The 72,089-nt window shown below is 39.3% G+C and overlaps 3 protein-coding genes and 1 pseudogene across 5 annotated transcripts in view; 3 read left to right on the top strand and 1 right to left on the bottom strand.

Moving 5' to 3' along the window:
* Positions 1-17,146: 17,146 nt before the first annotated feature.
* On the bottom strand, positions 17,147-25,045 carry LOC100436494 (uncharacterized). 2 transcript variants are annotated; one of them, XR_010139263.1, is made up of 3 exons: positions 24,508-25,045; positions 18,560-18,736; positions 17,147-17,361 (listed from the first exon to the last, which is right to left on the bottom strand). XR_010139263.1 is itself a non-coding variant. In XM_002814167.6 (2 exons), exons 1-2 carry the CDS (start codon positions 24,669-24,671, stop codon positions 17,175-17,177), a joined length of 351 nt encoding a protein of 116 aa, XP_002814213.4. In that variant the 5' UTR covers positions 24,672-25,045; the 3' UTR covers positions 17,147-17,174. The 2 variants fall into 2 exon arrangements, 1 of the variants encoding a protein (XP_002814213.4); XM_002814167.6 differs by lacking the exon at positions 18,560-18,736.
* Positions 25,046-25,137: 92 nt separating this feature from the next.
* Positions 25,138-33,764, top strand: TM4SF1 (transmembrane 4 L six family member 1). Of its 2 annotated transcripts, none has more exons than XM_009239408.4 (5): positions 25,138-25,452; positions 27,049-27,138; positions 27,230-27,375; positions 30,917-31,117; positions 32,923-33,764. In XM_009239408.4, exons 1-5 carry the CDS (start codon positions 25,276-25,278, stop codon positions 33,026-33,028), a joined length of 720 nt encoding a protein of 239 aa, XP_009237683.1. In that variant the 5' UTR covers positions 25,138-25,275; the 3' UTR covers positions 33,029-33,764.
* An 11,390-nt stretch (positions 33,765-45,154) lies between these two features.
* On the top strand, positions 45,155-50,149 carry LOC112132664 (small ribosomal subunit protein eS25-like; annotated as a pseudogene).
* A 19,727-nt stretch (positions 50,150-69,876) lies between these two features.
* Positions 69,877-72,089, top strand: part of TM4SF18 (transmembrane 4 L six family member 18) — a 15,186-nt gene continuing 12,973 nt past the window's right edge. The window contains exons 1-2 of the mRNA XM_002814162.5: positions 69,877-70,075; positions 70,188-70,381. Coding sequence (XP_002814208.1) covers positions 70,205-70,381 — 177 coding nt within the window. The 5' untranslated portion in view covers positions 69,877-70,075; positions 70,188-70,204. The remainder of the gene's footprint in view (positions 70,076-70,187; positions 70,382-72,089) is intronic.

Raw genomic sequence — 72,089 nt, 5'->3', positions numbered from 1 at the left:
AATTATTATTATATTGAAAAAAAATCAAAGGGAGAACAGCCATCAGGTAAGCCATTCAGTCTCCAGAGGACTTGCACTTGTCAGTGGAGCCTCAGCATGAGCCCACTTAGGAACAAAGTATTTCTCAACAGTTTGTTTGCATCTTCAAAATATCCAGTAGTTATGTTCATTTTACCCAGGAGAAAGACTCTGATGGAAGTGGCTTATGCTGACTAAATTCACAAGAGCCTTATTGAAAAATCAAACCGCCAATTAACTAATTTGCAATGGAAAAAAAAAAAAGAGTGCTATTAAGGAGTCTAAAATATCCATATTGTCAGGTCAGAATTTTCTCTCACTTGTGGAAAAGTCTGCCTAGGAAGTCAATCTACTTTTGAAAAGTTCCTTGTTAAAAACCGAGTGAGCCTAAAGGGAGCTGGATCAGAATAATGGGAGAAATGGCATTGTAAAGAGTTAACTGAAGTTGAAATGATTTAGATAACATGTCTATGTCTTTTTCAGAGGCTCAGACTGTATATTTTCGGTGGAATTTTAAAATTTTGTTTTTAAATTCATTCTGATAATAATGCTCAAGTCCCCATAGAAAAACTCACCTCTAACCAAACACTGCATGTTCTCACTCATAAGTGGGAGTTGAACAATGAGAACACATGGACACAGAGAAAGGAACATCACACACCAGGGCCTGTTGGGCGGTGGGGGGTGGGTGGTGGGGGGTTAAGGGAGGGAACTTACAGGACGGGTCAATAGGTGCAGCAAACCACCATGGCACATGTATACCTACGTAACAAACCTGCACGTTCTGCACACGTATCCCATTTTGTTGTTGTTGTTGTTGTTGTTGTTTTAGAAAAAAAAAGAAAAACTCACCTCTAAATTGTATTCTAAAGGCATTTGTAACTCATGCATTTGCTAGAGTCAGCTGTTTTGGTTTGAATTTTGGTGTGGCTTAATTCTAATTTCTTTTATAGCAAAGTCCTATCAGCACAATTAAGAAAGGTTTCCCTGATAATATTTTTCTATAGGCTTTCACTTTTCTCTTATCTACTTCCCCTGCTAGTGACCTTTGCCTTTATGTCATCTTGATCATTATGCCACAGACTGAAAACTTTGGAAAGTGCTGAGATATTGCACTCTAATGTAATTGTAATGCGTTAGTTCCATTTTGCCAACACATAGTACTTTAACACTTCACTGGCAAACAAGCTGGTGATGAAAAGGCAGGCTTTCTGCCTTGTGAATCCTTCACCAATTTTCTTGATTAGAAGAATTTAAAGAGGGTTACTAAACAAACTGAACTTCCCACATTTTCTATGGACAGAACTTGAGAGTTTAATGTCATAGTTGAATTTATTAGCACTATTATATTTATCAAGAATTAGGTAGAGTGTTCTATCTTTCTATCTTCGTATGTTTAGCATCCATTACATTGTCTGGTAGAGAGTAAGTGTCTGGAGACAATTCTCCTTGGATTTCTCACGTTTCTACATGTCTCATGAGTAAAGGGATTGACTGACTTTGTTCTGGACTATTTTTCAAGGGTGTTTGTTAGCAAACCACCTTGGAAGAGTGAAAAAGTGTCTCAAGAGTAATGAGTAAGCATGCTTCCTGTTCGGTGTAAAAGGCCTGATTTCCCTAAGCTTAGAGTTCCTCTCAAATGCTGACACCGGCTACTGCTACTGCTGTTAAGTAACAAAGTCACTTGTCTTTGACCCAAGAATCTCATGACTTCTACCAGCTCCTCTGAAACTGGCAAGCTAACAAATAGCTTCACAATAGGATAAAATAGGATAAAATCTCAGATCCTTCAAATTCTTACGAGTAAGTGCTCAAAAAAGGAGGGAGGTTGTTGAATTAATTAATTAAAAAATATAAGTGGCTTAACATTCTTTTGAATAGTCCACAGTTATCCAAAGAAAGAGCCCAAGAACTTCTATTGGCAAGGAGCTATTTCACAATATATTTTCATTAAAGTACCAGTGTGTGTTAGTCAGCCTATGTTTATTTTAGATATCTTTGTTGACTTTAAAATGTTGGCAGCAGTATGTTTGGACTCAGCTAAACATTGAGTTGCATGATGGGAACCGATTATTTATTTAAGCATTACCTAGTCAGGGAGGAACTGAAGACTTTGGATAGTTTCTACTTGCTTCTACATCAGTGTCCCTAATGGATAAGGCTATAGTTTTGGTATACAGAGCTGAAATTTTATTCTTTCTTTCTAAAAATAACAGCTGATTCTCTTTAGAGTGACATTTTCATTTGGAACACAAAAACATTGACTTTGGTGTTTATTTTTCCATGTGCTTTAGAGGTGCATTTGTTTTTCTCTCTATTTTAGAATGCCTGAAAAACCTGAACCAGGAAACGCTTTAACAACAGGAAGTGACCCAGTCTTTCTGCATGGCAGGTGGCCACGCTGCCACCTGCTCCCCTCCTGTTAGTCATGACTCCAAGAGTCTTGACAGAGGGTTGGTGACAGGCAACTGCAGATCTGGAAAGAAAATCTCTCTTCAAAGGTAAACAAGTGATTTCAAGTCAATCACCTTTCATAATTATCTTAGAAACTGTATGATATATTAGGAGAGAAAAGGTACTAGGATTGGAGACATAGGTTTACTTCTAGTCTTGCTCCTTTTTCTGGATTCTGGGCAAGACATCTGAACTCTCTTAGTTTTTCCAGTCATAAAATAATAATAATAACGATGAAGTAATAAAACACCTTCTCTACCTATATCAAACATTGTTTTGAGCATCAAAAAAATAGCTCAATTCTGGTCAGTAAATGTAACAGTCATATAGCCTTTTCTCAACATTTTGGTTGTACATTTAGAAGGGCTTTGAAGACCATAGAAGTTTATATAAATAGAAGTATTGTTAGTATTATTAGTAAGGAGTATACCCAGCACATTGCTTTTAACTTCTTGCATCACTCTTTTGCACTGAACAAAATGTCACTCTAAGGATTAAGCAAATGTGCCCTTGAGTGCTATGTGTACATGATTGAATTTTTATTTTTTACTTTTCTTTTTCTTTTTAGTTGACATGTAATAATTGTATATATTATGGGATACAGTCATATTTCGATCCCATGTACACAATGGATAATGATCAAATGAGAGTAATTAGCACATCCATCATCTCAAATATGTATCATTTCTTTGTATTGTGAACATTCAAAATCCTCTCTTTTAGCTTTTTAAAAATATGCAATAAATTATCATTAACCATATTCCCCTTGCAGTGCTGTAGAACACCAGAATTCCTTCCTTCTATCTAGCTGTAATATTTATATCTGTTAACCAACCTCTCCCCAACTTCCCCAGTCCCCTGCCGTTCCCAGCCTGTAATAGTCAAAATTCTACTCTCTACTTCTATTAGCACAGAATTTTTTTAGCCCCCACACATGAGTAAGAACATGCAGTACTTATCTTTCTGTGCCTGGGTTATTTTGCTTAACATAATATCTTACTGGCTCATCCATATTGCCATGAATGACAGAATTTTATTCTTGTTTATGGCCAAGTAGTGTTCCATTGTGTATATCACATTTTCTTTCTATTCTTCTGTTGACGGACATTTTGGTTGATTCCATACATTGGCTATTGGGAATAGTACTGCTATAAACATGGGAATGCAGATATCCCTTTGATATACTGACTTCTTTCCTTTGGATAACTACCTAATAGTAGAATTGCTGGATCATATGGTAGTTCTATTTTTAGTTTTTTGAGAAACCACCACACTATTTTCCACATGGGTTTACTAATTCACACTCCCACCAACAGTGTATAAGGGTTCCCCCTTTTCTGCATCCTTGCCAGCATCTGTTATTTTTTGTTGTTTTCACAATAGCCGTTCTAACAGGAGTGAGGTGATATTTCATTGTGGTTTTGATTTGCATTTCTCTGATGATTAATGATGTTGAGAATTTTTTCATATATACATTTGTGGTCATTTGTCTGACTTTTGAGATATTAGTATGTCTATTTGGATCATTTGCCTATGTAATTCCAATTAGTTGGCACCTGCAAAGCCATTTCTAACATCCTCTCATGACTGCAGGTGGATGGAAGGATGAACACTTGGGTGGTTAAAGTAAACATGGACTTTTGTTGTTCTTGTGAGGGCTGGTGGGACAGAATGCTTTTATGTAGCCATGAAGTAGCAGGGAAAAAAGTTCTGAGATCCTCCAGTGTGTAGGGAATATTCTCTGCTTTTCTCATGCTCTGTACCAATCTAAGCCGGGCTCTTCTTCCTTAATGTACTGTCATTAGCTTTGCCTTTCTCTTATCCCATAATCCTGTACTATGGTGAGAAAAAGACATAGAAAAGACTGCACAGCTCTTCATAGCTTACAAATCATTTTCATAATTGTCATCATGTTTAAACATCACTATGACACTGCTACGTAGGCATAATTGCACCTGTTTTATGGTGAATAAACTGACAATCAAAGTTAAGGGACATACCAAGGTCACGCAGGAGATGAGGCTGGGGCTTAAGAGGCCTCTGTCAAGCTCATGGTTGTTTCATTCTTCTGGGCTGCCTCTGGGTTAAAACTTTTTTAAAAGTAAATTCTGAAATAGTTAGAATGGATTATGGTAGGAGAGAGTGCAGAATGAGTTTGCAGTGAAGCATCTTAGAGGGACAACACAATAGTAAACCTCCTCTTCCTTCTCATATCTTGTAATCAGGGATTAAGAAGCTCCTTGCCTTCTTGTGAAGAAATTGATCGCATTAGGGTCATCTCTATATTAATGGCAGAAATTGAGTCAATATGTTGATCTCGGGCCCCTGAAAACAAGGGTTCTTTGGGTCCAGGGATAGAATTCAGGCAGTCCATGGGCCTGGATGAAGAAAAAAATTCCTGTTTTTGATTTCCTGAACCTCTAGCATTTCTCTCAGTTATGAATTTAGACTCCAAACCACGGCAGTTATTAGCTCTTCCTATAAGTATGTCACCAAGATAAATACAATATACTTTCCTATCACATAATTTTAAATATAGTAATGCGATGCATAAAAATTCCAGTTAACTACAGACTGCATATGCAGCAGCGGTCCCATAAGATTATATATGTTTACTGTACATTTTCTATGTTTGGATACACAAATACCTTCTGTTGTGTGACAATTTCTTACAGTATTCAGTACAGTAACTTGCTGCAGCCTAGGAATAATATTCTATACTATACATCCAGTTGTGTAGCAGGCTATATCATGATAGGTTTGTGTAAGTACACTTTGTGGATATTTGCACAGTGACAAAATCACCTAATGACACATTTCTCAGGATGTACCCTCATCCTTCACCATCAAGCAATGAACGACTGTATCTTAAAACTATCCTTTGCACTCATCACAACTTCAAAATATGGTAGCTACTAGACTTGCAAGCTGGATCTTATTATTTAATATGTTAAGAAACACACATATGTTATTTTATAATGAAGCTTTAAGAGTCATTTTGATAATTGTATTTCCATATAATTATTTTTCTATTTCAATTGTCATCTTCTGTATTCTATTTTATGCCTTTAAAAACATTACTCTGAGAGGGGTACAGGTATCACTCTGCTACCACATGGGTCCACAGTGCAAATAAAGGTTTTAAAAACTTGCTCTAAAAAGACATTCACTGAAAATCTTAAATTATTCTAGGAACAAAATTTTCAAACCTTTTTTTTTTTTTTAAGGAAGAGAGATGTTAGTGCAACAATTCCTTAGTTTCATCATCTCTTCCATTTATTTACTTGATTGAATGAATTCTTGACAAATAGCACATGTGCAATAAACATTCATAGAAATGATGCCCCTTTTTATTCTTGGCAAAATTAGCGTTGTGCTGAAAACAAAATGAGTTTGGTTCATGGGACATTTCCTGAAAGGAATGACAGTTTAAGACAGAATAAAGTGGAAAGGGAAGGAATATCTATATGGAGGAATTAGCCAACGATAAGATCTTACCTTGAAGAAGACCTTCTGCATTGAGTCTGAAAACAACATTTGTCTTTATGTGAAAATCCATGCCCTGACCTAACTCTCTGTGCCCTGTCAGCCTAGGTAATCAAATTATGCATGAAATAATTTCGTAATTTTATTTTCAACTGACAAGCACTACATTATACATTCAATCTGTTCACATAAGATAATATATTTCTTGCAGTAACATCTGTTAATATATGCTTGTTCTCAGAAAACGATTATATTACAAATCTTAATCTAGGTACAGAAATGAAAGGGTCCAGGCATTTGACTAATATATATTGATTAATCCTATATAGCAGGAGAAGCTCAGGAATTGTCTGATAAAACTCTCCCAACAGTCTAGTTTAGTCTTTCATTTTGCTGCTAGAAATCATTTTGCTTGGTTTGCTGCTGTTTCTTACATGGATCCACACTGGGCAGACTCTTGAGAGGTGGAAAAATGAGTTAGATGACTATTAAGGGCAGTTTGTAGAGCATGTTTAGAAACTGCACAAGAATGGGGAGAAAGAGTGTTTGGTTGCTCCCCCTGGAGCTTATATTTTTACAATGCTAAACTCTGAGGTTCAGGGAGCACACCATGTTTTTCATGTCCCCAAGCATTTTCCTGACCAATCTATCTCCCTAGAATGCTCTTCTTGTCCCTATTTACTCTCTGCAACTTAAGATCTGCTAATACTAAGCCATCAGTTTCTTGTAAAATTTTCACCTGACGCCTCCTCTTGTTACAGATTGGGTTATCTACCCCTCTGTACTGCTAAAATCCCCTGTCCTCCTTCCATGGGCAGGCACTGCTCTCATGTCCTCTCACCATACCCTTCTACCCTCTACTCAACATCAAATTCTAGACCGTGACCATTTTGAGACCGAAATTATGCCCTTGAGTTACAGGCAAATATTAGGTTCTTTAGATTTTCTGCAGAATTAATTGAATGAAAAGTGAACGAGGCCAACAAGTAAAAGGAGACAAATGAGACAGGCAACATGAAGACTGAGGGGTATGTAAAGAAGGGTAGGGACGTTAGCCAGCCGCAGCCGATCTTACTTCTAAGATGTTGATAGAAGTGTGTGCGTACATGTGTGTTTGCATGGGAGCAGTAGTAGCCCGGGGAAGGTGAACTTTAAACTTGACTGCATAGAAATACTTCCAATCTAGCAGGTACAAATGTCACTGTGCCACTTTCTGGTGTGTAAATGTGACAGAAAAATTAGTTCTGTACTGTCACTCATGTGATGGTAGAAAATTCAATCTCAGTAATATTTGGGGGCTTTGGTGTTCATCCAAAAATCTCCTAGTGTTTGGAGTGACAGAAGCTTGCAGGTTCCTTGTCAGAGTCTTCTGTGGCTCACCAGTGTTTGAAAGTATTGGACAGGCCATATGTTCCAGCCAGACCAGAGATGCACCTCATGGTGGTCCACTCCTTGACCACGCAGGTTCACAGAGACCTTCAGAATCTCAATGTCTCCTGTGAGCTTGGCGTTAAGTGTTGAGCCTCTAAAGCACATCCCGAAATAATTCCTGGCCAGCACATGAGTATGAGGGAGCCAAGGCCCTTCCAGAAACCTGCCTGATTCCTGTGCACACTCCCCACTCTTAGCCTGAGGAAAATCAAATGTTTCCTTAAATTAGGTAGCTTCTGTGTCTTCAACTCCGAAGACTTAACCTCCATGCCCCTCCTTTGTGAACGCAATCTGGGAAAACTTTTGTACTAGGTGTCATGAATGAGAAAAGAAGCTGGAAATACCAGTTATTCTTTTCTTAATAACTGACCTTGTTATTCAGCTCTTCAGAAGCCACAGGAAATTTTATCCCTCTCCTCTCTAAATCCCACCCCTACCACATCCACTGGCTGCCCTGTTCTGTTCTGCAGCATGGAGATACCCAAAGCCCAGTCTTGGCAATTGTCCCAGTTTTCTTCATCCTGTTCATGACTCCAAAGAAAACACATTTCTCACTCAAAAACAAACGGGCAGTTTCTGTTGAGAACTCAGATATTTTCCCAGAGTCCACCATAAAAATAATAAGGTTATATTTTAATTTTAAATTATTTGTTCATGCAGATTCTTATGGAAAGAACTTGCTATAGTTTTGTTGATCATACAAAGAACCTTTTAAACAAAATATTTTCCAAAAGTATAGCAGGCTTCCTTCTGCTGACCCAAATCTCAAGAAGAGTCAGCACTTGTTATAAGGCTCTAAAAAAATATTTATAAACCCTGCTTAAATTTGTTTTGAAACTTGCATGATTTTGGCAATCATTACTCATGCTAGTATCATCACTCAGGGCTTGGCATCAATGTTTTCTTCTAAATATTTTACTTTTATAGTATAAATGTACCCTATATTGACAAAGATGTATTGGACAAGGGTGGTCATCACTGTACTGTGCTGAAACTTGGCTTCATTTTTGAAATAGTAGAAAATTTATCAGAGGAGTTTTGGGAAGATGAAATATTTTAGTGATCTAATCCCATAATATTTATGCCCTCTTACAAATAGTAGTGATTAGGCCCCACTTGTGATCAACAAACTAAAAATTTACCCTCATTCTATGAATAGGATTTCATTTTAAAATAATTATATTATGAAAACATAAAAAATATTTGAAACAAAAAACTTGTGAATATTCACATACTTCATTGCCCATTAAGAACAGTTCCACCAATGCCTAGTTGACTTGTAACAATTTGTATGCAGCAAAAATAGAGAGACAGGGCTGGAATGTGCTTGTTTTGCATTAGACTAGGCTAATGAGAAAATGCTAAAGGTGTTGGGAAAAGCAAGAGCCAAAGAAGGCTTAGAAAGTTACGATTGGGAGTTCAGAATAGGAGATTGAGGGCATAGAAGCTACAGGGCTTGCTGCAGAGCAGGCTGAGGCTCCACAGAGGAGGGGAGACAGGACTCAACCAGGTGTTGCCTTGGGGCTATGTATGAATCTCCTGTACAGACTCCAATAAGGAGTTCTTAAGCGTTCGCTTTTTTAAATTTAATTTTTGAATAGATTATATGTTTGCAAGTTTCAAAAGTTTTAAAGGTCCTGTAGGGTTTATCAGGAAAAAGTCTCCATAACACTCCAGTCCCAAACCACCCAGTTCTCATCCCCAGAAGCCACCAATATTATCAGTTGCCTGTGTGTCCTCCAGAGCTATTTTATGCACATACAAGCAAACAGACATTTGTATATATTCACTCTCTCTTTCATTTTTTTTAAACAAGTAGCAGCCTGCTACATAAATTATTTTGTATCCTGCTTTACTCTCTGTAAAATATCTTGGATATTGTTTCATTTTATTAGACAGATTCTTCGTTCCTTTTTTTTTCAGCTGCAGAGTATTCACTATAGCAAGGTACAAATGGTTTTTGGTCAGTTTCCACTCTTGGTTGCTTTGATCATTTGCTATTTTATACACGATGCTATAAATTTTTAATTTATTTTGTGTCATGAACCCCTTTGGCAGTCTGGTGAAGCCTATTAATTTCTTCTTAATAAAATATTTTCAAGTGCATGCAAAATCCTCAGGATTAAAAGGAAACCAATTATGATGATATATAGGTATCAAAATATTCCTTATATAAACACTTATTTAGAAATATATGTACTTATTTATTAAAACTTAATAAGATCTAGCAGTGGATCAAATTCCTGTAATTTCAAAATATGAATGAGCATAAATGCTGTTTCAAAATATCTGCAACAATTGTAATGTGATGTAAAATATCTGTGATTTTATTGGTAACAAAGGCATAGGCTGATACTATCATGGTTTTCTGCATGCTTTCATAATTAAAGGAAATGACAAATTTTACTTAGAGTTAAGAAACCCTGCCTTATACATACATCATTTCCCAAACACTCAAGTGTATGTATAGGGTATATTTTTAGAAGTGTTTTAAATTAGCAACTGCAAATACATTTATAATTGAATACATATTGCCAAACTGCTGAAAATGCAGTCGTTCCACCAGCACTGCATAAGGGTATGTTAACAAGCATTTTAATCCTTGCCAATCCTAGAGATGAAAAGTAATATTTTGGTGGTTTTATTTTGCACTCTCTTGTCAAAAGCAAATTTGAACATCTTTTCATATATTTATGAACCATCTTCTTTTCTGTGTGTTCATACCCCTTGCTCATTGTTCTGTTGGTTTGTTAGCAGGTTTGCTGTGTTGCAAACTCCAGGGGACATCAGTCACAGAGACCTGAATGTACACAGCACCCCCTGGAGTTGGCAACGCGGAGGCCCTGGCTGTTGATCCCAAAGAAGATTTAAATTGCAGTCCATTATATTTTTCTCTCAGACTTCTGTTTCTTTGAATATTCCAAATAGATTAAAATATAACCTGGAATCCTAAGTGCCTTAGTCTTATTTAGGTAACAATACTATCTAAGAAAAACTCTAGAAGAATTCACAACAAATTGCTAACTATAGTTATCTCTGGCAGAGGAAGTAGCATGGGAAAGGCGTGGGAAAATTTTTTACTTTGACTTTTTTTTCAGCTGTGCACTTATGTATAATTTGTGTGGAATAAATAAAATAATAAATATACATGACAAAAGTTCAAATAAAAGTTAAAAAAATTACGGAGCACTCCTCCTTGAGCCTATATGATGGTTTTGAAATACCATTCAAAAAGAACCAGGACTTCTTAGAGAAATGACTGATTGCAGGTCTCGGGCAGGAAATGTACAAGATGAGCCTGGCACCTCTCATTAATACCACATAGCAAGAAAGGTACGAAGATGACTAGGGCCATGGCAAAAGGACTCATGAACTAACTTGAAGAGGCTTCTACTGACCAAAGACAGAGCAACTTAAGCATCAATAAAGATAATAACTGCAATGGCTATGATGAAATACATTATGAATGCATAAAGTTCATACTAATATTAAACAAAATGAAAATTAATTGGTCATACTGGGTAGATGATGGGGAACCAACGAATTATTTTAAAAATTGGTAAATCCAGGCAAAGAATCTAGTATTTATTTTAACTTTTTTTTTTTTTGAGACAGAGTTTTGCTCTTGTTGCCTAGGCTGGAGTGCAATGCTGCAATCTCGGCTCACTGCAACCTCCTCCTACCGGGTTAAAGCAATTCTCCTGCCTCAGCCTCCCGAGTAGCTGGGATTACAGGCATGCACCACCACGCCTGGCTAATTTTGTATTTTTAGTAGAGACAAGGTTTCTCCACGTTGGTCAGGCCGGTCTCAAACTCCTGACCTCAGGTGATCTGCCCACCTTGGCCTCCCAAAGTGCTGGGATTACAGGCGTGAGTCACTGCACCCGGCCCTATTCTAACTTTTTAATACAAACTGAGTCTCCAGGTCATCAAATAATAGACAAGGAGAAGTTTCCTTTCATAAAAACTAGTCCAGCTAATAAATTAAAACAGAATGAGAAAATTCATAATTCCTAATGAATGATTGTACCCAGGCATTGGCCACCCACAGCTGTGAGCTTTACCAAAAGGAAAACAACTTGGCCTTAGGTGCATCCTAATGAAAAAGCGCAATCCCACATAAAAAGTTGTTTTGCCAAATACAGGAAAAAAAAAGAACCAAAAAACTTTGAATCTGATGAAGCACCCATGTCCAACGGCCAATTGGCATGTTAAGCAATACAAGAGGTTTCCAGTCTGTGGACTGCGGGAAACTCTACAGCTTTCTTCAACAAAGAAACTGAAAGGGAGAGAAAAAGAGGTAGGTGGAAGGGAACCTTCAGAGACTATCAACCAATCATGATACACAGACATTATTTGGATTTTGATTCAAATATATAAAGTGTATAAACAACACAACTTTTATAATATTTACAAAACAACTGGAAATTTCAACACTGAAAGGATATTTGATACTAAAGAACTTGTTTTACTAATTTGTAATATTTTACATAATGCTATGAGGATTATGTTTTTTCAAAGAGTTCATTCTCTTCTAAAGATACTAAAAAACAGATGAAATAATACTATATCTGGAATATGCTTCAAATAATGTGGGAATAGTTGAGGTATCAAAGCAGACAGATTGGTCACGGATAATTGTTGGAGCCAGGTGAGGGAAATCTATGGGGCTTTATATTATATCATTCTAATTTTGTATATGTTAAAATTTTTTTAAGTAAACAAAATCATTAAAGATCAATTTGTCCTGAAAAGGGACATTGTATCACAAGAGGGTCTGAGAAATATCCTTTTGTTATGTTTTTTTTTTTTTTTTGCCAAATTTGGCAGTAGGGAGTTGAACTAACTCATTTCTTTTAGGTCCTATACATGTGTTGGGTTTTCTTTTAATCGGAATTTAAAAATTCATGTTCCTTATGGATCAAAAATGTTCCTGTCTGCATTCCATAGGAAGCAGCAGGAATGTCGTCAGGCAGCCTGGGGTTCGAGAGGTGAGTTGATGGGTTTGGAGAAGGCATGTGCTGAAGACGGGCTTCCCTGGGAAACAGATTCTGGGTGGAGATGAACTTGCAGGTGGTCTCTCAGGGAGTGCCCTCAGGATCATCCCTATGAGGGGAGCGGAGCGAGGGAAGCAGAGCTGGGCAGCAGATGAACTCTGATGCAGTTCAACAGAGGCCTCGGCCAACCCCACAGACAGCTGTGGAGCTAGGATGGCCCTACCAAGTTTGTCAGTTGAGGCAAGGAAACCAGGTGTAGTCTGCCACCTCAGTGATTAGAGATGGCTTCTCCTCAGGCAGGGGTCATACCTTGGGTGATGCAGCTTCCTTAGGCAGAGAGCAGTCCCTGAGAGAGTCTGGGCTGTGGATGGCTAACACGCATAACACGCTGTCAGCAGGAGGAGGAACAAGGGCCTCAGGCCAGAAAGAGAGCTGGACTGTGTCCCATCAGGGTCTACCAATGACAACATTGTTGTCACACCAAATTTACTGCACACCAATCCAAGGATTATTGCTTCTAGGTGAATGACACATAAGAATTAGTCATAAAGGGCAAGTCTTGACATCAAATTCCCAACAACACACGAAACCTATATAATGTGATAAAAGGTTATGTATCATTCATGCTCTTTATACCTATGTGACACTGGTAGGTGAGTATCTTATATGTTAGCACTCCCCAAGTCCCTAAAGTTCCCACAGAGGCAAAAGAGCTATTTGAATGATTTCCAATACTATTCTAAAAATAAAATCTAACATTAGAAATTTTTTTATTTTTTATTTTTTCACTCTGTCACCCAGGCTTAAGTGGTGCAATCACAACTCACTGCAGCCCTGACTTCCTGGGCTTAAGCAATTCTCCCACCTAAGCCTCCTGAGTAGCTGGGACTACAGGTGTATGCCACAATGCCTGACTAATTTTTTGATATTTTTGTGCACCCGATGTCTCACTGTGTTGCCCAGGCTATTCTCAAACTCCTGGGCTGAAGAGATCCTCCTGCCTCGGCCTCCCAAAGTCCTGGGATTACAGGTATGAACAAACATGGCTGGACTGTTCTTTTTATGTTGAAATAACTTGAAACTTACTACCAAGTTGCAAGAATAGTACGAATACCTCCCATACACCCTTTACTAGATTCACAAATTAACATCTTGTCATATTCACTTTATAATTTTCTACATAACCACCACACTATAATAATCAAAATGAGGAAATTAAACATTTATAAAATGCTGTTATCTAACCCACAGTCCATATTTAAATTTTATCAATTGTCAGAGTAATGTCCTTAATAGCAATAGTTTTCCCTCCAGTCCAGGATCCAATTCAAAATAGTATCTTGCATTGTGTGGTTATATGTCCTTAGTCTCCTTCAACCTAGCATGTTTCCTCAGTCTTTCCTTACTTTTGTTATCTTGATGCAACTGAAGATTGCAGGCATCTTTGGCAAGAATAAAATAGGAGCAACTATATTGGTTTTCTATATTGCAGTCAATCAATTTTCACATAGCAGCTAAAAACAACACATAATTATTATCTCACAGTTCTTGTGGATCAAGACTGGGCAGTTTAGCTGGGTATTCTATGAGCCTATAATCAAGATTTTTAAGAAATCAAAACATTATAATATACAGAAAATAAAAAATATAAACAATACATCCAGAAAGTAAGGAAGTGGCCAAAGAATAATGTCCTGTGAAAAGGACACAGGAGCCAGCTTTAAAGAGCTTTCACAGGCCAAATCTGGGACAATTTGAGCATTAGTAATGGATTATAATTCATTGAACAAAATAGGACTTCATGAGTTCATAGAGATATTAACTAAAAGTTTGATGAAAAAGCAATATTGACATTGTCTGAATGCATCTCCCCACAAAATACTATTTACAAAGGGGGAAAAGAGTAAGTGCACTGGAGAAGCCTGGTGGACGCCACCTTCATCAAGTGATTCAAGTTAACATCACTTGTAGTAGACTAAGGGGTATGGTAAACCACCTCATAGGATGCAATGAGAACACAGCATCACCATGACCAACTTTATCATGTCCCCGCCAAATCCCTGACTCCTAGTATTCACATCCTCATATAATCCCCTCCTCTTGAGTGTGGGTGGGACCTATGACTTGCTTCTAACAATAAAATAAGGCAAAGATGATGGGATGTCACTCCTGTGATTGTGTTACATTATGTAAGGATCTGTCTTGCTGGTAGACTCACTCTAGAATCTTGCTCTCCTGCTGACTTCGAAAAATCATGAGTCCTACAAATACTAGGAAATAAATTCTGCCAATGACCTGAGTAAGCTTCAAAGTGAATCCTTTCCCAGTAGAGCTGGGGAGAGAGACCAACACCCCTCTCAGCCAGGAGCATGTCTCTAATATGCAAACTAACCAGACCAGATCCTTATCTCTTCTATTTGGCTATACACACAAGAGGTAACCATTCTGTGTTTTAGTCATTCCAAGGCCAGGTACCAGGCAACTAGGGGACACCTCTATGGCTTAGAGCCTATGGAAAGTATTCAAACCTAAACAGTTCACCTTGCCCTGCTTTTCCTATGGCCATGGGCCTGGATCTCCTCTCACTCCTGCCCCTCTGCCTCCTTGCCACCCTGGAGCTTTCCCCCGAGGCCCTTTGTGGTGTCCTGTGCCTCTTGTCTCTAGGATCTGTGAGTACAGTAAACTGTGTTTTCCTGAGCCTCCTTGTATGTCCTTTTGTGACCTCACCTGAATGATCATCTCATGAAAGAACACAGAACACCAGCACAAAATATTCCATAATCATCTCATATTCTTCTTGTTTCAGCCCTGAAGTCAGCCACTTCTCCAAAGTCCAAAGTGCCTTGGTTCCTTTCATTGAAAAATCGTATTTAGAAACCAATATCTGGGCACTACGTGTATTTTACCTATAATGGTATTAACACTCGTGGTAATACTTGTTCTCTTCAGACCAGTTCCCCCAGGTTGGAGGCAACACCATATAGTGGTTAAGAGGCTCTGAATATAGACTGCCTGAATTAAAATCCTGGCCACCCTGGACAATCTGTGAAGCCTTGGGAAAGGCACATAAGCTCTTACAGTTTTATACCCTGTGTGATAGTGTTTACGATAGCATCTACCTCAGAAGGTTGCTGTGGAACGTAGTAAGATATGAGTGTGAAGCTCTTAGACTCATGCCTGGCACTCAGTGATTGCTCAGTAAATATTTATTGGGTGAATGATCCTTATGTTGATCAGAAGCTCTAACTGAAGAATGAAAATGAGAGGAAAATCTTGCTCCACATCCTTTTCAGACAATAATTAACATATTGATTTGTCAGAGATCTCATCCTCCTGTGAGACTATCTTCCTTTAAGACTTTAAGAATTCCCTGTAATAATCTTTTTAGTTGTCTTTAACGTATTGACAACCTAGAAGAAATCCCTGTAAAATGTCACATATGTGATCCTAGAAGAAAAAAAATGCTTTCCACTTACAATTGTTTATGTTATTCCTTCTTCATTAAAAAAATAGAAAAGAACTCACACAAGCCTGGTGCCAAACCTGGATGTGTCTCTGTGTCCAGGACTCTGATTCCTAAAAACATCAAGTCATTATAGAAGACATCAGGACCATTGAGAAGACAGTCAGGAAATCAGAGGGGGAGAATGTCAAGAAGGACGAGGCTCTGCAATCCTTTTTATTCCCCTGGTGTCCTCAGGATGGTGAATAAGAAATCTAGGAACCTGCACCTGCAAAAGAAGATCCAGGGCAATGTAGGGATTCCACATCCTGAGCTTGCTTTGATATCTTCTTGCCAGCTATCCCCAATTCCTGATTTAGTTCCTCTTAGGGACAGCTATTCTGAAGGGTCTCATCAGAGAAGCTTATTTGGTTTCTATTGGGCAAGGAATAAACGCATTATAAACATTCCAGATAACGTTTGTGTTTCAAATTGATTTTTCAGTTCCTTTGCAATTCTTGCTCAAGTTTTCCTCACCTTCTAAGTCTGAAAAAGTAATTTCCAAATCATGGTGAAGGCATTATTGAAAAATCAGGACCTTGTAGAATCTTACAGTCATTTGAAACAGGCCAGGCTAATGGTTTAACCTGAAAGTGGAATGGATTTCCCATCAGGGTTCCCATAGTGAACAACTATGTTTTTGTAACGTAACACAATGAAGGGAGTTGTCACTAGATGATTCAGCTAGTTAGAATCTCAACTCCCTTTCTGGGGAGGAAATCTGAAGCATGGTGTTTGTATTAGAGGCTAGGGTCATGCTTATTTGGACTTCAGTTCTCCCGCATCAAAGCCAGTCAGAGACTATGAACAGGTAGCGGGAAGGAAGGTCAACTGTCCACCTGGGCCAGAAGAGCAAGAAGTGTAGCCAAACCAAATCTGTCACATTTTTTGGGGTGTCTGTCTTTCTAACACATATGCTCACTCGTTCTGTCTCGCTCTCTCTCTCTCTCACACACACACACACACATACGTTTCAACTCTCCCCTGCTGTAAAGCTGTTCTTGGTAAAATTCCCTAGGGCAAAATCAACTGTAACTTGAGTTTTCAGCTCACTTAGTATCAGTGGGAAATTTGCCATGTTGAACTTTGACAACCGCAAAAACCAGTCTGACTGAGAGTGTCAAGGCCATGAGGTCTAGGCGGAGTATGAACTCACCAACTTGGAATGATTGCTTGGAGAATGCTCGCACTGCCTCTTATTTATGCTTCCGTCCAAGTCTTTGAGAATGCTGAAGTCATAGAAATGACCAAACACATGTATAGTAGGAAACTTTTTAATTCAGAACTCAACCACCAAATAATGCTCCTCTGTCACCAGGGATCCCTGGAAAATGGTGTCTAAAAATCAGCTCTGAGCAAACCATCCTCAGTTCTTGTCCTTGGGGCATCTTCAACTCCCAACTGATAGAAGTCTCGCTGGTCTGAACTTCAAATGGTATGAAAGCAGGAGTGGAGCGTTTCACCCCAACCTTTCTGCAAAAAAGCAAGCATATTTTATATAAGGTCAAAAGGCCATGTAAGGCAGGAGAATAGAGTCTGGAGGCAGGGAACCTAAGGCTTTTCACGCCGACTTCCTAGAACTAAATTGAAAGGAAAACCCTAACTTTCCATGCCTCAGTAACAAAAGGACCAGAGGCTACTCCCTTTGACCTTTTCTGCGTGGCAGTTGGGAAATTGGCTGTAAGCGAAAAATCAGACTGATTGCTGGTACAGACTTCGTTTGCAACTTAGTAACTTCACTCCAGACTCTGAATGGTCTGACTGTGGCTCTGATCAGACTGATTGTGGGCGGAGTCTTCAGTTTGCGTAGAAGTACAACTTTGTAACTTCACCGTACCCTCTGATTGGTTGCTTTTTGCAACCAATCAGATGTTTGCACAGGAGTGTGACTTTGTAACTTCACTTCATCCTCTGGTTGGCTGCTTTCTGCAACCAATCAGACTGATTGCGGGCTACCACTTCATTTATATGAGGTGAGCATTAAGTGGCCAATGAGAAACTTCCAGAGGGTATTTGGACCCAAGAAGATTCTGTATTCGGGCCCTTGAGCTGCTGCTCGAGCCCACTTCCACACTGTGGAGTGTACTTTCATTTTCAATAAATCCCTGCTTTTGTTCTTTTGTTGCTTCATTCTTTGCTTTGCTGGGCGTTTTGTCCAATTCTTTGTTCAAAACGCCAAGAACCTGGACAACTTGCAATCATGACCAGTGACACAGGTAGGGAAATCCTTTTACAAGTTAGACCTGGATAAAGGAAATGAAAATAGGCTTTATTATTTCTCTCCTCTACTGAATCTAGACAATTATTTTAAAAACTTTTAATTGCACACATCTCTTGTTTGTTGATAGTTCTATTTTGCTACAATAAAACCAAGTTTGTTGAACAGCAGCTGTAGCTTTAATTTTGAGACATCAGGTTAACCTTGAAATCATTCGTCGAATTAAAGTAGAATCCAAGTGATTAATGTCTCAAAATTATGTTATTTAGAAATGCCAAAGAAACAGTCCCCACATCTGATCAACATTGTAGTAAAATCAGCCCAATGTGTGAAGGAAAGAGCATGGGTACGTGAGTCAGGGAGCCCTGCGTAGGAGGAATCCAGGCCTAATTACTCACCAGCCTTGTGACTTTGGCCTGCATGCTTAACCCAGATGAGCTTCAGTTTCCTCACCTGTAAACAGCTTTGCACAAGGGAGCTGTAAAGTTAAATTACGGCATCAGAGTGACTGTCATGTGCCCACTCTCCTTCTGCTCCACGCTCCTCTTCCCCTGAATGCACAGAAACTGGATACGTATTACCCAGGAACCCTGAACAGTTTTTGTCATTCTCCCCAAAGGCAGCTGTGATCTGTGGAAGGAGGCCAGCAGGAGAGAACTTGCTACTTTTCCCTGGGAGGACCTGGTCTCCCATCAGACAGAGAGAGGAGCTGCAAGTGGCCTGCTACTTCTCTTACCTCACAAAGAGAACCACTTGGCGAACCAGGTTCAAAAGGCGCAAACACATGAATTCATCAGTTTAAATTTTTTAGGGTTTTTAAAAATTTTAATCAATGGTTTTTTCTCAACTGAAATGAACCTTGCTGGAATTGTGTAGCCTCATGTATACAACTAGAAAGTTGGGCCATCTACATCAGTGGACTTCAACTCTGCTTGGGCACTGGAGTCATTTGGAGGACTTACTTAAAATGCAGATTCCTGGCCTCACCCACAGACATTCTGTTTCCCTTGGGCTGAATCAGGGTGTGTCATTTTAGAAAACCATAGACCATTTTCTGTTGAAAGTCAAATGGTCTTTGAAGCCCTCCACATCTCACATGCCAGGCTCTAATTATTCAACCCAAGGAAATGATACTCAAATCAGAACACGAGAGTCCTTTCCCCTTCAAGTATTTGTGCACTAGTTGTCCTAGTTGCCCTGGATGCCTTCAGCTCACCCATTCAACAGGAAGTCAGACCAGCCCTTCTGGGTAGCTAGCCCTCAGGAAGGGAGACCCAGAGCCACATCTTGAGCTTCAGACCATAGGGCAGGCAGGCACCCCAGGAGGTGTCTTGTCTGAAAATGGCAACTGCCAGAGCCACATCTTGAGCTTCAGACCATAGGGCAGGCACCCCAGGAGGTGTCTTGTCTGAAAATGGCAACTGAGACCTGGGAGAGTTCTTGGCTTAATGAGCCATCAGCTGAGCAATGTTGAACTAAAATTACCAGATAAAGATGGCGAATTGGTGATTAATTCTGGTTTAATTGGGCCAACAGAGTTTATTTTTTAGCCCAAGAATAACTTGAGCTACAACCTAAAGTGAAGGGAAAGCCAGGAAGCTGTGTGTAAGGTGGTTTTACATTGCTCCCTCCCTCTGCATCTCTTTACTGTGGTTGTCTGCCTTGATTATAGTTCCAAATAAAGGACAGCAACTGGCTTCCCTGCCTGGTCCCACACTCACCTTTTCCTGAGAACGACTTCTCCTGCATGTACCTGGTTGCAGGGATGGCTCCCAGCAGCCATGTTTATGCAGGCCCCACAGGCATGGGCACCTGACCCCACAGACATGGGCACCTGACCCCACAGGCATGGACACCTGGCCTGGTCTTGTCCAATGCATGTCCCTTCTCTCACAATCTGGACTTGGGATGAATCTCTTGAACTGAAAAAACTATAAACTTCAGAACTGTCAGTAGCCATATTTTTTGCGTGTGAACTGAGAACCAGAGACAATGAGACTGCACTAAGAAGAATAAAGTATATGGATAGAAAGAGTCAAAAATGCAAAATGTGGAGTATGACATTCCGAATTTCCAGACCTTTGTTCCCCTGTCCATGAGTTCCATCATCCTATCTGCATCTCTACCTTTGAAGTTTATAATTAATGCCCTTTTGTTTTAGGTAACTCAACTGGCTTCTGTTACTATAATCAGAATGCTCTAACGAGCATTGTTACTGTATAGGAATCATTACATTTGTCATGTTCAAATGAGTAAGAAACTACAAGGAAGGAGAAATACATGTGGAAAAACACAACTGGGGTGCAGGAGATCTGAGTTCAAATCTTCCTTCTAGAATCTCACAACCACAGAATAATAGACTGTTTATGTTAATTCTTAAAGGTAACCCAGTTCCACTGCCAACTAGCTAGATGTCCTTGGGAAGAGTTTTTAACCCCTGTGGGATTAACTATAAAATGGCCATAATGATTCCATTCACTCTATTGAGGCTTCTTTCAGTATGAAAATCTATGCTTATATAGCACTTGATATAAGCAAAAGGAGTTTCCCCTGGAATTATTCTTGAAGCCACATTCTGTGCATGAAAAGGTTGAAAGAGCTAACCCTAAGAAGCATATACCAGCTGCTTATGTTAATGATAGGTGAAATTGAACATTTTCCAATTTAAATATAGTAAATGTCAATGTTCCCTAACTTTTCATAAGATGTTTTGACTTTGCTTAAACACTACTCTTAGAACTGAGCACATTCAACTTCCCTCTTCATCTGAACATAATTTGGCGAATATTAATTGAGAGCCAACGAAATGCCTGACACTATGCTAGCCGCTGTGCCCTCAAAGAAGAAAATAGAAGGTCCCTGCTCTCTGAGACTTCAGTGAAGGTGGGGAAGCTAAGGAGGATACACACTCATGCATTATGGTCGGATCGGAGCTGCCATGCAGGTGTGGTGTGTGTAAGAACAAAGCGGGAGTCATGAGCAGGCTGAGGGTGGGGTGGTGGGGGAAGCAGGCAGGGGTGTGACGAAAGGCATCATGGATGAAGTAACAAATTCAGTCAGGGTAACAAGGCAGGGGTAGGGTAGGCTGGGCAAGAATAGCAGGGCCTTTCTGGCAGTTTTGGCATATCCAAAACATGGGGCTGAGAACCAGCAGCTCATGCTCTGGAACCTGCAGTTCTGTGATGCAGTAAAAACCACTGCTTCCAAGGGTATCATGGATTAAGGGTGATTCCAGAAGGGATGAGGGAGCTAGAAATGAGTTTTACTATAACCGGGGGAAGTCCAGTATTTTAAAATTTATCACGAAAGATAACAAAGGAATCCAACATATATTGGAGTGATAGAATCCCAGAAAAGTAAATATATTGAATCACAGATAGAGACATCTCCTCTGAGAGAGCAGGCTGATAAAAATAGTAAATAATCATAAGTAACTTATTTTTGAGTGACTGGTAAATGCCAGATGCTTCAAGCTTTACACACATTGACTCATTTCTGCATACCACAACCCTATGAGGCAGATTCTATTATTTGTCTCAGAGAGGTCCTCTCAGTAAGGCCTTCTTCTTCTCCCACCTATTCCCCTTTTCTGCTCTTATCACCATCTAATACCCTTCGTGTTTTACTTATTATTTTTTATTTGCCTCTCTCTTTCTGATAGAGTGGATACTCCTTAAAGGCAGGAATTTTGTTGTTTGCTTTTCTTACTGCTATATCCTCAGCACTTATAACACATAGTAGGAATCAATAGATGTTGGTGAATGAATGAATTATAGAAATAGAGATACACGGTACACAATGGTTAATGGCTTGCCCCAAATCAACCAACCAGGCAGTGTTAGGGCCTGGGAGCAATGGTGTGAGTGGCTGGGAGATCTTGGGCTCACAGAGAGGCATGATGAAATTGAGGGTGGGGAGACTGGAGCATCAGCCTGGTTAAAAAGACACTTAAAAACTCATAGATTCACTTATTTTAGTCTCCAACTATTCAATACTATTTACTGAGCACCTATTATGCACCAGACATGCTCCAGGTACTGGGGAAACAATGGTGGACAAGGCAGAAGGTGTCTGTGCTCAGTGGGGAGGGGAGGGAAGACGACAACAGAAAAGGAAACAAGCAAATACACAGAATAACTTCAGAGGCTGATAAATTCTGTGATGATAATACAGCAGAGTAACGTGATGGAGCATAACTAGAGATAGGGGGAATATCTTCACTAAATAGGTCTTCAGAGAGGACTTCTTTGACAAAGTTACGTATGAGCAGCATCCTGCCGCATGTATGTTTCTTTTTTCTGGGGAGAGGGTTTTATTATAAGATTTTCAAAAAAATCTTTTATTTTTTATTTTAACATTCTCAAAAACCTGCTAAGAACCACTCCTCTAGCCCTGCTTTTTGTCTTATAGTAGGAAACAGTCCTGGAATGTAAGTGACTGGACTGAGTCCACACTGCTGGAATATAGCAGAGTTGGGGGTCTCACTCCAGGCTTTCTCTTTCCAAGCCCCTCACTCTTCTCCATGCCCTACTGACTTGGAGATGGGGGAAAGAAGACAAATGGAAATTTAAGCACTTGAGGGTGAAGTCGTTGTATTAGTCCATTTTCACACTGCTATAAAGAACTGCCTGAGACTGGGTAATTTATAAAGGAAAGAAGTTTAATTGACTTACAGTTCTGCATGGTTGGGGAAGCCTTGGGAAACTTTCCATTATAGCGGAAGGTGAAGGAGAAGCAAGACACCTTCTTTTTGTTTTTTTTTTTTTTGAAACTGAGTCTCGCTCTATCACCCAGGCTGGAGTGCAGTGGCGCTGACTTGGCTCACTGCAAACTCCACCTCCCAGGTTCACACCATTCTCCTGCCTCAGCCTCCCCAGTAACTGGGACTACAGGTGCTTGCTACCACGCCCGACTAATTTTTTTGTATTTTTTTTAGTAGAGGTGGGGTTTCACCATGTTAGCCAGGATGGTCTTGATCTCCTGACCTCGTGATCCACCTGCCTCGGCCTCCCAAAGTGCTGGGATTACAGGTGTGAGCCACTGCGCCTGGCTGCAAGACACCTTCTTTACAAGGCAGCAGGAAAGACAAGCGTCGAGAGAAGGGGGAAGAGCTCGTTATAAAACTGTCAGATCTCATGAGGACTCACTCACTATCACAAGAACAGCATGGGGGAAACTGCCCCCATGATTCAGTTCCCTCCCCCTAGTCTCTCACTTGACACGTGAGGATTATGGGGATTACAATTCAAGATGAGATTTGGGTAGGGACACAAAGCCTAACCATATCAGTGGTTTAAGAATCACTTTCCCCCATTTTGGCCCCAGGTGGGATAGATCAGCAGACAGGAGGGCTGCAATGATTATGCTTCAACAAAGGATGCCATCATTCACCCATAGTGCCCAGGCTCTGTCACCAGTGGAATCCTGTCTCCAAGCCGTCAGGCTGAACACATGTTCCCTGTTGTTGGACACATGGTGGTGACCCAATGACGCTCATGTGAGGATTTGCCTGCCTCCGCCTAGCAGGTGGGCGGTTCCAGGCTTCCCAACTCCACTGATTTATTTCCTCAGGCCATCCTGGATTCTGGCTTCACCCCTGTTAGTGTGCTGAGGCCACACTTCTTGGGCCCTCCTCCAATCCCATGCCACATCACTAACCACAGCTGGTTTCCTCAAATTTGGTATGTGTCCCGCCCTCTAGTTTCAGGCCAAATCCTTCAGACTCTAGATTCATGAACCTCATTCACCTTCTTCTTCTAAGGTAATGCCTCCCTACCTTGGTACTTTTCTATTTTCTGTACTCTCTATCTTGTCCTGGTGACAAGGCCCTCCAGGCCTGGCCCCACCCGGCCACCCTGTCCACCTCCCATCGCCATCCACTGGCTGGTGCAATCTGCTATTCAAGGCATAAATTTATTCAGTGCCCAGCCCCTCCTTCTGCAAGGTAACCACCTAGAAAGTTAGTCTAACACCCTTTCTCTGCCCTGTGTGGGGAGCCTGTGGAAGCTGGTCTCAGGATCTGGCTGGGTAAACCATCTGCTTACCTCTGTGTGGGTTCTGACACTCCTAGCCAGTTCTGTTTCTCTGAACCTTGTTTCTCCACTCTGCTTGCCAAGTCCCTTTCTCTTGTTTTTTCTCCCCCTCCCTCCTTCCCTCTCTCCCTCCCTCTATCCTTGCTTCCTTCTTTCCTTCCTTCCTTCTTCCCTCCATCCCTCCTTCCCTCCCTCCCTCTCTTCTTTCCTTCCTTTCTTCCTTCCCCCTTTCCTCTTTCCTTCTCTCTCATTCTCTTCCTCCCCCTCTCTCCTTCCTCTTTTTATTTTTGTCCCATGCTTTAGGCCTTCCTTGGCCCTTCCTGGCATTGCTTTTCCTGACAGCAACACTCAATAATTTTTAAAAAGCACCTGAGCCCTTTGTGTTGACTGATGCCACCTCTGTTGTGGTGCAGATTTGTTTTAGAGGCAGATGTCCAGGGACGCTGAACACTGAAATCCGTCCTGCAGAGCTTGCTGTAGGCAGAGTAAAGAAGTTTGCTCTGTAGTTTTCCCAACAGCCTCCTCAAATCCATGGGTGACGTCTCAGACACCTTGTATTTAATAGACAAGGAAATGAGCTCAGGAGATTTGCCCCAGGTTGTAAATTAAATCAGCACAAAGGTAGAAATGAACACAGAGCTCTCAGATTGGAAGCTGTCCAGACAGCTTCATGGAGCAGGGACACAGCCCACTCTCTTTCAAAGCCTCAACCAGGGCTGTTGCATCTCGGACACTTGGCAATTACTGGAAAGTCATGTTAGGCTTTCCTGTTGATTCTTTATCTTGTGGAGGAGTTGCACAGTCAATGCCTTGTTCAAGATTAATCATTTTCCCTGTTGCCTATGACTGAGGCTGTTTCTCACGTCCTGCCCCTGGTTTTGCCTGTCCCAAGGATTTCATTTGAAGGGCGGGACATTCCCCCTGCCTCTTCGCACCACAGCCAGAGCCTGCCATTAGGACCAATGAAAGCAGAGTACCTCATCCACTCAGTGACTAAGAATCGCAGTATTTAAGAGGTAGCAGGAATGGGCTGAGAGTGGTGTTTGCTTTCTCCACCAGAAGGGCACACTTTCATCTAATTTGGGGTATCACTGAGCTGAAGACAAAGAGAAGGGGGAGAAAACCTAGCAGACCACCATGTGCTACGGGAAGTGTGCACGGTGCATCGGACATTCTCTGGTGGGGCTCGCCCTCCTGTGCATTGCAGCTAATATTTTGCTTTACTTTCCCAATGGGGAAACAAGGTATGCCTCTGAAAACCACCTCAGCCGCTTCGTGTGGTTCTTTTCTGGCATCGTAGGAGGTGGCCTGCTGGTAAGTCATTCAGGATTATTACTGAATTCTCTCCTGTTTCCTACACGTTTTCATTATGTATTTTCATGGAAAGTTTTTTGTAATGCATACGTCCAAATCAAGTGACTTTTTTGCTGTTGTTCATTCCTTTGAAAGCAGATTATACAAAAGCAAGATTGGTATAGTATAGCGTAGTAATTTTGTTAGATGTTGTTTTACAAAACGTTCTTTCAGCTAAAAGTGAACTGCCTTTTTGCTAAACTCTATAGGTAGGAAACAGATTCGCTTTTAAATCGGATTTGAGAGACTATAGAGTTTCTCTCACTAGAGTGGGTAGTCATTTAACATTTGCTCTGGGTAGCCGGAAGGGGTTGGCTGGTTCTCTGCCTAAATCAACAGTTTTGAATCCAAATTCTCTGCTGTTTATTTTCAGCCATCTGTGATAGGGAAAAATAATGAATTGTGAGTGCATTGCTATTTTAAAAGAACTCTAAGCTTTCTCCTTTATGTAATGCTGGGGTGTGGTGTCTAGGAAAAACCCTACAGTTAGCAGCAGGTCGGTGTCTGAAGCTAATAGTGGAATGTGTTGTTTTTTCCAAGATTTGTTTTTGATTGAAGTGAGAGGAATTTCCCTGCCAACCTGGAAGCTGAAAGCATTAGCTTCAACCACAGCATGGAAAGAATGTGAACAAACTTAAGTTTGCTACTTTAAAGTGCTGGGATTAAAAATTTTAAAGAGAAATTTTATGGAATGGTACCATACGTGATAAATTTTCTTAATCAAGAAAAGATAGTAAAACATTTAAACCTAATACACTGATTATGGCATGGCAAATCTGCCCTAGATTATTTATTTAATGAGATTTAATTTTATTTTATTTTATTTAATGAGATGGGGTTTCTCCATGTTGCCCAGGCTGGTCTTGAACTCATGGGCCCAAGTGACCCTCCTACCTTGGCCTCCCAAAGTGCTGGGATTACAGGCATGAGCCACAGTGCCCGTTTGCCTCAAATTTAAGCATTAGTATCATGTTAACATGATTATTTGTCTTAAACATAACATCACACTTAAGTTTCTTTCGATCTTGAACGTGAAGTATTTCATATTTACTATATTTTAAGAGCTTAATATTGTTAAGTTAAAACTATGCATTTGTATAATCAAGGAAGCAGTTCATATTTATTATATATAGCTTTCATGTCTCCCATTAACAAAAAAGTTTTAGTTATTCTATTAAAGATTTGTTGGTATATTCCGCATTTTACAAGGGGAAAAAATCAGATTTAAAAAAAGGGTTTAATATTTCCAAAACAGAGTTTGTATCTGGGGTTGTGTGATAAACTCTTGTGGAATAAACACATTTACAGCTTATTATTTTACTCCTCCCATGTTACACCCTCACCCTAAAAAATGCTTTGACAGATTACATGAAAACAAGCAGATATGACATTTAGATGGTCTTTTTCTCCTCAGAGGTTTACATTCTTTGAGATATCTGGTCAACCTAATCAAAGCCAGTTAACATCATTGGAAATAAATATATTCTACCAAGAGATGCCTAACCCGACCCATATGAGCCTGAGCAAGTCAATGACTTGACTTTGTTTCCTAACCAGATGCTCCTGCCAGCATTTGTCTTCATTGGGCTGGAACAGGATGACTGCTGCGGCTGCTGTGGCCATGAAAACTGTGGCAAACGATGTGCGGTAGGTCCTCCTGCCCTGGTGGTGAAAATGACTCCTAAGATATAGCTGTGGCACTCTGTGGCTCACTTCCTGTGTTTCTCCTTTTCCCTAGATGCTTTCTTCTGTACTGGCTGCCCTCATTGGAATTGCAGGATCTGGCTACTGTGTCATTGTGGCAGCCCTCGGCTTAGCAGAAGGACCACTATGTCTTGATTCCCTCGGCCAGTGGAACTACACTTTTGCCAGCACCGAGGGCCAGTATGTAATTATTCTCTACATGGCTACACATTTTTATCCACCACATGTATATAGTGGCAGCTCTATCAAACCAGATAGGCATCCACTTATCCATCCATCCACCCACCTAGCCAGTGTTTATTCTCACTGACTCAGGCATGGTTTAGGCAATAGGTATCCAAGGATGGATGCTCAGTCCCTGACCTAAACAAGTTCTAAATGCTTCTTTTCTTTTTTTTCTTTTTTTTTTTTTTCCCAGAGACAGGGTCTTGATCTGTCACCCAGGCTAGAATGCAGTGGCACAATCATAGCTTACTGCAGCCTCTAACTCCTGAGCTCAAGCAATACTCCTTCCTCAGCTTCCCAAATACAAAGTGCTTTTGAATAGATTCAATAATTGAGTCCTCATAATAACCCTTTGAAGTGACTTCCTATTTTAAAGATGAGGAAACAAAATCACAGAAAGATGAAGTAATTCATCCAAGGTCACGTTGCCAGAAAGTGGCAGTTAGCGTTTGAACCCAGGCAGTCTAGATGTAGAGTTTGTGTTCATACAGTGCATCTCAATTACTTCATACATTATACCAGAACAATTGCCTTATTAAGTGTAATACATTTTACTATTTTATAAGAAAGTATTATAGAATCCATATATAATAAGAATGGCAACTATATGAATTTAACCTAAGCCCAGGGCAAATCATGCCCTTACCCCTATACACACATATACTCATATAAAACATACAAACTATGTACAATGCCCCCTTTTTAGTTATTAATCTATATAAATAAGGCCTATTCACAGTCATAATATCAGGATAATTTGTGCTGTTCCGCCATTCTATGTTTATACTTATTTTTTTAAATCAGTTACCAAGAAAAGAACAGAAACAGCACAGCTGATAGAAACGGATGTATGTGGTGATGAATGGATGACATGTTTCTTTGAGCAGGAGTTGATTCTGAGTTTACCTTTTCCTTACTCAACTTTCTGAAGTTGAAATTTGAAAGGTTTAGTTTTGAGATTCATGATTAAAAATGATATTAATAATGAATTATATTATCAAGAATGTTTGTCCCAATGAATTTAAAGCATGTAGTGAGGATATATGAATCTCATAAACTTAGCATAGTTATGAGATCATGAATTTGAATTAGCTGGGTTCAATCACAGCTCTGCACCTATGTATAGGAAAAGGTGAACTGAGCTCTCTGCATCTCAGTTACTCCACTGGTAAAATAAAATCAATGGCAATTGTCATGAGAATTAATGAAATAATATGTAAAATGTTTCCCACAGAGGCTGCCACATTGTGAGCAACTGCCACTGTTAGCTGTTAATATTATCACCTTACAATAAACATAACCCAATGGTAGCCTTTGAAGGAAAATTGATACTTACAGAAGTTTGAAATTTTGGTGTTCAAAACTGTGATCAATCATGACTCAGCTTTTATCAGAACATACTGGATGTACTAGTAGAAAATGGCTATTCACATATGTACAAACATACAAAACTATTGCACAAACAGACTTCTAAGAAAAGTCATGACTTATGCAGCCAGAATACAGGGAGAGGTGGTAGTATCGCTAAATGGTTTTTATAGCTATTTGACTGTTTGCCCCTTCCATTATCCACCCTGGATTCTACAAGAAACCTTCCTCCTCTTCTATGTCATTCTTCATTTAAAACTGTCCAAGGATTTCAATATGGGAAATAACTAACAGTCACAAGCCACAGGTTAGTTGCCCGGGAGCCAGGTAGAGCCAAAGAATTTTTTTTACATTGCGACCTGAAAATATAGATTTTTGTTCTGCTGACATGGAGAAAGACAGGGCCACAAAAACAGAACTTTTTTTGAAATGAACAACTATAATCTCTGATTGGCTCAATGAGCTATTCTAAAGTTAGGTCTCAAATTCCAAGCCCCTTTGTTCTGTTGTGGCAGGAAGTCGTGATAAGAAAAGAATTATACCAGGCCTCTTTGTGGAATTAAGTCAAACCTTGATTTTCCCACATGATTGTATTATATTTCATTAAGAATCCAAATACTGTGTAGCAAAGGCTGAAATTCTAGGAGAGCTATCAGAAGTAGAATTTTTCAGACTGGAAGAATATCCAGGTATTTATAAAATCGACTAAATCCTAGAATCTATAGTCAGATACCACCTCAGTATGGTTTGCTGACATTTCACAAAGCAACTTCATGTTGTTATTTATCATTCAACTGCTTTTAAAATGTGTTGAGTGGCTATTGTGTGTCAGATACTGTTCTAGCGGCTGGATATACAATGATGAATAGGTCTGGCTCCTACCTTTATGGAGCTCAGCCTTATTGAATAGACACATAAGCAGGTGTTCTCCCTGGACTAGGTTAGGTGCCCTTCCTCTGTAACTCTTCCATAGTTTGTTTACCGATCAGCATATCTGTTGCATTGAGATTACTTGTGACTTGTCTCTTCCTTTAGAAGCTGTGCTCTTTCAGGACAGAGCCCGTGCCCTGTGCTCCATCATATCCCCAGCTCTGGCTCAGTGTCAGACTTACACTGAGTGCTCAATAATCTTTGTTCAATGAGAGAATGTAGTGTGCTACATGCTATTATCAACGCTTGGGCACAGCATCATGAAAGTGAAGAGCTATCAGCCGGGCATGGTGGTTCACGCCTGTAATCCCAGCACGTTGGGAGGCTGAGGCAGGAGAATGGCTTGAACCCAGGAGGTAGAGGTTGCAATGAGCCAAGATTGCGCCATTGCACTCCAGCCTGGGCAACAGAGCCAGACTCCATCTCAAAAAAAAGTAAAGAGCTATCAGATTAGTTGGGTTTAATCCCATGAATTTGCTTCATGTTGCAAATTAATTTATTCCTTAAAAACAAAAAATAGCTTTGTTCCAAAGGTCTCAGTTGAAAAATTCCAGCATATTAAATATCCAAACTTGCCAGAATTTGGATAATTTTCAAAAGTAACAAATTGAGATGTAATAAAACGATCTAAATTAATATTTTAAAGTTAAAAAAAACTAGCCTAAAGAGATTGTATTTTCTAAATATTCACTCAATATTGAATACAAATACCCATCTTTTATACCAATAACAACAATAAAATTGGAAAACAGTTTTTAAAAACACCTACATGTACTCTACTTTAGCACATGAATTATTTTCATTTTTCCACATTTGCTGGTAGTTTACTTCCATATACATACATGAATCTTACCTAGCTTTAAACACAGCACAAATACAGTTCTGCATTTTTATTTTTGTTTATAAGAATTCAGATGCCTGTTAGGGAATATGAACATCATTATAAGGTGAGAATTTCTGACCATGTAATCCTAGATTGGGGTCAAAAATTATAAATTATAATTTTATGTTTATCATTACAGTAGGATCTGGGCTAAATTCCTCCATTTTGTGGAATGACATGCATTGGAAGAAACTTACATAGGATATTGAATAATTCATTCCTTTTTTCTGAATGAAAAACCACCAAACAAAAGTAGTTTGTGAAGTATCCCCTTAAGTATGAACATGTGTCAGAAGTTTCTCTTTTTACCCACAGGTACCTTCTGGATACCTCCACATGGTCCCAGTGCACTGAACCCAAGCACATTGTGGAATGGAATGTATCTCTGTTTTCTATCCTCTTGGCTCTTGGTGGAATTGAGTTCATCTTGTGTCTTATTCAAGTAATAAATGGAGTGCTTGGAGGCATATGTGGCTTTTGCTGCTCTCGCCAACAGGTAAGAACCTGCATGAAAATGTTGTAGTCTGGCCCTGGCGTTAATATACCATTGTTTTCATCATAAAGAAAAAGGCAAAACCAAACATGCTCAACCTACCAGCATTTATTCTGATATCATCTTTGTAGCAACACAATTATAGCATTCACTTCAGCTGTCAGTAACAAGCTTCCTCGAGTCTCACAGTCACAGGATTGTCTTAGTTCTTTGCAGTTGGCTCTATGTACACAAGAACATGCTGCCCATAGACACAGCGCTCCCTTCAGGATCTAATTCACTGCCTCTGCTCTCGCTGCAGAGACAGAAAAAAAGAGATGTCTGCTCTTTGTTTGCTGTTATATTCCCAGCTAGTATACATAAGTAATAGCCAACCATTCAATGCATCAGGCACTATGCTAAACCCATTTTTCAGATGAGACTATGACTCAAATATTAAGCAATAGGCTTAAGATCACCTACTCAGGAAATAACAGGCTTCAAACCTTGAGTCATTTTGTGCAAAAGCTCCTACTTTTAACCTGTATTGCGCACTTGCTGTTTGGTTGGATTTTCTGCAATTCCTTCCTAATAAGGAGTCATAAAAATGCCTAAGCAGTAAGTATGGAGAATCACTAGCAATCTTTGAACAGCAGCTCATGAAAAGCCTTTCGTTGTGAAAGAAAACCAGGAAGCACTTGTTTCCTGGGGATATGATTTAGGAGAAAAAAAATGCATTTGTTTGTAGCAGTGAAAGTTCTTGTTTCTATAATCCTCCTAAAATATATATATATTATTGAATTGATGAAAGTCCAGCTTTGATCCTGTCTTTGAGAGGGTTATTTGATGTCTTATATTTTTCAAACCATTTACTCCTCTGGTGCCAGATTTAACTTTCTTTTAAAAATAAGACAAAAACCTAATGAAAACTGAAAGTCCATTGCTATCATGAAAAACTTTGCTGAAAATAAAAGGAAACTTTCTGTAATTTTGGGGGAAGGTTAAAATGAAACTCTAGGTTTCCTTATCAGGCAAGTATAGCAAGATTAATAATTTCTTTGGCAAATTTCCAAGAAAATAAGGGAGTAGGAAACCTTCGATATGGAGCTTCTTTCAAGCAATGTGGTTGGGGAAGGGCAGAGAAGTATCCTCTAGGGATTGCTGTCATGCAGTTTACCTTTAGCCTTGAATTTCATACAAGGCAGAGTTCAAAGTAATTACTTGCACTGAATGTACTCACTTAGTACACTTAGTACATTTTGGGGACAAGCATAAAGAGCCAATGACCAAAATGGCTGAAGTGATTTGGCAGGGAATGATACTCTCCTCTGATCTGGGGTAGTAAATACACCGGGTTTCCCAGCTGAGTCACTGTAGGGATGGCTTCTTCCCAGATGCTACAGGGAAGATCTGTTACCTTTGTTTATAAGACAAAAGACACTTTCAAAGGGCAGGGCTTTTCATGTAGAAGAGTCAGGTCCATAACTCGGTAGCATTTAATTTGAAAGGTTACCCACATTGAGCTCATACCAGTGTGAAACTTCCATGGCATTATCTTTTAAATCCCTAAGATTAAAACCCCACACAAATGCACTCAAAGCAACCCAACATCAGTATCCTGCAGTTTCTATGGGCCCTTTCTGTGGCTTTTACTCATGGAAGACAAGGGATCTGGGTTTGTTTAGGAAACATTTTGTGAGCATTGTCCAAGCCTTAAGTATGGTTGGCCTAAGCTTTGCTGAAGCTGAGATCAGTCTGTTTATGTTTACTTAAAATACGAACTTAAAGGACTAAAATGTCATCATTATTTATCCTGATTATAACCTAATGGTATTTTATTTCTTTACAGCAATATGACTGCTAAAAGAACCACCCCAGGACAGAGCCACAATCTTCCTCTATTTCATTGTAATTTATGTATTTCACTTGTATTCATTTGTAAAACTTTGTACTAGTGTAACATACTCCCCATAGTCTACTTTTACAAACTCCTATAAAGACTGGCATCTTCACAGGATGTCAGTGTTTAAATTTAGTAAACTTTTTTTTGTTTTTTTTTTTAAGGAATGAGGAAACAAACCACCCTCTGGGGGTAATTTACAGACTGAGTGACAGTCCTCAGTATATCTGAGATAAACTCTATAATGTTTTGGATAAAAATAACATTCCAATCACTATTGTATATATGTGCATGTATTTTTTAAATTAAAGATGTCTAATTGCTTTTTATAAGACCAAGAAGGAGAAAATCCAACAACCTGGAAAGATTTTTGTTTTCACTGCTTATATGATGTTTCCTATTCATACACCTATAAATCTCTAACAAGAGGCCCTTTGAACTGCCTTGTGTTCTGTGAGAAACAAATATTTACTTAGAGTGGAAGGACCGATTGAGAATGTTCCAATCCAAATGAATGCATCACAACTTACAATGCTGCTCGTTGTTTTGAGTACTATGAGATTCAAATTTTTCTAACATATGGAAAGCCTTTTGTCCTCCAAAGAAGAGTACTAGGGATCATGTGTTTAAAAAAAGAAAGGCTAAGATGACTGGGCAAGAAGAAAGATGGGAAACTGAATAAAGCAGTTGATCAGCATCATTGGAACACGGGGAGGAGTGACAGCAGGAGGACTATGAGGAAATACCCTCAAAACTAACTTGTTTACAACAAAATAAAGTATTCACTACCATGTTGTTGTTGTTTAGTTTCATTGTCCTTAAAACTTCTCTTTTTTCTTCCCAGTTTGCAAGTTATGTGGCCCCTGTTGCTAACGGCTTCCTGTCTTTTTTTCTTTATCCTACTGTCTCATCCTCTTTCTCCTCTTCTTTCTCTGCTGTCTGTAAATTGCCATTGCTGTACCTGTGGGATCATCACCCCAGTTAGGCAGTGGTCCCTTCTACCAGGTGCTGCAAGTATCAGCTTCCCTGGAAGGGTAACAGGCATTTTTCTCCTTGCTGTACAGGGTTAGGCTCTTTCAAGTGACGGGATTCCCGGACTTATCGGGAATTTTCTATAGAAATGTTCCGTTTTTGGTGTTCATTGGTCGGGACAACAGACAAGCAAATTTATAAAGAAGCATAACCAGCTATTAGACAGCAGAGCTTCTCCTATGGGCAAGCTGCCCTGCGGTGGGCCGCTCCTGACTGAAGGTTTCAGCGTATTCTCTACCACAGTCTCTCTGGCAGGCTGGTGAAACCTACAGACACCTTTGAAGAATAATGTTCATAAATACACAAAATGCATAGAATTGTGAAGAAAACCAATACACTAGAATATTTTATGAAAATGTTTTTTTAAACATATAGTGTAGTTGTCTTGACAGCCAGCTCTGTCACTTCAACACCTGTGGACAGACAGCAATAACGTGTGTCCTAACAGCCTTCTAATGAGTGGGTCTAAGAACTATCCTACTTTTTTTTTTTTTTCACTGAGCAGAGTTAGCCAATATGCTAAGCACTTTTATTATTTATTTATTTTTATTTTTATTATTTTTTATTTTCTTTAAGTTCTGGGATACAAGTGCGGAACGTGCAGGTTTGTTACACAGGTGTACATGTGCCATGGGGGTTTGCTGCACTCATCAACCCATCATCAACCACACGCATTAGGTATTTGCCCTCCCTCCCCTTGCCCCCCAGCCCCCTAACTATCATACTTTTGAAATAAAATTTCAATTAAATGATATTTGGAGATACCTGCAGCAAATTTAATGTGATATGAAAACGTGCAAATTTTTATTGTAGATCAAAGTAATATCAGTAATACTGATGCTACTTTGGTTTGTTGCATAGTCATAATTAAAGGAAATATTAAGTTTTTGTTATAAGTTAGTAAAAAAATGACACTTTTTTCCCATCTAAGTTTAACACTGCCCCAGTTATTTATCCATGGGGTCTTTTGGGAATTCTTAGACACCAGATTAAAAACCCCTGCAATACAGGATCCAAGATAAAAGGCATAACAATCAGTCATAAGCATCATTTTTTCCTAAATCTATCCTCAAAGGACATGGCAATAATCATTATCAACAATTATCATAATAAGAGCAACCATTTTTGAGTCCCTTCAGTATGTCACTTATTGTAATTAGTTTTACACATACGATTCCACTGAAATCTCTCAGCAGCCCTAGAAGGTATTACTTCTCTCTATTTTACAGACTCAAAGCTCAGTGAGGTTAAGTAATCTGTCCAAGGCCACATCTTTAGCAAATGAAAAAAACTGTAGCAAAAAAAAAACAACACTGATTTGAATCCAAGTCGGTGTAACATGAACACTGGGTTTTCCCTGCTCCTCTCCTCTGCCTCATCTACCTGCTCTGCCACCAGGGCCCAGGGGCTAGAGTCTTCCTCCTATCCTACACTGGCACTCAGATACTCCACCCACCTAATGAGGACTTTGACAGGCCCCTGAGAGCCTCAGTCATCCCTGTCCTAGAGCCTAAGTTTGAGTGACTCAACATTTCCTCTTGTTTGTGAATCCTTTAATAGTAGACATTGTCATCACCCAAAGGAAATAGCTTACACAAATTACCTTACACCCTCCTTAAGTTCTGTTTATAGCCTACGCTCCTGGTTTGTAATATTCTAGGCCTTTCAGTTTGGCTGGAAACTCCCTCAGGGGTTGTACTAAAACAGGTCATTCTTATCTGACAACATTAAAACAATAAAAATTACTGTAGAATCTGAATCACTTGAATAGTACACATGGCCTCTGAGTGTCAATTTGCCATAGTTACCAAATTTACAAATACATTCCTACATAAAGGAAATCTCATGCATTGACACCTCAGACAGTTGATAGAATGTTACCTTTACCACAGTATGAGTTTCTTGTATGTGTGTGAGATCTTTTTTATTGTTTTCTCTGACGCTTACCCACGGTGAGAACAGGTGTGGGATTTGATGCAACTTTTCAGAAAAGCCATTTGGTGATTTGTGTCAACAATATATAAAGCCTACACATCCTTTAGCCAAGTGTTTTTACTTGTAGAAATTTATTTTAAGAAAATCATCAAGGATGTTCACAATAGTTCAGTTTCCAGTAATAATTATGGGAGTATTGTTTGTAACACCAGGAAAAATGACAAGAGCCTAAATCTGTGATAACAAGGAATTGGTTTGATAAATGTAGTCAGTGGCTGTTAAATCAGGGTAAATGTATGAACCGCACAACATTACATGAAAGAGAAAGTTTCAAAAATATAGAAAAGAAGGGTTCTAGGTCTCTCTCTACTAGGTATATGTATATTATAAATACCATTTAAATATATTACTGAAAAGGAATTTCACTCAGATTCAATGTGATTTTTGTCTCGATTCATTTCGCTTATCTATACTTTCTGAAATTTCTACCATAAGCACATATTACTTTTAGAAATAAATCAAAAATGAGATGAGAAGAAAGATTCAGTCCTAAAATAATTCAGGGAGCAGCCCGCAGTCTAAGGGAAACTCCCCAAGTATATAAGAAAACCATTGTTCTTGTGCTTGGACAGAGGAGTCATCCTACAGTAAATACGAGGGAATAATTATGCCTGCAATTAGGTGAAGGGATGGGCCAGGTGAGGCTGGCAGTAACCATAGGCTAAAAATATAATGGGGAGCCCATAATTTCAATTGTGTGTTTGGGAAATGTTAAGTGCACAGTTTCTACTTAGACTAGCCACTAAGTAAGATTTTTACAAATATCAACCATGTATCTGTTTTCTGTATTTTAAAATGAAATGGCATACCTTCACTTTGAACATTGGCTTTTTATCAGGGCTTTGTGTACTACAGCTTGGATTTTCCTTATTTTAATTTTCTCAGCTCACTGCAACCTCTGCCTCCTGAGTTCAAGCGATTCTCCTGTCTCAGCCTCCGGAGTGGCTGGGATTACAGGCTCACGCCACCATGCCTGGCTAATTTTTGTATTTTTAGTAGAGACAGGGTTTCATCATGTTGGCCAGGCTGGTCTCGAACTCCTGACGTCGTGATCCTCCCACCTTGGCCTCCCAAAGTGCTGGGATTACAGGTGTGAGCCACCCTACCCGGCCCTCCTTCTCTTAACATTAAGTAGTTTGTGTATGCAAGTCCTGGCCAATTTAGACACATATTTTAATTATTGTAGTTAAAGAAGTCTACTAGGTTTTTCTGGAGCTAGATTTCATGTTGCTTCCTAGAATCAATTATTTGCTCTCATTTCTCTCTCTCTCTTTTTCTGTCTTTCTCTCTCCCTCTCTCTTACACACACACACACACACACACACACTTTCCTAATATACAGCAATTAAAAAGAACAAACTACTGCTGCATGAGACAACGTGGATGAATCTTGTTAATAATGAGAATCAAGGCCGGGTGCTGTGGCTCAGGCCTGTAATCCCAGCACTTTGGAAGGCCAAGACGGGCAGATCACCTGAAGTCAAGAGTTCAAGACAAGCCTGGCCAACATAGCGAAGCACCATCTCTACTAAAAATACAAAAATTAGCCGGGCATGGTGGTGCATGCCTATAATCTCAGCTACTGGGAAGGCTGAGACAGGAGAATCGCTTATACCCAGGAGGTCGAGGTTACAGAGAGCCAAGATGGCACCACTGCAGTACAGCCTGGGTAACAGAGCGAGAATCCATCTTAAATAAATAAATAAATAGAATCAAAACAATCTCTCCTCCCTCCCTGCTCCCCAATTTTGAGGACACAATAATTCTGGATGTCATCTCAGCTAATGTAGCTAACTCCTTGAGACAGAGACAGTAGATCTCTTATGAACATTTCACACACAGATTTTCCTATAGGAGCAATAATACAGTTCCCCAAGAGGTGCCATTTCAAGTACCTGTGTTCAGTCGTTGCAGCCTGCAACTAGAAAGCTCTGTGTCAAGCATTCCACTAGCTACTAATTCTCACCACACCCCTCTTTGTTACATGTGTACAGATATCCTTGATTCGTGTGCAAGACTAAGGGCCAATTGAAATGGCCACTCCTATCTCAGATGATAGATGATATCCATATAATAAATTGTCGTATATTCAATACATGAAAGAATCCCACAAATATTAAGAACCCAAACCATCTACTCCCTCCTCCACTAAGGCTCACATAACTTGGGCAAGGAGAACCGAAACCGTAAACTGCTCCACAGCTTACTGTTAACATTCTCATGATTTTATTATTCCATACTCTTCTTGAACAGAGTTTTACTATTCCAGGAGACTCTTTCCTAAGCAAATGACTTTATTATTGGGATCTCTGAAAGATCCACCATCTCCTCAATAGAAAACATCAACAGTTTATATCTCAAGAGCTTTTGAACCCCCTACCTCAAAGTCCTGCCTTGCTGTTTCCCCCAGTCTTAAACAATCATATCATAATCTTTACTGAAGGCTGCCTGTCTTTGGGTTTCTGTTCTTTTTTTTTTTTAACACCATGACCAAATAGTATTTATTTCAGCTCTCAAAGTCTGGTTCAACATTTGAAAACTGAGTAATGTAATCCATCACACCAACAGGCTATAGAGGAAAAATCACATGATTATATCACTAGATATAGAAAAAGTATTTGACAAAATTCAACACTCATTAACGATAAAAACTCCCAGCAAGCTGGAAATAGAGAAGAACTTCCTCAACTTGATGAAGAACATCTATGAAAAAGCAGCTGACATAATACTTAAAGGTGAGGAACTAGAAACTTTCCCACTAAGATTGTGTACAAAGCAAAATTATCTCCTCTCGCCATTCCTTTTCTTTTTCTTTTTTTAAGTTTTTTCATTATTATTTTTATTTTTTTATTTTTGTTATACTTTAAGTTCTGGGGTACATGTGGGGTACAACGTTCTGGGAACAAAGAGGGGTGTGGTAGGAATTAGTAGCAAGTGGAATGTTTGACACAGAGCCTTCTAGTTGTAGGCTACAACTAGTGAACATAGATATCTTGAAAAAGTACCTCTTACAGAAATGTAGAGCATTTCTGTACAGGTTGTTTCTACACAAAAACCTATGTGTGATTCCTTTGAATTCATTGACATGAAAAATAAATAAATAAAAAAAAATAAAACGCAAAACTTGTGTGTGAAATGTTGCAATGGGGTAGAATAATATCCATCATTCTATTGATGGACATTTGAGTTGTTTTCAGGGATCTTAGTTGTTTTCAGGGATCTGAGGAAATACGTTGCTGTGATCATTTTTGAACAAGTCTTTTGGTGCATTTGATGCATATGAGAACTCACTGATTTTTGTTTGTTTGTTTGTTGTCAAGGAATCAAACTGTTAGTGAAGCTTCTTTTGTTTTGCATTGGTTAGCATCCCAGGGTTCCCAGAGTTTTCCTCTAGCCTAGCACTCTCAATTTTGGCTCATCTCTCCCTGCCTGGGGGACTTCCAGTCACTCACTGATTCAGTATTTATGGATTGCTCATTGTATGTCATGCACTGCACAAGGTGCTAAGGACACAGCTGTGAACAAGATTTTCCAGGATCTATGAGAGCAGAGACCTTGACTATGTTGCTCACTATTGCATTGCCAACTTCTAAAATAGTGCCTGGTGTATAGTAGGTGCTCAGTAATCCGGGGTCAGCAAACTATGGCCCACGGGACAAATCTGGTCTGCTGCCTGCTTTGTCAATGGAATTTTATGGGAATACAGCAACACTGATTTGTTTACATGTCGTGTATGGTTGCTTTTCCCCTATAATGGCAGAACTGAACAGTTGACAGAGACTACATGTCGCACAAAACCTAAAATATTTATTCTGTGGTCTTTTGCAGAAAAAGTTTGTTTCTAATGTAGCTGGCTATTTGCCTAGATAAAAATGGATACTTCTATTACAATGGAAAAGGAGATAAATGGGTATTTTTGTTAATTTTATACTTATGATAGAAGTTTTCCAATATATTTTTTAAAATAAAGAAGTAAAGAGGGGAGAAACAGCCTGATTTACCCACCACCCAGCTAAAAGAACATATGAGTTTCCTAGGGCTGCCAAAAGAAAGTCCGACAAACTGGTAGGTAGCTTAGAAAAACAGAAATATATTGTCTCATGTTTCTGGAGGCCGGAAGTCTGAAATCGAGGTGTCAGCAGGCTCATGCTCCCTCTGAAGGCACTGGGAAAGGATCTGTTACAGACCTCTCTCCTAGCTTCAGGAAATGTCAGACATTCCTTGGCTTGTAGATGGTCATCTTCTCCCTGTGTCTCCTCACATTGTCATCCCTCATGTCTGCCTCTCTGTCCAAATTTCCTCCTTTTTATAAGGACACCAGTCATGTTGGATTAAGGCTCACTCTAATGACTTCATTTTAACTTGATTACCTCTGTAAAGCCTGTATTTCCAAAAAAGGTCACATTCTGAAGTGTATGGACAACATGTCTTTTTTAAGAAGACACAACTCAACTCATAACAGAGAAAGAGAGAGCAGTCTCTGAGACCTTAGTAGCATCTTCTGAACTAAACATGTCTTATGAGATGCCGTTGAAAAAATCTGGGAAATAATAATAATATATACCAAATAAATCTTCCCAAAGATTCACTACACACAGTGACCTTCCACTAGCTCTGAAAAGTCTTGTTGTAAAAACCTATTTAACTCAAAACATCTGAATTACTTAACTATAAGACCGTGGGGCTACAGCTTTGGAAAGAGAACAAATAGCAGATGTAACAAAAAGCACTGAGCTGGAAACATAGCAAACTCTCATTAAATGACAATAGGTGGAATTCAGAAGAGTACTTCAACGACAACCAAAAGCTTAGGATGAGAGAAGAAAATTCATTACGTTATTAGCTGCTGCCTGTTCAAAGGATGGGAACACGGATATGCTTTGTCCGTGTCTTCTGCACTCAAACAGATCTGCAGGGCTTCTACCCTGCTGTTCTTGCTCCAATTCTCTAGGAAAATACTATGTGTCCTTTAAACAAATCATCTACCTGGGTTTGTAAGGGGAGTCCTGATTTCCAATGTCATAAATTTGGAGAAAAAAAGTCCTATTGTAGCTGACTTGTAAGAGTTTTCTCTAAGTGGGAGAGACAACAGAATTTCAGAGATAGAAATACCACTCAATATTTCTTAATTCCAATGATGCTTATCATAGGGTATCCTTGTACATAGGTGTGGGTAATAGTATATGTCACCTACAATCCCCTGCACAGGTTGAAAAGAGACTTCCATGTACATTTGCCTACGCATCCTTTTATGCATGGGAGTAGAGGTATCAGGGGCAAGGACATGCTGTGGATGAGGGGCACACAAAGCTTAAGGTTGGAAAAAGACAGAAATGAAATGACATATTAGTAAACAGTTTCTGCAAAGGCAAACTAGGTGATTCAGTCTTCAGTGTCCCTGGCCAGAGCATCAAGGTGCCCTGTGAGTCAGGCAACCTGAAAGCAATCGGGTGTGTTTTTTTTTTTTTTGGCCCAAAGAAGCATCACACTGCAGGCCATCATGAGTCTCATTTTGCAGAGTGAGAGAAATATCCACATCCACATTGTCAGGGCTCCTTATGCATGTGAGGGCATCAGGGTTTCATGGTTGTAGAGCCATGCCAGGTGGGAGAACTGGGCTCAGGTACAGAGAAAAAGAATGAGGAGGGCTGCAGAGGCTCCCTGGGTCCTCCTTAACCACTACCCTTTCCATGGCTCCCCATCTTCCGCTCTTCCACTGGCAACACTCAGAAACAGGTTTGAAGGTACAGCAAACTAAACAGTTCCTGTAGACCAGAAGTAGGCGTTTTTTTTCCCCATTTGGCTTTGTGAATATTAATTTTTTTCTTTGGAAATTATTCTCTCTTTAATGTCACAGAGAATTAAATGACAACTGTGTTCTTAATGTCACAGGGAATTAAATAACAACTGTGAAGTACGTAGAAATTAGCTTTAAGTAGCTGAGCAACCATACGATTTGAATAACTGAAGAAACAGAAAGGGTGCTGGGCTTCACTCAAGAACCTTTTGTTTGGGTCATGGTTGCTGATCTTGGACAAGTCACGTTTTCTCTCTGAGCCTCAGTTGCCTAATCTGTAAAACAGAGATTATAATATTACCTCTACCTGAATACCAAGATTGGGATGGTTCAATTAGATCCCATATGAAAATTCATCATAAACTATAAAGTTATGTGTCAGGTATGACTATTTTGGCCACAAAAAATTAGAACTGTGGTTCTGTTATACAATTGCCTCCTTAGTTCTTGCCCCATTTTCCCCTTCCTCATAGGACTTTGGGATTCTTCTTCCCAGCTTTATTGAAGTATAACTGAATAAATAAAAATTTTATATATTCAAGATGTAGAATGTGATGATTTGATATACATATACACTGTGAACTGATTACCACAATTAAGTTAATTAACACATTCATCACTCCCCATAGTTACCATTTCTGTGCGTGTGTGTGTGTGTGTGTATGTGTGTAGTGAGAACACTTACAATCTACCCTCTTAGCAAATTTCAAGTATACAATATAGTGTTATAAACTGTAAGCACCATGCTGTACATTAGATCCTCAGAATTTACTTATCTTATATCAGAAAGTCTGTATCTTTTGCCAACATCTGATTTTCCCCACCATCAGGCCCCTGACAACCATCATTCTATCCTCTGCTTCTATAAGTTCAACTTTTTAAGATTTTACATATAAGTGAGATCCTGCAGTATTTTTTTCTTTCTATATCTGGCTTATTTCACTTAGCACAATGTCCTCCAAGTTCACCCATGTTGTTGAAAGTTGAAGAATTTTTTTTTATGACTTAAAATATTTCACATATATATTTTCTTTATTCATCTGTCAATGGACACTTAATACTGAAATTAACATGGAAGTATAGACATCTCATCAAGGTACTGATTTCATTTCCTTTGAATGTATTAAACCCAGAATTGAGATTGCTAGATTATATATTAGTTCTAGTTTTATTTTTTTGAGGAAGCTTCATACTGTTTTCCATAATGGCTGTACTAATGTTAAAGGCATTCCCACCAACAGTGTGCAATGGTTCCCTTTTCTCCACACCCTTGACAATGTTTGCTATCTCTTGTCTTTTTTATAATAGTCATCCTAACAGGTGTGAGGTGATATGGCATTGTGGTCTTGATTTGCGTTTTCCTGATGATTAGTGATGCTGAGCACCTTTTCATAAACCTGCTGGCCACTTGCATGTCTTCTTTGGAAACATGTCTATTTGGGTTTGTTTGTTTGTTTGTTTGTTTGTTTCTATTAAGTTCCCTATATTTTGTGGACATTAACCACTTATCAGATATATGATTTGCAAATATTTTCTCCCATTTCATAGGTTGCCTTCTCATTTTGTCAATTGTTTCCTTTGCTGTGCAGAAGCTTTTTAGTTTGATGCAATCCCAGCAAGTCATTTTATGGGTGTCAAGACTGATTTTAAAGTTTATATGGAGAGGCAAAAGATCCGCAGTAGCCAACATGATGTTGCAGAAGAGCAGCATTACAGCACTGAAACTGTCTGACTTCAAGACTTACTATAAAAGCTACAGTCATCATGACAATATGGTATTGGTGAAAGAATAGAAAAATAGATCAATGAAACAGAATAGAGCCCAGAAATCGACCCAAATAAATATAGTCAACTGATCTTTGACAAAGGAGCAAAGTCAATATAACAGAGAAAAGACAGTTTTTTTTCAATAAACGATGTTGAAACAACTGAACGTCACATGCCAGAAAAAAGAATCCAGACACAGAACTTATACCTTTCACAAAAATTAACTCAAAATGGATCATTGACCTAAATGTGAAATGTAAAATTATAAAACTCCCAGAAGATAACATTGTAGAAAGCATAGATGACCTATGGAGATGACTTTCTAAGATATAACACCCAAGGCATAATCTATAAAAGAAATAATTGACAAGTTGGACTTCACTAAAATAAAAATCTTCTGCTCTACGAAAGACACTATCAAAAGGAATCAGAAGACAAATAACAGATTGGAAGAGAATATTTGCAAAATACATATCTGTTAAAGGACCGTTATGCAAAATATACGAAGAAGTCTCAAAACTCAACATAAGAAAACAAACAACCTGATTAAAAAATGGGTGAAAGACCTGACCAGACACATCATCAAAAAATATACACAGAAGACAAATAGGCATATTAAAAGATGCTCAACATCAGAGATCATTAGAGATTTCAAATTAAAACAAGATACCATTATAATCCTATTAGAATGGTCAAGGTCCTTAACATTGACAACACCAAATACAGGTGAGGATGTGGAGTAAGAAGAGCTCGCATCCGTTGCTGATGGGAATGCAGTTTTGGAAGACAGTTTGACAGTTTTTTACAAAACTAAATATACTCTTACCATACAATCCAATAATTACACTCCTTAGTATTTACCCAAATAAGTAGAAATCTTATGTTCACACTAAAATCTATGCAAGGCTGCTTATAGCAGCTTTATTTATAGTTGCCAAAACACTTGGAAGCAACCAAGACGTCCTTCAGTAGGTGAATGAATAAATAAACTGTGGTACATCTGGACTTCTGGACTGTGGGATATTATCTAGCACTAAAAGGAAATGATCTGTGATGAAAAGACATGGAGAAACCTTAAATGTATATTATGAAGTGAAAGAAGCCAATCTGAAAATACTACATGTGGTATCATTCCAACTATAAATGCCACGGAAAAGGCAACACTATGGAGACAGTAACTAGATCAGTGGTTACCAAGTGTTAGTGAGGAGGGAGGGAGGAATAGGTGGAGCATAAAGGAATTTTAAGAGAGTGAAACTACTCTGTATGACATTATAATGGTGGATATATGTCATTATTCATTTGTCCAAGTTGATAGAATGTACAACAGCAAGTGAACTCTAATGTACACTGTGGACTTTTAGTGATAATGATGTGTCAGTGGAAGTTCATCAATCACAACTAATTTACTGCTCCGATGCAGGATGTTGGAAGTGAGGGAGACTTTGTGTGTATGGAGGTGGCTGCAGGGTTGGGGGTGGGGAAAGAAGGTATATGTGAGCTGACCCCTCTTTACTTTCAGTTCAATGTTGCTGTGAACTTAAAAGTGATCTTAAAACTAAATAGCTTTTTGTCTGACATCTTAGTGAGGTTAAAGTGGTTGCTGCTGCCCCCTGGGCATTGCGATGCTGCCCAAGGACGACAAGAAGAAGAAAGACACTGGAAAGTCAGACAAGAAAGACAGAGACCCAATGAACAAATCTGGTAGCAAGGACAGAAAGAAGCAGCAGTCCAAAGGCAAAGTTTGGGACAAGCTCAATAACCTAGTCTTGTTTGACAAAGCTACATATGACAAACTCAGTAAGAAAGTCCCAGCAGTAAGCTTATAACCCCAACTGAGGTCTCTGAGAGACTGAAGATTAAAAGTTGTCTGTCCAGGGCAGCCTTTCAGGAGCCATTTAGTAACAGACTTATCAAACTAGTTTCAGTGCACAGAGCTCAAATAATTTACACCAGAAACACCTAGTGCGGAGGTGCTCCAGCTTCTGGTGAAGATGCAGGAACAGGTAGAACCAATTGTATATTTGGAAAAATAAAACCAAATAAAATAAAATAAGGTCTGCGTTAAAAACATCACCCAATAGCTTTCAAAATTCCCAAAGCCTAGGCCAAACCCCTAATCAGTTACCTCAGGATATATGAGGTGCGACCTAGACATCAGTAAGTTTTTAATAGAGCCCATGAATCTCAAAGTACTGCCAAGGCTGAGAACTACTGCCCTAGAGAATGCTACTCAATTAGAGTTAGGTTAGACTCACCATTTGAATCTCACTTAGAGTTAGATTAGAACTGCCAGTTAGAATTACCCAGGCACTTAAAAAAAAATATACAGATGACCAAGCCCCACTTGCTGAAATTCTGACTCATTTGATCTGGAGCAACGCCTGGGTATTAGTATTTTTAAAAGCTCTTCAGATGATTCTAGTATAAAGCCACGATTGAGAATCACTGATCTCAAGAATGGTAAATCCCTAGAACATATGCTTCCAACTCTCAGTTCTACCCCCATGGCAAACATCGCTACTCATTCTGCTTGCCAGTGAGCCTAGGCTTTGAAATCCACCTCTCCTCAGCCTGTCAAGCAGGATCAATAATTGATCTGAGTTGCCAGTGGAATCCCCTTTGGCATCTCTGAATTATACATCTATTCCATCCCCCAAACCAGAGATGGCTTTGTTGGACCTGACCAGCTCCATTCCTGCCTCCATCTCCATGACTTGAAAGATCTGACATTTTCATAGGAAAGCTCTCCAAGGCTATGACCCTTTGACAGCTGTTCAGGCTTTAGGACAATGCTGTACATTCATACTGTGCCTACAATCTTCATATCTCAAGGACTTTCTGCAAACATTAACTCGTTTGTTTGAAAATGTCTGGCGTTGTGAGGTCTAACGAGATAATGTTTATGAAACACTCTGTGTTCCCAAGATGAGAGACAGCATGTTATTCATGTAAAAGGCATATTGAGAGGTCTCTGAAAACTCTCGCCCAACTTAGCTGCCTTTTTTGCTTTGCGGTGAAAATCCTTTAAGGCCAAGGGACGGGCCACACCACCATTCTTTAGAGAAGGTGCAGTGACATGGGAAGGGGAGCAGTGAGAACAGCCTGGTAGAACTCCAGCCTCTATCACTTTTTAGTTTTGTGATCTTAAGCAGTTTCATAGCATCCTTCAGCTTCTCTTCCCTCATATGTCCAACGGGAATGATAATGTCTGGCTCAGCTAACGTAAGTGAGAATGCTGGCATGGAGTAGACATTCAGTGTCAGTTATTCTAAGGAGCTGGGAACTGCCTTAGGCTGATTTTAAAGGGCCACATAGGCAGTACATTCTCAATTAAGCAGAATAAAATGTAGAGGACAGTGCTGATTAAGAATGTGGAAAAGAGCCTTCCTTTGATTAACATGAGAATGAGAAGAATTTATGTCTTCAAAACACCTCCCATGTGGATCAATAGTTAAGAACAAGATCTGTGTTCACTCTGAGAGGCCGAGGCGGGCGGATCACGAGGTCAGGAGATTGAGACCATCCTCTACTTTTTGTATTTTTAGTAGACCGTCTCTACTAAAAATACAAAAAGTTAGCTGGGTGTGGTTGCGGGTGCATGTAGTCCCAGCTACTCGGGAGGCTGAGGCAGGAGAATGGCGTGAACCCGGGAGGCGGAGCTTACAGTGAGCCAAGATCACGCCACTGCACTCCAGCCTGGGCGACAGAGCAAGACTCCATCTCAAAAACAAACAAACAAACAAAAAACTCTCTGAGTCCTGCTTTCTCCTAGAAGTCATGTTATATCCATCTCTATTAAGAACAAAACCTTTCAACAAACATATACTGACTGGCTACTCCTCATGAAGCCGAATAATGAGGATGAAAAGAAAGCTTTTATTTTCCCAATGTATGAGAAGAAATCCCTGTTACAAAATGCAGATAATATCTTTCATCAATTATAAGATGCACATTTTTGTCACCCGATAACATACCTGAAATTTGCGTGTATCTTACAACTGAGGGTAGGTCATAGATTCATTAGCAGCATTTTTTGCCCTTTTAACTATTTCATAGACCAGCTCATGGACAGAAGAAGGGCTCATAGATGGGTCATCTTCAAATTGAGGCATCTTAGATTAATTTAAATATGACAGTAACTATCTCTCGGGATTGTCCGGGGGTAACCTTGGAAAAGCACTTATTCATTATTTGCTGCTACATAGCAGATTACTTCAAAACATGAGCTTAAAACAACAGTTTTTTTCTCGCAGTTTCTGCAGGCCAGGAATCCAGGAGCAGATTAGCTCAGGTTCTGCCTCAGGGTCTCTGAAGAGGTTACAGTCAAGGTGTCAGCTGGGTCTGCTGTCATCTATGGCTTGCTAGTGGAGGATCCACTTCCAAAATCACCCACACAGCTGTTAGTAGAAGGCTTCAGTTCTCCACACTGTGAGCCTCTCCACAGAGCTTCTTACAATAAGGAAACTGGCTTCTTCTACAGTGAGTGATGAGAAAGAGAGCCCAAGATGAAAGCTGCAGTCTTTTATACCTAATCTTGGAAGTTACCTATTATTCCTTCTTTCATATTCTATTGGTCACACTGGCCAACAATAGTACAAGATGGGAAGGGACTACACAGGAGGCAGGGATCACTGGGAACCACCTTGGAGACTGGCCATCATAGAACCCAACACACTGAATGATGAAAAGAAAATAAGAAATAAGTGTTCGTTTCTTTCCTTTTTACCTCATGTGGATGCTGTTGAAAGAGATTGAATCTACACTTGAATTTGTATTACCATCAAACTCAATAACTTCAGTCTATATCAACTCCAGTTGTATATCTGGAGTGGCAACTGGAAGGAAAGAAAGATGCTGAAGAGAGTATTTTGGGTTTGACTAGTTGGTATTGTTGGTGATAGATGAACAGCTTTCACCTATCTTGTATCAAGTTGGAAAATCTTTGAATTTTACTGATATCTGTTTTGAAAGAAATGCTGAAGAAAGCTAGCTTAGGCCCTTTTTTGTCCTTCTGGCTTCCGTCATATGAGGACACAACAAAAAGGCCCTCATCAGACACCAAATTCCAGTGTCTTGACCTTGGAAATCTCAGCTTCCGGAACTGTGAGAAATAAATTTCTATTGTTTATAAATGACCCAGAGTGCAGTATTTTGTTATAGCAGTACAAAAGTGTTAAGATAGGTCACAAGAACAACTCACTGTGGCCCCAGAGTTGAGATATTTTGACAGTCCATGCAAAGTCTATCTACCTAATTCAGTGGGTAGCTGGAACAGACCGCTGTGATTGGCCAACTGAACAGGATCACACGAATGCTAGAGGGTAGTTCTCAAAAGGCAAGAAAAAGGAGATTCTAGGTGTCAAAACAATAATACACAGTTTCTATAAGTGGACATGGTGGGAACCTCACAAGTACCTGGGGTGGAGAGAGGGACATGGAAAATAGAGAGCAGAGTGAGGTGGCTCCAATGACCAGTTGCAATTGGAACTCAGTGGCCCCTGGTCAAATGCTTGTGTATTCAGTGTGGAAAGTAGAAAACCAGTGCAGATGCTGACAGACCTAACTTAACCACCCACCTCGACTCACTTCCAGCTTCCATCCAGTCTGTACGTAATTCTTTGGCCTTCCAAACCTAATAATACCTCCAGAAATGGAGACATAGGATCATGCTGTGGAAAGAGCATGTACTAGTAGTCAGGGCCCTCAGTCTCACATTTGCCCCGGACTTGATCAAGTTCACTTCCTTCTCAATAAACATGGCATTAGGCCAGACAATATTTAAGCAGAGTATGGTGAAAATGTGGGCAGGTCTGAGGGTGGGGAAAATAAAAGGATAAAATACCCTTGAGGGATTAGATATATTTAAAATCACAAAGGTATTATGTCACAGATCTATAACTTTACTAAAAAATAAAAATGATAGAATGAAAATATATTTGGTATTATTTTATCTTAGCCCTACAAGAGAAGCTAATCTTCTCCTGTGGCTCTTCAGTTTTTAGTAAGAGAAGTGCAAGCAACTTTTTCTTATGGGCCAGGATGAAAAATAGCCTTATGAACTCCCAGGAGGAGTTTTTTCTTAAGGGGATGCATATCATTTAAACCACAGAAGAGAGGGTAAGTAAAGGGTGAGTAACCTAGATTGTCTAGAAAAAGGTGGTATTAGAGAGACCCTTTATGTTTGCTGAGCTGCAGAGTTCTGTTGGAAATAACACTGCCACCTACCCTTGGCCATGATTAGAAAGAAACAACGGGAGGCAGTTCTGTAAACAGTGGAATCCGTTTGACTCAAAGCTTCTGGGGCCAGCTCCGGTGTATGTAAACTGATTTTATGAATTTAAAGGGCTGCCACACTGGGGCCCTGGGCAGAGCTACATGTTGTGCAGGCCATTGTCCTCCAAAAAGGGCCATGTGTCCCCAGCAGAGACTGGCACCCCGCCCCCTCCCCCCTTCCACTCCTTACAGCAGAGATGTTTGGTGAACCAACTGGTCTTCAATAGTGACACCGTGTGGTCTAGAGAAGTAAAGACAGCCCTGACCAATGGTCTCTTCCCTGGGGTTGAAGATGCCTGGCTAGCCTAAACCCAAACTTGGGCCGTTGAGAGGTACACTTCAGGAGGGAGACACTGACTTTCTAATTACTAGGGTAGGCAGAGGATACAGTAATTTGTTTTCAGAGTTGATACATTGAGTTGTTGGAGCAGTTCCTACTGGTTAAATCAAATGTTACAAGTTGACTACTTATATTTCTGAAAATTCATAACTACATAATATTGACTTTTGCAAGTATTTGGGAGCCCTTGATCATCACACTCCAGGCCACTGAACACAGCTTCATTTCATTTCTTGTTTCACTTCATGGTATGCAAACTAGTTTTTTTGTTATTATTGTTGTTGTTTTTTAAAGAGGAAGAGGTAAGAGTGGGATGACCCAATTTTTGAATTTCAAATAACACTACACTGAATTATTAGGTTTTTCTCTAACGTATCTTTCAGTTGAAATGTCTACAATTTTATATGGAACTGTTTAATTTTTAAAGAATCTCCTGGGAAAGTTATTCATGCCACTCACTATGGTCCTATAGTTGGAATGTTTGATTTTGTTTCTAGTTGAACACCGCAGTCTGTTTCTTATGGCATTTTTTAATATATAGGAAAATGACTGTGTGAATTAGTCAATGTCTATAGTTCATGTGGTTTACAGTGTGAGCCCCAGTAAGTGTCAGGCTTGTTCTGGGCATGGAACAGACAGCAGTATAGACAAGAACACAACCTCTCCACTCAAGGAATCTACTTGGCTGGAGAGAAGCACAGGACAGTTTTAGGAGCAGAGAGGAGGAAGATCCGAGCTAATTTCAGTTGCCACCACTAACTTTGAGAGACATAAAGGCATGTACAAATACCAAAAACCAAAAGTAGAACCAGTTCATGAAATCAATAATTTACATGGGAGGGAATGCTGCTCAGAAATTGTCAGGTGTTGGAGTCAAGGATACTTGGTTTTGAATCCCAGTTCCACATTTACTAACTGTGTGATCTGAGCACATCACTCTATGTGCCTCAGCCTTCTCATCTGTGATTTAGAAAGAATATACATCTACCTTAAGAGAGGTTTAAATTAGATAATACTGGCAAAGTGAAATGCTGAGCAGGATTGCTTTATAAATTGAGCTTTATTATAATCATGAAATTGAGTCAAAAATTTGTAGATCGATCATATCATTGATGCATTTTTCTTATATTCAAATCAAGAGTTGAATCCATTTAATAAAGAGCTACAGGTTTAGACCAGATGAGATTCACCATTGTTAAAAGAAAAACTTTCTAGCTGGGCACAGTGGCTTATGCCTGTAGTCCCATCAACCCAGGAGGCTGAGGTGGGAGGACCACTTAAGGCCAAGAGTTTGAGACAAGCTTGGCCAACATACCAAGACTCCATCTTTAAAAAATTAAAAAAAAAATAGCAAAGTATAGTGGCCCACACCCGTAGTCCAAGATACTTAGGAGGCTGAGGCAGGAGGCTTGAGCCCAGAAGTTTGAGGCTGCAGTGACCTATGATCATGCCACTGTACTTCACCCTGGGTGACAGAGTGAGACTCTATCTCTTTACAAAAAATTTAGACAACTTAAATTTAACAGAGTTTAATTGAGCAAAAAAGGATTCACGAATTGGGCAGCCTCCTGAACCAAAATAGGTTCAGAGAGACTCTGGCACTGTCGTGTGATGGAAGAAAATTTATGGACAGAAAAAGGAAAGTGACATACAGAAAACAGAAGTGATGAACAGAAATAGTTGGCTTGGTTACAGCTTGGCATTTGCATTATTTGAACATGGTTTAAACAGTTGGCCACCTTTAGTGGCCAAAACTCAGTGACTGGTTAAAGAGTAAAAGAGTAGGTAACAGCCTGTTTACACATCCAGTTAGGTAATAGTTCATTATGTACGGAGTAAACTTTCGGTCAGATTTAAAATATGTAAGCAGGCAGCTTTAGGCTGAACTTAATTGAACACCGTATTTCTCTAATTCTATGGATCTTGACCTCAGCTACACATTAAAATCACCTGGGGAGTTTTAAAAATACTGTCGCCCAGACTGCAACCCCAAATAGTGTGATACAATTGGTCTGCAGTATGCTTTGGGGTTTAGGATTTTTAATCAGGAATTAATGTGCAGCCAGGGTTGGGATCCACTGGTTTAACTGACTATAGAGGTTGAGCAGATCTATGCTTGGATCACAGGCAACCAGAGCAGTTGCTGATGAGGACTCTCCCCTTATACACCCACATTCTGAGCTAGAAGTGGTCTTGGAAACAACACTGGGAAAGGGAGTCACCTCTACCAACTGGTGATCAAAATTAACTGTATCTCCCATCCTGTTAAACCCTTGAGGCATTTGTGACCCTATCAGTACCAGGGCAGGTTCCTCAACCAGCAACTGTGGAATGCCTAGAAAGGTAGGTTCCAGGGGCAGTTCCATCCTAGTACAGCCAAGAGACTGCCTCTCCCACCTCTCCCATCTTGGCTTTCTTATCTCTTTGCGTGTTAATGGAGATGACAGTGTCCTTCCTACACACCTAGCAGAGTAGTTGTTAGGTCCATGAGACTGTGTCAGTAAAGTACGTTGTAAACCATGATATATGAATGGAATTAAGTACCCAGTGGAGATTAGACATTATACTTTTTGAAACTGTAAAAACTGCTGTTTCATAAGTCATAGCTTTTGCTGTCCAGCGCTAACTTTTCTACCACCTTGTAGCACAGCTGTGTTAATTCAGGCATATAAAATCTTGTATACAGAATTACCTTGTATAGGGAATTGTTATATATAAAATAGAAATTCTGTATACAAGGTTTCACAAAAACAATACTGCAGTGTGCTCTATTTTCTATCCTAATCAATGACCTATCATGACAAATCTAAAACATTCATCTAAAAACACCCATTTACCCAGCAGACTCTGCCTAATGACTCCTTTGTTATGGAAAAATAATTACTATATTTTTTCGTTGTGCAAATATAGAACACCAAAGTTCATGAAATTTTATAGAGAAAGATAAAAAGTAACCAGAATTCGAATTAAGGATTTTAATTAGTCATGTCAATTTGGGGGTGGGAGGATGCTTTTTAAGCAGAAAGATGCCTTCTGTGTTGTGGTGACTTTGGAAAATGGCTTCTTGTTCTCTGATTTGGACTGCCTAGTGTGTGTGTGTACATGATTGTTAGTTTTTACAGAGTTGTATGTGTTGTGTTGTGAGCAGCTTGATGCAGGTGTGGTGCTTGTAGATGGGGATCACAGGAGAAACATGCAGGCTGATCTCTTCATCCCACATCCCACATCTGTAATTTACTCCAAGATGCATCAGTATAAACAGACTATATGGGACTTTAAATTAATCTACATCTTAGTGGTGAGAAACTGACACTGAAATATCCAATTTGATAGTCCTCACTCCAGGAGTGGTTACAGAAGAGTTTCAAATATTGCTATATAAATCTGTACGAGAAGGTACCAGGTAAATTAATTTACTGTTAAGAGGAAAAAAAGGAAATTATGACAACAATAAAAAAGCAATTTATAGAATAATATGCTTTGTATTGTCATTTACTTTGAAATACATTCATTAGTTCATTCATTCAGCAAACAGTTATAAAGAATCTACTCTGTGCAAAGTGCAGAGATTGGAGTGATGCTGCTTAACTAAGGAACATCAAGGATTGCTGGCAACCACCAAAGCTAGGACATGGGCATGGAACAGATTCTCTCTCAAAACTTCCAGAAGAAACCAACCCTGCCAGCAGCTTAATTTCAGACCTTTAGTCACCTGAACTGGGAGACAATACAATACAGACAATTCTGTTGTTTTAAGCCACCTAGTTTGTGGTAATTTGTTATGCCAGCTATAAGAGGCTGCGACAGATATGGAATGAACTCACTGTCTACTGGCCCTGTGACAACTGAGGACCTCTACTGCAAGCTGTTGGGGGCAGGCATGGACCAGACCCCAAACAGACCATCCAGACCTTGCACTATAAATTTTGCTCAAGGTGCTATACCCACTGAAATCAGGACCTTAAGGAAGCTGAAATAAGCAGCTCCTACCACAAATCTTACTCAAGGAAGTTAGCCCTATCTCCCACATGCGTACAAGGCCGGGAGAGTGACCAATCCTTAACGTTAGCTTCATTATAATACTAAAAATCACATCCAGAGGTAGAGAGTTAATATGTTGATAAGACATGTGATATTTGAAGGAGCATGAAATCAAACTGTGCAGGTGCTAAAAGTTCCCCTCCTCTGCATGCCTAAACCTCACTCCTTTAAAACTACCTTTCTATCACCTACCGAGAAGGCCAGCCAGAGAATCTCTTTCTTGTGCTACCTCCCTTATGCTTGAACCTTGTTTGAGAAAACTCTTTTGATGTCATGGCAATTTCTTTTTCTTTTTCTTTTTTCTTTAAGAGACAGGGTCTCACTATCCTGTCCAGGCTGGTTTCAAACTCTCCTGGCCTCAAGGGATCCTCCTGCCTCAGCCTCCCAAAGTGCTAGCACTACAAGCATGAGCCACCAACCTTGGCCTCAATTTTTGTTGCATTGAGATCCCAAGACCCCCATGGTAGGTAACAAAACAAATACATATCTCTTAAACTCTTTGTCTTTTTTCTGGTTTCCTCTTCCTAGGCATACTCCTAGTGTAATACAAAGTGTCCATCCTTTGTTAATACTCTCTCCTTATACTGTCTCCATGCCACATCTTGGCAAACAGCCTTACTTTCCACTCCAGTCATCTGGGAAAGAAGTATGGGAGTTAGCCTGGACACTTTCCTCTATTCCAAACTCCACATTCAATTAGTCACCAAGTCCCATGGGCACAGCACTTTTTCCTTATAATTATCTTTCAAGAGAAATAGGAGAGTAACACTTGCATATGATTAAAAAGTATACAGCATGAATAGACAGACAGACAAATGGAACAGACTAGACATTTCCAAATAGACCCAAGTATTTATGTGTTAAAGAAAAATATAAATGGAGGCTACAGTTTAGATATACCCCAAGGCTAACCATCTTTAATAACCATATAACCAAAACTTTATTCATCTTGATTTTCCTGAAATGCTAATTTCTAATCATAAACAAAACACAAAACATAACTTTATGTCCTTGCCAGTATAATTCAGTGAAATTAAGCCAATCAGCTATAGATAAATTAGCTTGAACAGCACTATTTGTCCTAAAAAGAATGTTAATGTATAATAGCCAATCACGAAAAAGGTCCAAATAATTTCTCCTTTATGCTTTATACACTGTGCCATAACTGCTGTAAGGTGAGCTTCTTACCATTATTACCTTCTTACATTTATTCAAAGTCTCCTGGTTGGAAAACTGTTCTTTTGTAAGTACAACACATTCTTTAAAATTTTCTAACTTGATCTGATTTTGTTTTTGACTTATAAAAATTAGTAAATAACAAAGATGATCACTAAAGAAAATAACTTTTAAAAATGGTGTAGTGATAACTACAATAGACATTTCAAAAAGATAAATTCAGATCCCTATCTCACGGCATATACCAGAATAAATTTCAAGTGGATCAGTAATCTAAATGTAAAAAAAAAAAGTAAAGCAAAAAAGTACTAGAAGAAAGCAGGAATAAATTTTTATAACTGGGTTTGGAGATAATTATTTTCAAAGCTATAAAATGAGATCCCAAAGCAATAATAGAAAATCTTGATAAATTCGACTACATGAAAATAAAGGTTTTTTTTTTTTTTTGGCAAGGCATACGACATCATAAGCAAAGTCAAAGACAAATAAATACTAGTAAAAATACTTGTAACTTATATTGCAAAGGACTAATCTCTTTAATATATAAAGAGTGGCTAAAAATCAAAAAGAATAAAATTTAAAAACCTGATGGAAAAATTGACACAATCATAAACAGTTCACAGAAACAGATATATAAATGGCCCTTAACCATATAAAAAGACGTTCAACTTTACTGATAATAAGAAAAATGTAAATTAAAAGTACATAGAGATATCATTTCTTATTTATTAGACTGGCAATAATTCAAACACTTGAGAACACACTTTGTTGGTTGAGGCTGGGGGGAACCAAGCACTGTCATACAATGCTGGTGGAAATGCAGAATGATACAACCCCTGATGGAGGAAACTGGGAAATATCTAACAATTATGATTATGTTATTTACCTTTCCACCCAGAAAATGCACTTCTGGGAAACTACCTTGAAGGTACATCTCCACAAATATGAAAGAACACACATACAAAGTTTTTCATCACAATATCATTTATAACTGTAAAATACTGGAAACAACCCAAGCTGCCACTAATAAATTAAACTGTGGCACACCTACATGAGGGAGTACTATGCAGACATAATAACAATAACAATTTTTTTTTTTTTTTGAGACAGAGTTTCAATCTATTGCCCAGGCTGGAGTGCAGTGGCGCAATCTCGGCTCACTGCAACCTTCGGCTCACTGCAACCTCCGCCTCCTGGGTTCAAGCCATTCTCCTGCCTCAGCCTCCCGAGCAGCTGGGATTACAGGTGCATGCCACCACATCCGGCTAATTTTTGTATTTTAGTAGAGACGGGATTTCACCATGTTGGCCAGGCTGGTCTTGAACTCCTGACCTCAAGTAATCCACCTGCCTTGGCCTCCCAAAGTGCTGGGATTACAGGCATGAGCCACCACACCTGGCCAACAACAAGATTTCTATAAACTAATATGCAGTGACTTCTAGGAAATGTTATTAAGTGAAAAAAAAGAGAACATATATAGGACACTACTGTGTGGAAAATAAGGAGAAATGTGTGTGTGTTTGTGTGTTGTGTGTGTGCGTGTGCTTATTTTGCAAAAAAAAAAAAAAAAGAAAGAAAGAAACAAAAGAGATAAAACAGAGACTAATGAAAATATCTATGTATGGAAGAGGGTGGAAACAGAATGGAAGCAAAGGATGGGAGTGGCACTTCTTTAAATATACCTTTTTATATTGTTCTGACTGTCGAACCAAGTAAAAGTGATTCATCTAATTAAAAGATTTTAAAAAGCAAACCCTAAAGGAGAATATAAAAGAAAACAAATTTATATCTATATCAAATTATTATCAAGATTGCTTTGCAAGACCCTTTTGTCCTTAGAACACATCTTACTAAGAATATACAGTCAGAGTACGGTTTTCAAAGTTACTTGAGAGCTGGACATGGTGGCTCATGCCTGTAGTCCCAGCTACTCAGGAGGCTGAGAAGGGAGGATTACTTGAGACCAGGAATTTGAGACCAGCCTGGACAATATAATGAGATTCCATTTTTAATATCTGAAAAGTAAAAATAAACCCAAAGGTTACTTGAATTACTCTTTTCCACACCAAACACAATACCCTGATGATACATGCTTAGTGTCTTTATATTCTAAAGAAAAAAAGGGACCACAAGAAATCTAAACTTTACTTCATAGATGTATAATTTATAGTTATATTGGTATTCTAAAGCTATTTTATGTATATTGTAGAATTTTAAAATATGCTAATTCAATAAGGAATCAAGATTTTCCATTTTCAATGTGGTCAAGTAGAAGAATGTTCTTGGTCTTAGAAGGTGCCTATGAAGTTTTTTTCAGTGAAGTTTCATGATGTCTACAATTTTCAAATGGTTCAGAAAGAAATTACATGAGAAAGATAAAGAGGATAAAATATGAGCAATCGATGAATCTAGTTGAAAGATAAACAGTGATCATTGTATTATTCCTTCAGTTTTTCTAAGTTCAAAATTTTCAGGAGAAACATTTTAGAATAAAGTAATATATTTACTTTTTTGGAATTTTTAAAAACATAGGTTTTTCTCTTCAATCAGAAACACATCATTTATATCTGTAAAATGAGCTAGATTATGCTTCGGTAAGCAGCAGCATCAAAATAGCAAGGGCTTAGAAAATCAGAGGTTTACTTCTTGCTCATGTGATATGCCCATTACAGTCAATATAGCAAGTCTGTTCATCATACTACAATATTAGAGTCATCTCTAACATTGTCATTCTCCATGCAAGATGAAAAAACCAGCCATGGAGAGTCTCTCGCAATTAAAATGCTTGACTGGAAATGACACATACAGCTCATTAATCACATGACCCAACTCACCCCTAGGGGGAGTCAATGATTTGGAAATATCTGATGATAGTTAATGACTATCACTCCATTCATTTGTTGTGTTTTATGCCGCAGTAAACCCTGATAGATGCAGTAAATTAGTACAGTGTAGTGGTCAAGAGCACAGATTCCGCAGCCAGATTATCATAGTTATAGCTTAGCCGCTTGCTAGTGAAACTTTGGCAAGTTATTTAACCTCTTTGTGCCTCGATTTCTTCCTGCGTAAAAATTAGGTCTAATAGTAGTAACTCACAAAGAAGATTTGGTAAGTTAATATACCGAAAGCATTTAACAATGGCTGTCATTTACTATCAGCAGCATCATTATTATTCTGAAGTATGAAACTCATACTTGATGCAGTAAGGAAATTTCTCAATGTTTTTCCCACAAATCAAGAAGTACAAAGATTTACAGTGAAAAGTAAGTTTCTGTCTCACATCTGAGCCTCATCATCCAGTTTTTCTCCCTAGATACGACTGTTACCAGCTGTGATATTTATGAACCTATTGCCTTTCTGTGCCAAATGCACCCTTCCTTTCTCTGCTTGACATACTGAAACATCTTTCCTTTGCCAGCTGACACAGTGTTAAGTTTTGCCAGTAGAAGGCCTGGAGGGACTCTGGAAGAAAAAGGGGATTATCTTCCTTCCTGATTCTGGTAGACATTCTGCTCTTTCTCCTGTGGTGCTGGGCTGGTATGTGAGCGATGCAGTGATGGAGCTCACGCCAACAAGTTTCGTAGGTGCCCCGGCTGGTTTCCCTGCGGCCCGTTCCTCAAGGGTCCTGCAGCAGCATCCTGGAAGCTTTCCAGTGTGTGTCCCCACCATGGCCCAACCAGTTTTCCACAAGTTCAACAGCATTCCCCATGGGAAGTTTCCCCATGAATTTTGTGAGCACCCCTCAGCCATTGATTTCTTGCCTGCCAGCCTCAGCCTGCTGGTTTCCCACTGGGGGAATTTCCACCTTGCCAGCCCTGGCTTATGACTCCCAACCTGTCAACTGTGGATCAGCTCTGACCTGGAGCAATTCAGCAAAATGCACATCCAGAGGGCTGCACCCTCTCCCAGGAAGTCTGGATCCAACCTTGAGGGGCACCGCTTCCAAGCTCATTTCTTCCTTGGGTACTCTTTGTCAGCCCAAAGGTATTCTTCAGAGTTCTCTTAGTGTTCCTTTTTAGTAAATGCCCTGTAAATAATCATTCTTCACATTAAACCTTCTGTATTCAAATTATTTGTGGTTTCTGTCCCCCGAATGGATCCTGACTAATGCAGCAGCTTCCTGTTGTAGTCTTCCAGAGATCTTTTATGCCTGTGCAAGTGTATGTGTGTATACACACGCTTTTGTTATGTAATGGGAACACTTTATACATAGTTTTTTTCTTTTTTTTGAAAACAGGGTCTCTTCTGTCATCGCAACCTCGAACTCCTGGGCTCAAGCCATCCTCTTGCCTCAGTCTTCTGAGTAGCTGGGACTATAGGTGTGTGCCACCATGGACAGCTAATTTTTAAATCTTTTGTAGAGTCAGGGTCTGGTTATGTTGCCCAGGCTGGTCTCAAACTTTTGGACTCAAGTGATCCACCTGCTTCGGTCTCCCAAAGTGCTAGGATTACAGGTGTCAGCCACTGTGCCCAGTCACGTTTGTTTGTTTGTTTTTAAACTTAGCTATCATTGCATATCAGCAAAAATATATTTATCTCGTTTTTATTGCATAAATAATTCCATAATCTATTTCACCAGTTTTCTCTGGATGGAGAGATAGATTTTCAGTCCTTTCTTTCCACAGTAGAATTCTTATTTGATAGGTTTGTATGCCCATGTGCAAACATATCTTATCTGAAAAATTATTCCTGGAAAAGATTCTACTCTTAAATTATCTCCACGTTCAGCGCCACCACCATATTATAGGTGTTCCTTATTTATAAAAGATGGATGTCTAGTATTTTTTATTGATTAGAATTAAGAAAGCATTTTTATACATTTTAATTGTTTAAAGAACATGTAAAATCAATAAAAATATATCCCAAGGAAGTGCTTCGAGACAGCCATGCCCATGCCTATATAGATACAGAGAAACTTAACTCTGTGTGATCCTAGAACACAAATTTCTTCTTGAGAATCCTTTACACACTTTTTAAAGTTATACACATTTAAAGTTAATAATACTTGTGCCAAATTAGCCTTTGCCTCCATTCAAGTTGCTATAACGAAATATTTCAAACCCACTAATTTACAAACAACAGAAATTTATTTATCACAGTTCTAGAGTCTGGGAAGTCCATGATAAACACATCAGCAAATTCAGTATCTGGTGAGAGCCGTTCTCTGCTCCATGGATGGTGCCTTCTATGTGTCCTCACATGGCAGAAGGGCCAGGCAGCTCCCTTCAACCTCTTTTATAAGGGCATTAATTCAATTCATGAGGCAGAGCCCTCATGACTAATCACCATCTAAAGGCCCCACATCTTCATATTACTGCACCGTGAGTTAGGTTTCAATATATGGATTTAGGGGGAATACCAACACTCAGATCACAGTAGCCTCTAACATAACAACATGAAAATTGACAAAAATATTTTAGTACATTCTGAATTACTCCTAGACGTAACTTGGTTCAGCATTTCATCCTTGGGGTAGTCACTTGGCTGTATCAGGTGCTATTCTCTCATATCACTACTTCTTTTATTAGTGTATCCATATTTTGATCACTAAAACATCTTTCACTTTTCCTACAGAATTTTTCTATTGAGTAAAATGTATACTCATAGGTACACAGTTTTGATAAATATATACAGTTGTGTAACTACCACCAGAAAGATACTGTATAAAGTATTTCCATGATCCCAGCAAGTTCTATGTGTCCCTTTGTCATCAACTTCTTCCCCTACCCCAGCTCCTGGTAACTACTGATCTGATTTCTGCCCTAATAGCTTTGTCTTTTTCCGAATGTCATATGAATGAAATCACTTAGCATGTAGTCTGGCTTCTTTCACTTAGCATAACGCTTTTGAGATTTATCCATGTTGTAGTATCAGTAGTTCTTTCCTTTTTATTGATTAGTATTCCATTTATGAATGTACAATTTATTTAAGTATTTGCCAGTCAATGCCTCCAGTTTTTGGTGATTATGAATAAAGCTACACTAAATATTCCTCTATAGGTCTTTATGTGAACATATTTTCATTTTTCATTAATAAAAATCTAGGAGTGGAATTGCTGAATTATATGGTATGTGCATGTTTAAGTTTGAAAAAAAAAAAAAAACTGCCAAACTGTCTTCCAAAGTGTCTGCACCATTTTGCATTCCCACCAGCAATGAATGAGAATTTCTGTTTCTCCCCCTTCACATCAGGATTTGCCCTTTATCTCTGATGGAACTACTGTAGTTGTCTCTGGACTGATCTCTTAGTCCTATACCTTCCAAACTCTAATCTGTCCTTCAAACTGAAACCAAAATGAGTCTTTAAAAATGCCCTCGATTCTTCAGTGTCTCTAACATCCTCAGGATAAAGTCCAAATTACTCAGCATGACACAGAGAAGATCCTTCAAGCTCTGAGCTCCACCCCCACCCACCCTCCCAATCATATCTCTTGCATCCCGCAAGCAGCTGGACACAGCTAAGCTTAATTGGCTCCAAGTTACAGAGGGTGCCACTCTCTTTTCTAACAAGTGCGCCTGTGCAGGCAAGTGCAGCTGTTTGGACAGAGCATTTATTTTCTTCTTTGTATTCCCAAGACGAAATTACCCTCTGAATTCTGGAAAACAGTGCCATTCATGTAATTGAGTGTCTACTACAGTATTCTTTTGCAACTACTTTTTATGAAAATTTCAGGAAAGTGGAAAAACTAGTACAATGAACATTCAGATTTCAGTCCAACAATTGTTAATATTTTGTCACATTTGCTTCATTTATCTATCTCCCATTCTTTTTCTCCTCCTTATTCTTTTGCTAAACCATTTCAGGGAAGATGTATGCATCTCCTAAAATTTAGAGCAACTCATTCATAACACCATCATTACATCCAAGTTAATAATAACCTTCTAATATTGTCTAATATGGTCTACATTCATATGTTCATATTTTTCCAATCATCCCCAAAATGTATCTCACCATGTTTTTTCCAAACTAATATCCAATCAAGCTTCACACTGCATTTATCTACCAGTGAATATCTAGTTTTTTTTTTTGTTTTTTTTTTTTTTTTGTGACAGGATCTCACCCTGTCACCCTGGTTGAAATACAGTGGCACAATCACGGCTTACTGCAGCCTCATCCTCCCAAGCTCAAGCAATCTTCTTACCTCAACCTCCCAAATAGTTGGGACTACAGACATGTGCCACCATGACTGGCTAATTTTTTAAAAATTCTATGCAGAGACGAGGTCTTGCTATGTTGTTCAGGCTGGCCTCTAACTCCTGGGCTCAAGTGATCTTCCTGCCTCAGTCTCCCGAAGTGTTGAGATTATAGGAATGAGCCACCACACCTGGCAACATTTAGCTTTGATTGAGGCTCAGTTTACCTAGATACTTGCATCTTAACCTTGAAGACTCAGTTTTGTCCCCCAGACTTCCAAGAAATCTCACTTGAACTCCAGCTCCATTCAAGGTTCCTGTGTATTTCAAAAAGCCTATGGTTAAATCTACTGGATATTCAACATTTTGTATTACAAATTTGTTGTTTAACTTTTTTATTTCCTCAACTAGACTTTGAGCATTTTGAAGGAATGGGTGTTCTTTGCCTCAATCATCATGTGTCATCATGTAAATGTTCAATACACGTTTTAAGAATAAATGACTGAATACAGTTCCTTGCTCCCCTACTATGAAGAGCTTGAATAAATAAATTAATTCTAGGAGGCTGGGAGCCAGTCAGAAGGGAGTAAAGGGAGGATTCGACAGTGGTCTGAGAGGACATTTCAAATGCAGAAAGTTGCTTTGGGGAACTTTGAATAGAAACAGGAATACTCTTCTCCCCGTCTCAGTAGGGGAAGAGCTTAATGTTTATCATTAGTTAGAGATAAACCTGGAATCTATTGGCACTGTGGACATTTTGGTCAGATAATTCTAGAGAAAGGATTATAAACACAACATTCAGGAAAACTGCATCAAAACAACACACTTCTGTTTACACAGCTGCCCTGCTGCTGCTTGTCTAATGTGTTTTTAAGCAAACATTCATTCCCAGTGGGTCCCTAAATTGGACCCAGACCAGTGCTTTATGCCCATGCTCCATGGAAGAAATCACAGTTTATCTACTTTAAACTCTCAAGGTGAAATTTCTCTCTGAATATTAGCCTTTTCTGCTGTTAAAAAGTCGTATTTATGGACAATTTCTCTTTTGGATAAACTTTTTTTCAGCTATTTCCTTCTTCCCCACTTCCCATCACCTGTGAGGCTAATTCCAGGATCTTATATTAACTGATTTCAAAGTGAAGTGACTCAGAGACTGCATACCATGACTATTTTAGGTGGAGTCTTTCCTCCTGAGTCACCCTGTCCCCTGGTAGCAGGCATCCTGCGGATTTCCTCAGCTCTGCTGTGGAGAACAGGAAGCCAAGGCCAGAAGCAGCCAACAAGCACGACATCCCAGTGGCTCCTCCCAGTTACTGGAGGACCAGCAAGAAAATCCTGATTTAGTAAGAATTCTCTGGCAAAAAAAATTAAGAGTTTACCAGAGGCAAATGGCTTCAAGAATGTTATTTATGAGCAAACATATTTTTTTCCAGAGGCAGGTTAAAAGTGTTTTCTTAGAGATGAAATTAAGTAAAATGTTGAGTTATCTGGGGAGAGTTCATTAGCTATTTTCACTAATAGGGTAACCAAAGACAAAGAAATTACTCAACTCCCTTTTCAACAATTTTATCAAGTTTTCCAGCCAGGAATATCCTCTTCATTCACTTCTGTCATTCTTCTGGAACCGTCTTCCAAATAATAATTGATCATGTACTTCCTCACCAAGTCTTCATAACTACCTGTGACGTGATACCATCAGTAAAGACATCGTTTAGGGGCTGGACAAAGACTAGGGAATACTAGCCATGCATGTTGTTCTTCTCTGACCCCATCTCCATTGCAGACATCACTAATCTATCTAGCTAATCTGTATATCTCTCCCACTGAAACCAGTGTGCCTTCAAAATAGCACTGTAGGAAGCTACTACCAAGGAATCAGAACCTCCAAATTTGAAACCAATTTACAATGAAGAAGAGAGGAGTAATGCACAACAATGTTATCAGGCAAGGGTGAACATGGTGGAATAGCATAAAGAATGTGAAAGTCAGACTTAACTTCCAGTTTCTGAGCAAGTTTTTAAATTTCTTTCGTAGAAAAATCCATGTTCTACCCAAAAGACACATGTATGCTCATCACAGCACTATTCACAATAGCAAAGACATAGAATCAACCTAGGTGCCCATCGATGGTAGATAGGATAAAGAAAGTGTGGTAGATATACACCATGGAATACTAGGCAGCCATAAAAAGGAATGAAATCATGTCCTTTGTGGCAACATGGATGCATCTGGAGGCCATTATTCTAAGTGAATTAATGCGGGAACAGAAAACCAAATACCTTATGTTCTCACTTATAAGTGGAAACTAAGTATTAGGCACTCATGGACATAAAGATAGCAATAATAGACACTGGGGACCACCAGAGTGAAGAAGGAGGAAAGGATGGACTTTAAAACTACCTATTGAGTACTATACTCACTACCTGGGTGATGGGTTTGGGACCAAATGGTCTAAAACTTCAGCATCCTGCAACATACCCATGTAAAAAACCTGCACATGTACCTTCTGAATCTAAAATAAAAGTCAAAATTATTTTTTAAATAACAATAAAGTTAAAAGGACAGTTTTTTTCTTACATCCATTTTTTTATATATGCAAAATGGGGTTAATAATGCCGTTACCTTAGTGTTATTGTAAGAATTCATTGTTTGGCTTTTTGTTTTTAATGCATATGAAAACTTCTAGCACAGTGCCTCCACATAGAAGATACTCAATAGATGTCAATTTATCACAGTTAATTGGAAGGAGACCCTGATTGAGAGGGACAGCTCACTTCACTGACACTGAAGATTGCCGGGAGCCACAGCATTTTTATAAGGCAGAAAATGCTCAATGATTCTGCTTCCCACAAACATTAACAAAATGTAATCTTAGTCACTGCTCTCCAAAGAGCAAAATATTGGCAATAAAACGTGGTTTTTTAAATCAAATCTCAATTAAGTTAAACCTCCTTAGAACCTTGCAAGTATGTCTGGTAGAACACAGCTACTTCTGGGTTTCCTGGTAGCCAATGACCCCCTTCAGCGATTATTCTACTCCCACCGCTTCTTAATTCTCGTTTTGTTGCCTGTTAGAAACTCTATCAGAGAAGGTTTCACATAGAGGAAAACTAAGAGTCAAATCGAACATTTTCATTTTATTTTTAATTCTGCTTAAAAATCATTGGGAAGGGGAGTAGTGACTATTGGTTTAAGAAACTGTAAATTTCAATGCTAGATGATATTTCCATCTCTCACCTGCAGTTCAGTACCCCTCAAGGTTACTTTCTTTTTTAAAAAATTTATTAATTTATTTATGTATTTATTTTTTATTATTATACTTTAAGTTCTAGGGTACATGTGCACAACGTGCAGGTTTGTTACATATGTATACATGTGCCATGTTGGTACGCTGCACCCATTAACTCGTCATTTACATTAGGTATATCTCCTAATGCTATCCCTACCCCCTACCCCCACCCCACAAGAGGCCCTGGTGTGTGATGGTCCCCTTCCTGTGTCCAAGTGTTCTCATTGTTCAACTCCCACCTATGAGTGAGAACACGCGGTGTTTGGTTTTCTGTCCTTGCTATAGTTTGCTGAGAAGGATGGTTTCCAGCTTCATCCATGTCCTTACAAAGGACATGAACTCATCCTTTTTTATGGCTGCGTAGTATTCCATGGTGTATATGTGCCACACTTTCTTAATCCAGTCTATCATTGATGGGCATTTGGGTTGGTTCCAAGTCTTTGCTATTGTGAATAGTGCCACAGTAAAAATACATGTGCATGTGTCTTTATAGCAGCATGATTTATAATCCTTTGGGTATATACCCAGTAATGGGATGGCTGGGTCAAATGGTATTTCTAGTTCTAAATCCTCCCTCAAGCTTACTTTCTTTCATTCCTTGAAGAGTCTAGCACCTGGCTTTCTAAATGTAGTCATTCTCTCCCAAACTGACATTGTCTAATTTTTTATTTTAATATTCATCATAAATGATCATTCCAATACACCGCCCTTTCCATTCCTTTTCGTCAGTCATCTTGTCCTCCACCTCCCTACGCTACTCACTCCTAGGATCACACCTTGTGTCAGTCTGCTAGGACTGACATAACAAAACACCACAGACTGGGTGACTTGAACAAAAGACATTTATTTTCTCACAGTTCTGGAGGCCAGAAGTCCAAGGTCAAAGCGGATTTGTAAATTATGTGCCAAATCTGTGTTGGCAGATTGGTTTCTCCTGGGGCTTTTCTCTCTTTGGCTTGCAGATAGCCACTTCTCACTGTGTCCTCACACAGTCTTTTCTCTTTGCACCTCTAGAATCTCTTTGTGTGTCCAAATTCCCTCTTTTTATAATCTGATTGGATTATCCCCACCATGCTGTCCTCATTTTAACTTCATCACCACTTTAAAGGCCCTATCCAAATACAGTCACGTTTGAGATTATGGGGGGTTAGAGCTTCAACATATGCATTTAGGAGAGACATGATCAGCCCATAACACACCTCCAGACTTTTTCTTCACCTATTCCTGAAACAACATCTCTAAAATCTCAAATTCCTGCATCACACTTCTCAGTCACTACCTCCTCTCTTTCTAGCTCGCTCTGTGTCTTACCTAAAACCAGGAATTTTTCAACCACACTGGGACACACAATTTACAAATCCAGTGCCTCTTTTACTATTTCTCACACTCCCTCACATCCTTACTTCCCTCCTTACTCAGCTTAAGTTCCACAGTAACCATTCACTTGTAACCATCACTTGCATACTTGTAACCATCACTTGCATACATCATTGTAACCATTCACTTGCATACATTCTTGAATCCTTTGCCCATCCCTCTCTTCATGGTATCTGCCTGGCAAAGTCCCAATCCTGGTTGACTCCAGCTTTCTTCCTACTTGCTGGCTACACCTCTGCCACTGAACCTTACTGGGAAAATACCCATGTCTCCTGTCCAGTCTCACTATCCATTCATGGTCACAGACTCAAGTGGTCCCTCAGCACCTGCCACATTTCTCTAGTCTGCTCATTCTCCCACTTTCCAAGCCAACTGTTTGAACTTCTTCTCTCTTCCTTTAAACTTTTAACACCCTCTCCTCATCCTCATTCTCAGCTGATAAAATTGCCTCCTGTTTCACTGAGAAAACAGAAGTATAATAATCAGAAGTTCCCACTAACCACCTCCAAGCCCATGTCTATGTCCTCCTTCTGTTGCTGACACTGACCTGCCCTGCTGCCATCTAAGGTCAGCTCTTCCGTCTGTGCGCACACTCCCACCCTTTCTCACCTACTCAAGGAGCCTGTGCCAGCAATTCTCTCCTTTATCTCCTTTATGGTAAATACCTCCCTCTCTCCCTCATCCCCCCTCCCACAACAGTATACAAATATGCTACCATTTTTTCCACTAATTTTTGTCCCTTGACTTCTACTTCTCCTCTAGCTGCTGCCCCATTTCTCTGCCCTCCTTTACAGCAAATCTCTCCAAAAGAGTTACCTCGTCTATTTCCAATTTCTCTCCTCCCATTCTCTCATGAATCCACTCCAGCTGGACTCTCATCTCATCTCTAACTCACCAAGAAAGCTCCTCTTATCAAGGCCACCAGTGAACTCCACGTTGCTCAACCCAATAGCAGATTCTCAGTTCTTTCGTATGATGTGCCCTTTGGCAGCATTTACTTAGTTAATCACGCCTTCTTCTTCTTAGAAAGTCAACTTTGAGAATAAGCTCCTGATCTTCATTTCTGACTCACTGGCCATTTCTCAGTATCCTTTCTGCCTTCCTCTCATGTCCCCAAACTCAGTCCTGGACTGCCCAGGATTTAGTCCTTGGGTCTCTTTTCTATCAGCATGCATTTCCTTTGTGTCTCATGGGTTTAAATACCATTTATATGCTGACAACTGTCATATGTATATGTCACCCAGAGCTCTTCCTTGAACTTCATATTTGTATATCCAGCTGCCTAGTTGACATCTCCACTTGGATTTCTATAAGGTATTTCAAAACTTAGTACATTCGAAACTGACCATGTCATTCCTCTTCTCCCAACCCTGCTCATCCAGCTGACTTGCTCGTTTCTGTTAATGACAATTTTATTCTCCCAGTTTCTCGGGCCCAAATTATGTTGTCTTTGACTTCTCTCTTTCTCTTATACCCACATCCAATCTGCCACCAATCCTGTTGGCACAAGCTTCAAAATATATCCCAAATCCAGCTTCCTTTTACCACTTCTGCCGCTACTACCAGCATGACCTGAGTCATCATCATCTCTTACCTGGATGGTGGAAATGGCTTCAGAACTCATCTCTATCTCCTCCACACCCTTTACCACCTATTTACAACACAGCAGCCAGAGCGAACCTTTTAAAACATCAAGCGCAGTGCCTGCCACATAAGAGATGCTCAATGAATACTCAACCAACAATGTTATTCTCTTCCCAATCATCCCAGGAACTCTAGTAAATATGATTTTATGCTGCTTCTATGTGACTGGAAAAAACGTCTAATGCCCAGATTTTTTGATGCACTTAGATCAAAAGTACTAGAGGGAAAAAAAATCACATCCACAAGGGGGTGCCAAGAAACCTCTTTGGAACCTGGACTGCTAGTTTCTTTCTTTCTTTCTTTCTTCATTTCTTTTTTTTTTTGAAACGGAGTCTCACTTTGTCACCCAGGCTGGAGTGCGGTGGAACGATCTCGGCTCACTGCAACCTCCATCTGCCAGGTTCAAGTGATTCTCCTTCCTCAGCCTCCGGAGTAGCTGGGATTACAGGTGCCCATCACCATGCCTGGCTAATTTTTGTATTTTTAGTAGAGATGGGGTTTCACCATGTTGGCCAGGCTGGTCTCAAACTCCTGACCTCAGATGATCCACCTCCCTCAGCCTCTCGAAGTGTTGAGATTACAGGTGTGAGCCACTGCACCAGCCCTACCTTTGTTTTCTTAATAGTAGGAAAAATATGCCTTTATTTCTGTTATGATTTTTCAGAGAGGTAGAGATAATAGATGCAAACTCTTGGAAGGAAAGCTATACTGATCTAATCAAGATATTTTGTTTTTCTCATTCACCAGTCACTTTCTCAGTCCTTTCTGTATCCCTTGCAGTTTGAACAAAGCTTGGTGAATAGTGTGCACACAAAAAGCACACTAGGTGAAAGACAGATACATAAAGAGGGTAAAGTCAGGACATTTTAACAAACCTATCAAGCTCTAAATATAAGCCTCCTTGGTAGTTTTCTCTTTAACCCTCTCTCCACTGTTGGATGAAATTTGCTACATTCAATTCCAGTCCCCACCCCAACTTCCTTCTTAACACAGGGTCAGGGTTAAGCCTTCAGTGCTTTAATCCAGAGGAAAATGACTTATTTTTAAAAGCAGTGAAAAACACCGCATTCCTTTGGCACAGGATGAAGACCAGCTCAGCTCTTCAGTTGTTGATCATTGTCTATTGTTCTCCAAACAGTAAACCACTATTTCATACTGAGATTGTCGGCTGCGGGTATATTCCAATTCCCCGTCTCCTCATGAATATGAAGTGAAGGGCTCTGACCCTGAAAGTGGTAGGTAATCTCAAAAAAAAAAAAAAAAAAAGAGAGAGAGAGAGAAAAAAAGTCAGGTAGGAAGAAGAAAAATAGACTTTCTGTGACTGTATACTCTTGAAATCTCCCGCAGGTTCTAAGCAGGGCAAAATGGGGACTCGGAAGTGTGGAGGCTGCCTAAGTTGTCTGCTGATTCCGCTTGCACTTTGGAGTATAATCGTGAACATATTATTGTATTTCCCGAATGGGCAAACTTCCTATGCATCCAGCAATAAACTCACCAACTATGTGTGGTATTTTGAAGGAATCTGTTTCTCAGGCATCATGGTAAGTGTGACTTTGGAGACTTGGGAGAGAAGGGGGAGTTGTAATTGAGACTTACCTTGTAACTAGTAAAAATAATGAATAATGGAAAAATCATTCTGCTAATCTTGGGTGTAGGATTTGAAAGACGGATGGGGGTGAAGGGGCAGGTAATCTGCTAGGATTTGGGACATAGCTCTGTTTTCAATAAGCTGCTCAGCAATGCAGCTTCAGTAATGCAGGAAATTAGTCCTAATGAAAGTTTATGGGACACTGGCCTGTAAAAACAGTATGTTCTCATGAACCCTGCATGTCAATTTAAGCTATTTGATCTTCAGTGGCATTACTGTTTTCTAGAACAGATTTTCTGTCTGCACTCATGTTTTTCTAGCTTGAAGGGGCATTAGGACAGCATGAAAAAAAAAGCAGAGACTTGGCTGTTCAGACAAACCTGCATGTAACTCTAAGCTCTGTCATTTGTTCCATGAGAGCTTCAGCAAGTTACTCAGTATCTTTGAGCCTCAGTGTTCTAATGTGAAAAATGTGAATAATGGCATTTACTTTTAAAGATAAAATATATATAAAGTGCCCAGGAGAGAGACTGACATGTAGCAGGTAGCCAGTGACTGTTGTAATTATGATTATTAAAGAATGAGCTGTGTCATCATTAAAATAGTCCTACATTAGACCCTAATAATGGAGGGAGTTTTTGAAAAGTCAATTGAATTATCAATGGCAAGAATCCATGAACGTTTTCCTGATGACTTTGTGCACTTTAAAAATAAACAAACTGATAGTAAATCATGTTGGCAACTCAGAGGAAAAGACAATTTCCTGGTCAAGTCATTTCTAAAAATAGTGCATTATGAACTGTAAGCTAATCAGACCACCAGTAATGTAGAAGAAAATTCATTATAATCTATTTCTACATCTTTTAGGGGTTTTTAATTATTATATTTGAATAGCTGTGTTGTAAAATTATTCATTTTGCACATTAAATTAATAAACTTTAAAATATTAATATCCAATGCTATTGAAGTTGCTATGAAATAAGTACATAACTAATATTGGTTGCACTACAAATAAATGTCAGTCTTTTCGGGAAGAGTTTGGTATAATATATCAAGACCCGTGAAAATGCTTATGTCGTTTGACTCAGTAATCCTACATCTCGTCATTTTTTCTGAGGAAATCATCCAAAATAAGGGAAGAGCTATATGTACAGATGTTTGTGGCTGCATTGGTATAATAGTAAATAACTACAAGAAGCATCTTACAGAGAAGTAGTGAAATAAATTATGGTACATTCACTTCATACAGTGGTGAAAATTATAATTATGAAGATGTAACAACATGGAAAATGCACATTATTTCATGTTAAGTGAAAAAAGACACAATAACGTTGTGGGTAAATTACTATTGCAGCTGTGTCAAATAGACATATGTGGGAAAACACCAGAAATAAATGCATGAAGACACACGAAGGTGGTGGAATTATGTGTAATTTACCTCCATTATTCTTGACTCCTCTGTATTGCAGTTATATTTTAAAACAAAAAAAGAAGGCAGTGTCTCTTTCAACAGTTGATGCCTGAGCAATAAGACTACAGGCTCTAGGTCAAATTATCTCTATCAATACTGTAATGAAGCTGGTTACTATGCTTTGGCCTTGTCTCATCATTGTTTTCCTCAATATGCAATTGCAATAGATGGAAGAGTTGCAAGACATAAC

This window comes from Pongo abelii, chromosome 2 (assembly GCF_028885655.2).
Source record: "Pongo abelii isolate AG06213 chromosome 2, NHGRI_mPonAbe1-v2.0_pri, whole genome shotgun sequence".
Lineage (NCBI taxonomy): Eukaryota > Metazoa > Chordata > Mammalia > Primates > Hominidae > Pongo > Pongo abelii.
This window is presented reverse-complemented; position numbering and strand designations above follow the sequence as displayed.

What these genes read in the sequence shown, in the direction of transcription:
- TM4SF1 (XM_009239408.4), top strand. Translation starts at nt 25,276, where the DNA reads ATGTGCTACGGGAAGTGTGCACGGTGCATCGGACATTCTCTGGTGGGG. An exon ending in ACTGTGGCAAACGATGTGCG is followed by an intron (nt 27,139 to 27,229) that starts GTAGGTCCTCCT and finishes CCTTTTCCCTAG; the next exon opens with ATGCTTTCTTCTGTACTGGC. An exon ending in TTTGCCAGCACCGAGGGCCA is followed by an intron (nt 27,376 to 30,916) that starts GTATGTAATTAT and finishes TTTTACCCACAG; the next exon opens with GTACCTTCTGGATACCTCCA.
- LOC100436494 (XM_002814167.6), bottom strand. Translation starts at nt 24,671, where the DNA reads ATGGATTTGAGGAGGCTGTTGGGAAAACTACAGAGCAAACTTCTTTAC. An exon ending in AGTCAACACAAAGGGCTCAG is followed by an intron (nt 17,362 to 24,507) that starts GTGCTTTTTAAA and finishes GCTTTTTTGCAG; the next exon opens with AAAGGTTGGGGTGAAACGCT.